This window comes from Euphorbia lathyris, chromosome 2 (genome assembly GCF_963576675.1).
Source record: "Euphorbia lathyris chromosome 2, ddEupLath1.1, whole genome shotgun sequence".
Classification (NCBI taxonomy): Eukaryota; Viridiplantae; Streptophyta; class Magnoliopsida; order Malpighiales; family Euphorbiaceae; genus Euphorbia; species Euphorbia lathyris.
In genome coordinates this window covers 53,706,539-53,777,951 of record NC_088911.1, presented here as the reverse complement: position 1 = coordinate 53,777,951, position 71,413 = coordinate 53,706,539, and the positions used below count along the sequence as shown (strand labels likewise).

General features: G+C 35.9%; 1 pseudogene; it reads right to left on the bottom strand.

Moving 5' to 3' along the window:
* Positions 1–17,656: 17,656 nt before the first annotated feature.
* LOC136216988 (uncharacterized) lies at positions 17,657–19,569 on the bottom strand (annotated as a pseudogene).
* Positions 19,570–71,413: the final 51,844 nt, after the last annotated feature.

The window sequence follows — 71,413 nt, the reverse complement described above, 5'->3', positions numbered from 1 at the left end:
TTAGAAAAGCTTTTTAAATTAACGTTTTGGAAATAAAACATCGCTTTGGGACACTCCGTTATAAACTATGACCCGATTTGGGTAGTTCGGGGACCAAAATGATAGAATAGAGTAGATTTAAAGTGTTTGAATAAATCTGGAAAGTTTGGGACTGATTCTGTAACTTTGCTGTTTCTGTCACTAAAGGCAGTTTACGGATTTTCCGTCAGTAAAGCTGCTGGAATTTTAAAAATCCCCTTTTAAGCCTTTTTCTCAACTTTTTTGACATTTGGCCTTATATATATATATATATATATATATATATATATGTAATTATGTAATTTATTTATTAAAAGTGTTTTGGGGTTCTATAACTAATAATTAGATATTTTATACTTATCTATTCTATATTCAAACTCAATTTATATCAATTTAGTTTTTTTGTAAAGTAATATATATATATATATATATATATATATACACGTATTGTTTTTCACTTGTTTTTGGGATAATTAATTGATCGATGATGTTTGGGGTTATTAAATATTGGTTTAGTGTTTATTATGTAAAAACTATTTTCAACTAAACGTTATTTTCTACATTTATGAACTTTGTTCATTGTTTTACATATTTTTAATTAGAATAAAAGTGTATTATATTTAGTATTTTTCGCTATCACTATTATACATATACTTAGTTATATTATATAGTATCTTTTACTTGTTTTTCTAACCTATAGATATATCCTTATTTTTAGATAAAAAATGTATATATATATGGGTACATTCACTCTACTTTTGGATATTTATATGTATGTATTTCAAATTCGTTTTGTTTTGCTAGTTTGGGATTTAAATTGATCATTCTTGTAAATATATTCAAGTAAAGGTTAATTGAGTGAAAAAGGGAAAATAAACCACAAAAAAGAGAGTTTAATTTGTTTATTTAAACTAAAGTTTTTCTAGATATTCCTAAAGAGTAAATAAAAGGATTTTTTTTATCATTTTAAACCACTTCCTAAACGTCACGCTTTAAAACCTTGATTCGTTCCAACGACGGATTAAGCGAACCTTGTAATTAAAATCGTTTTCATTGTAAATAACAAAGTTTTGAATCGTTTTCCTAACTAAACGGTTTTGTACAAAAATAAATGGACTTGTATGCTTAATCACGTTTTTTGGTTAAAACTTTTTGTTCAAACGTTTTCACACGCACGAGTCGTTCCAACGGCGATTCGAGTGAACATCATGTAAATTAACGGGGTTTTAAAACGTACCTAAATCGTTCCAACGGCGATTAAGGTACAAACCATGTAAATAAACTCGTTTTTGGGAGTGAGATTAGTGTAGATTCAATGTATAATACAAAGCATAACTCACGTGGTGAATAAACTAATTCTTTCTTCTATCTCCCTCTTTCTTCCATATACTCTAAATTCATGTAAATGGGTGATTCTTTACTAATATGGCTTTCCATAATATATGCTCAAAACGGCGATTCGAGTGAACATCATGTAAATTAACGGGGTTTTAAAACGTACCTAAATCGTTCCAACGGCGATTAAGGTACGAACCATGTAAATAAACTCGTTTTTGGGAGTGAGATTAGTGTAGATTCAATGTATAATACAAAGCATAACTCACATGGTGAATAAACTAATTCTTTCTTCTATCTCCCTCTTTCTTCCATATACTCTAAATTCATGTAAATGGGTGATTCTTTACTAATAAGGCTTTCCATAATATATGCTCAAAACGGTTTTCAAAACGAGAAAGAAAAGGTTTCAAATGAATTTTAAACTTAAAGAAATATGCGATTAGTCCGTTAGCGCCTAACATGCTAAGTAGGAGGCCGGTGGTTCATAACCGGGCGATGTCGGGGTGCCTAGTAGCCTTTCTCCGGAAAGGAGCTAGCCTTCTCAGCTCGTACCTAAGTTTCCCGAACCCTCACCGGTCTCCCGCAAGGGATCAGTGTTCATTTCGCATTCGTGGGTGGCGACTCTTCCATACTCCGAGCTCTGGCCCTGCCGAGCAGCTTGATTCCGCGATTGGTTGCTTTCGACGCCAATCACAGCATCTGTCGTCAACGGTGTCCACCCCCCGGTCCGCCCGGGCAAGGCCGCGACACCTACAAGTGGCGACTCTGCTGGGGAAGCGAGAAATTTGATTCCGGAAGACGTGTATTAAGCCCATAACGAGGACGGATCGTATTATTTCTTTTCGTATGCATTCATAAGCATTATTGCAAACCTTTTGGGTAATTTTCGCGAAACCTCTATTGAGAGTCCATTCGTCGCTCGAAAGAGGCTAGTGTAAGTTCCCCCTTGCAGTAAGGCGCCAAAGGGTCCCCATCCATTCGTTAGGGGCGAATTTATGCGGTCCTGTGAGGTCCCGCGATCAGCCGTGTCAGTATATAGTAGCCTTAGAAGTTGCCATAGGATTACCCGTTACAATTTTTGGTGTGATGAATGAATCGATTCGTGTTTTCAAATTGCCATGATACGTGTCTAAATCCTAAAATATGTAAAGAAAATGAAACAATGCGTCAATATATACTCTTAACCCGATATATAAACTACCCCAAAACACCGAAACAGTTCGAACTAAAGACGACTTAGTCATCTCGTATGAATGAACGTGTGCGACCCGCCTGGTCCCTTTTCGTGTCTCGAAGAAGGCACATGTTCAGGAAACACGTTGTGACGTAAGCACGTATTAGTACAAGTCAGTTTGGTATTAATGATAGTTGTATCTCGATTAAAAAGACTATATTAACGATAGCCGTTACTCACATTCTTTAAATACGTTGGGATAAAGCGAAATTATGACAAAACGAAAACGAAGAACATTACCGTTTTGAACGACCCCATTGTAACGTAAAGAGTTTCGTAAACGTGGCCCATCCCTTCTGAATGAAAAACGAGCTCTTACGTTACACCTTGCGTTGTTCTAAGGAGAAATGGACGTATCAGCAAAAGTGACTAAGAAAAAGAAAATAAAGATAAAAACGACCAAAGTCATTCCGTATCTACGATATATATCAATCCCGAGAGTAGTTAAAGAAAATGAACCAATGTCGTTAAATACGTGCCTTGAACTGGTATATACGCCGCTTAAAAATCACGAAGCCGAATTAAGCTAAACCGCATGAATGCACCATATGGACGAGACTGTGGGTTTGGCTAATGGCTCGATCGTTTCGACCGTTACCAAAACTACAAGAAATATGCCCTGATCTGCATGTTTGCTTAACTCGTGCCTAAATGAAAAGAACGGTAATATCCCTGCTTTGAATAAGCATGCGATTCAACGAAACGTTGATTTTCTATAACCACGCTAGGATGGTATATCCCGTAAATTAGAAGAAATAAAAATTTGTTGCTAGCCGAAAGATTACCGTGCGCTCAAATAAGACTCACCATCTTTTTACGTAGCAAAAAACGAGCAAACGGATTCTTGATGCTTAAAAACAAACACGTTACGCGGTGAGTCCGTTCCCTAAAATAAAAATCCGAAAGTGATATCATCACTAAACGAACACGTGGTTACGTCTCTCGATAGATCCAAAAGATCCTGTCGTAATCCAAAAATCGAGACACGAACCCATGCGAATAAAAGGGGACGAATCATTGTCAATAACGAACGATTGAACTAGAAGAATAACTCGTACCACGTCTAAATCCGAGATGCGCTCGAAGGGTGTCAAAACCCGAACTAATGCGTCTCGCGAAATAACAAAAGACGAGTTATTCGAAAGGACAATCCATTTGGTCGATATCTTAGCCACTAAACCCTGATGCGTTAAAACGAATTGTATTGTTTGATGAATGATTTACTTTTCTGCAATAATCGACGGCATCACACGTCCTCTGGACCGCAATGTGAGCCCATGCCAAAATCCTAGGAAAGAGACTTGGACCAACGAGTGTGTGGAGGAATAAGGATGGAAGAGAGATGATGTGATAATTGTGATTGTTATCTAACGTTTTCTTTCTCTTATTGCGATCTAATTACGTGTTATGTACGATTTTCGCTAACTAGTTTATTCGTATGGATTTATATCTGGTTATACATCAGTCGAGTCAGATTTAATGCATCCTATGCTTAACGAATCATTGCAGTCATACCATATAGAGTGTCGCATGCTAACCAAATGGCGTGCATCCGTTCTAGGTTTTGTAGACTTAGGACGTGTTTATTAGGAATGTGAGAAAGAGTTGACCCCCGCGTCACGCGTTCATCAGGAGGCATACCAGTTATGTCGTGACGTATCCCATACGTCTTTGCCTTACCGTACATGTGTTTTGGGATGTATCTTATGTGTCCCTGGCATAACTCGTGCGCTTTTGCAGTGTCGTTTGTATGCTAGCTAAGAGGCATGTCCATTATGTCGTGACGTATCTTATGCGTCTTCATCCCAGCATACTATACATATAGTAGCGTACCTCGTACATTTCTCCAGTATAGTAGGCATTAGTCAGAAGGTACAACCCTTATGTCATGGCGTATCCCCTACGCCTTTATTTTGGCATACCTCGTAGGTCGCGACACCTCCAATATGTCCTTACCCCATCAAGAGGTAACCTGTTCTCTCGTGACGTATCCCCTAAGTCCTTGCTACGTCGTGTCATCACGTGTCCACCCGTCAAGAGTCCCACCTGTCATGTGGTGACGTATTCCTTGCATCTTTACTTTGTCGTACCCCGTAGGATGTAACACACCCCCATGCATCTTCCATTAATCATTCAGACACCGATCAAGAGGCGTACCTGTTATGTCATGACGTATCCCATATGTCTTTTCCCTGTTGTGCCTCGTATATGGTGACCCATTCCTTGTGTCTCTACCATGTCATTACGCACCGGTCAGAAGGTGTATGTGTCATAACGCATCATGTGTATCTTCGCCTCATCCCTTACACCAAGCGAGGGGCATAAGCTTCATGCCCCGTATGTCATGGCGTATTATGTGCTTTTTCACCATGTTATATATGTTTGACGAGAGGCATACCATTTGGGTCGTGACGTATCCCATACGTCCTTGCCTCATCCCGCCTTCCATATCGTGAAGTGTCCCATGCGTCTCTATCACGTCAGCTATACACTAGTCGGGACATGTACCCGATGCACTGCCACACATTGTGTACATCTGGGAATTTTCGAGGTCGTACATCGCGATAGGTCGTATATGCACCTTCCATATCGGGTACACTAGTCTAGAGCCATACCCCGTATGTCATAACCTGAGTTCTCGCCTTGCTAGGTGCCTAACAGAAGACATACCCCGTATATCACAATGCAGCCCGCACGTCTTTACTATGTTTCGCATACCCGTCAAGTGGCCTACCTTTAAACCCTGAGGTGTTCCCTACATCTTTGCCATGTTATATTTTGTGCGGGATACACCGCACATATCTTTATCGTCCTGTTCATACCATTAGAGAGTGTACCTCATGCATCGTGATGTGTCGCATGCGCCTTCACCATCGTGTTTAAGTCATCCGGAGACATATCCCATGTGTCGTGATGTATTTCGTATCCCTCTATCATGGTTAGGCTTGTTTGGTGGTCATACCTCGCTTATCCTAACATTCGCATCGTGGGGCAGGTCTCGTGTATACTGTCTACACGGTCAACTCAAGACATACTAGGTGTGTCTCCACGTCACCGACAACATATCAGTAGTTCAAAAAGCATGGTCGTAGCATCGGTTCCCTCGAGACTCGAATTAACCATTCGTTACATGTCTCGTAGGTGGTCACTGTTGGTGTGCCCTAGTTCATAGGCATTGGTTCTTATAAAATATATTTGTGTCACATTAATAAAGGCATCAATCTAGTTCATTTATATCTTGTGCTATAATATGAATAGAGAATCCATTGATTGATAATCGTAAAACCATATCCCAAGTCTATTCTATCATGGGAATGATTAGGACCACAAACTTGTATATTCGACGACTGTATGGTAGTAATTGATACTAGCCATAGCATTTGATAAGTCAGTTGTGAATATGGGTACATGTTGTATACATGTGACTGGATCGATCCGCTCGAGAAAACTACATGGTGGTTGTGTCATTAGTTTTCTTAAGTAGGTCTCTAACTGTCTTCAGACCAGATTTCATTATAATATCGATGTGGGATCCAGTTCACTTTGACATACGCCTAACAGGTCTGTAACAGGATGCCAAATACGGGTATGATTGGGTGAGCAGGTGAACACATTAGTATTGATAGTGAAGTGATGGAATTACCACTCACATAACAGTGAGATGATATCACAGGCCACTTGATAAGTGAGATTGATAAGTGTGTGGCCACACCCTGATAAGTAGTTTACTTATCTGATTCATTAATCTACTTAAGATCAAGAAATATCATAAACATCAGAGAGGATGACAGCCGCCATGCCTCTAGTTTATAATATCGATATCAAATGGTAAAAGACGTTAAGAGATAACTACAGGGTCTCTGCATCTTTAGACTGCTGAAACTCTGTCTTAGTTAGGGGCAGTAATGGTTTGCTAGAACCCACTTACTGTCTGTGAGCCATAAGCTCACTGCTAGCTAAGGACAGTCCCATAGGATCGTGCACATCGAACATCTGAGTTAGAACTTATAGAACGGTACATTGGAGAGATAGAATTAATTAATTGGTTGACAGTAAAATGTCAAGGTAATTAATTGGTGGTTAATTAATTGATTAATTGATACTATGTATCAAGGTAATTAATTAATGGTCTTACATGTTGAGTATTTAATTGATTAATTAGTTTGCGCGATGTAATTAATTAATTTGTAAATTAATGAAATTGCATTCGGTGAATAATTAATTAAACTAATACGTTAATTTATTAATTAGTGTTGTTTGTTTAATTGGGGTAATTAAATTTAATCTAATCATAATTAATTGCATAGAATAAATATTATAGGTATTTATTTATGTAATTAGATTAGGATTGGATTAGTTTTGTAATTAACCAATTAACCCTAAACCAATTAGGTTTAGGAATACACTATATATATAAATTAAAACACTAAAACCCTAATTAACTCACATTGATATTCGGCCAACACAAAGGGTTTGCATAGGCAAACTATATTGATTTTAGGCGGCCACCACTTTCCAGAAGAGTGGAAGACCTTGGCTAATTTCATAATCTCTCCCGTTCTTCTTCGTTCTTCGGCTAGCACCGGTTCTGGCTCAATAGCTCTTCGTGCACCTGACTACGGAGATCTTACTACATTGTGGATTCTTCAGCTGTCTCTAGAAGAGACAGTCCGGGTATGTTTATATCCATAAACGGATCAAAAGGTTTTATTCGATCAATGGTTAACGGACAAAGATCAAACTAAAGGGATTAGAAATAAATTTTAAACCGCAATTCCGCTGCGCTACAGTTGATTAATTGGCTATAATCCCTAACAGTCACCACGTCCTACTTACGCCTCAGGACATACCATGTATGTCACCACGCCTTAGCTGACACATCTCAAGATTATGACCGGTACCTTGAACTCAAATAGAACCATAATCTCACGGGTCGTCGTCACCTCCCTTTCGTATCTCAAGACATACCCACGTATGTCGCCACGCTATACACAATGCCCATGTGATTCCAAATTACGTCGTTATATTATCCGTGCCTCTCATCTCGTAAGTTGTCATCATGACCTTCATACGCTAAGACATGCCATGTATGTCGGCGCGCCGTGCACCTATACTCCAAAGTTACGTTGTTGTACGTTCGGTACCTTAGGGTCGAGTCAACTATTTCACACGAATCTCGCTTACCTGTCGTCATTCGCATCTGGGGGATTTAGTCCATACATAGCACCTCCGTATTTCAGGGTTGTGGGCAATACCCTGAGCTCCGAAACGAACCCTTAACTCGGGTGTTGTCCATACCATTTGTACTTTTAGGTGTGCCACGTGGGTCGTCCATGGTGCCCCCTCGTATTTACATCGTCCCACTGTCCGGACCCTAGGTTCACATTGACCCTCTGACGCACGTTCCATACGAAGTCATCGCGCCGTATCCGCACTTTAACTGGCGCCTTATATGTCGCTTCGTCACATCTAATAAATACATGCGTCCTTGTACTCACCTCTTAGCTAGTAGGTCATCGTCACACTCCATTGGTACCCCTCGGCCGTACCTAGTATATCGACACATCATTGTACTAAGGTAACCCGTGCATCCTTGACCTTATTGAGACACCCCGTCGCATCTTCAAAACGGCCAAACCAATATGAGATATACCGGGTATGTCACCATATATCGTGACTCGTCAGTATTCCAAACATGTGATGCTAGTGTCTCAAGCATGTATCAGCTTTCGGTGCATACCCCGTATGTCACCGCTTGCGCTTTAGTCGTACATTGAGACTCGTCAAAACATACCCCGTGTGTCACCTTGTCATAGGCAATATTTGTAGTCCGCAAATATGTCTTTAGGCTATCAAGTTCCATACCAACCTTTTTGAAGCGCGTTCCGTATGTCATCCCTCGCATATGGCTTACATATCAAAGGCCGAGTCGTTTATACCATCCAGTCGGGGTTAAGCTTTTGGCACATACCCCATACGCTGTTGGCTATGTCCTATTCGAATGTCAAATGTCGAGTCACTTGTGTCATCGAGTTCAAGTCGAACCTGGGGCAAGTATCATATATGTCATCGCATGCATCTCGCTTACATCTCCAATGTCGAGTCATTCGTATCGTCAAGTTCGAGTCGAACTTTTGGCACGTACCTATTATATAGAGTGATTCATGTCATCGAGTCCAAGTCATATGATTGGGCACCTACCCTATAGGCCGTCTCGGGCGTCCTGTTCACACCTTGACACACTGAGTTATTCATGTCGTAAGGTTCCTATCAAACTTTTGACGTACGCCCCGTAAGTCGTCGCTCATGTCTTGAGTGCGCCTCAAACAGCGGTTTGTTTATGTTGTCAAATCCTCGACACGCTCCCCCTACATCATTGCTACCATTGTCCATACGCCCCAAACTTCAAATTTCCTTATTTACGAGTCCGAGACATATACCCCATATGTTGCTATTTGGGTCTCGCTCGTATTAGTAGTATCGAGTTGTTCGTACCGCGTCTAAATCCAACATTTGGCACTCACCTCAAAGATCTTGGTTTACGCCTTCGTTGCTCCTCAAGCGTTGAGTTTGTTCATAGTGATAGATTCTAGTCGAACTATCGATGTCTACCCTTTGTGTCATCGCTGGTACCTCAAATATCGGTGATGGACCAAATACGTTATAAATATCCACGTAAGATCTTTGGGGATTCTCATAAAACATATCGTCGTCTGGTTTGCGCTATGAAACAAGTTGACCCCTGACACATACCGGGTAAGTCATCGTTCGCATCTCGTTGGTACCTCAATTGGATTGGGACACCTCTCATTCTACCAGACGCATCAATGTCCGCAAATACATCGAGGTACTTGTGTCTCTAGCTTGAGTTAATCCTTAAACTGCACCCTGCGTGTCGGTATCGTGTCTAACTGACACCTCCAATGTTGTTAGGAGGTATCTCTTGAGTCATCTCTGTGCTTTATCTATGTCCAAAGTTGGTCAGATAATACGTGTGTCGGATGTGTATCCTATTCGTGTCTCGTACCCAGCATGTCGGATTTCCCCCGCGACGGTCGAAATCCCAAAATCAAGCCATCATATTGTTCGTAAGTTGTGCATAAGTCAACCATGGGGGCACATCGAGTATGACTCCCATCATGCCTTTTGGCTACCTCTAAGGCATACTATGTACGTCACCGTATTTCCTAAATGCACCATGTTTCAAACCACTCTGTCGTGATACTAGTGGGCTAAGTAGGAGTTAATAATTGGCACATACCTCATATGTTGACATATGCATCCTATTCGGACCTCGAGTATCAGGTATGCCGCGTTCATTGTCCCATTAAATAATACCCATCATTGTGATAGTTGCTTTCCAGGAGAAGCCGACAATTGGCGCACATCACGTATGTCACTCGCGTCTTCCTTATGCCTTAACCTGTTTGGGGCATATCCCGTGTGTTACCACTTTCTGCATAGCACGCCAAGGTTCCGTCGGTACGTCTACGTATTTATATCTCGGGTTTAAACTAACCATTAACCCACGCCCCATATGGGGTGGTCACGTCCCGCTTGCTTCTAGTTTAGGACACACCCTCTATGTCGACCTATTTCAGGAAGCTTATGTTTCCCAGAAAGGCGGTTCCCTACTATTAGTATCGATACCAAGTAAACTAGGGACACATGCCCCGCACGGTCTGTTTAAGTCTCGGACGTACCATGAGTGTCACATCAGCCCGTGTAACGCCCTGTATCTTCGAAGTGCATCATTACGACCGACGATGACAATCCCTCATATACACCTCATGCATAGTCGCTTATGTTGTTTTATTAGGTCATGAGTCATGTCAATATACCAAGTATGTCATTCCCCCCGCTCGTGTCGCTACCCCTCGAATATATATCATCGGGGGTACATTCTCATCTACCTAGCGTCCTAGGGAATTTTACTTATCATGAGGGTCGTCTCAATCTCACAAGTGTCAGTCGTGTCGAGCATCATTCAACATTGTACATCTTGTAAATTATTGTATAGTAAACTCGTAGGGTTCATACTAATATGTGCATAACGGTTGAAATGGTTTCGGGCATCCGCACTTCCAAACAGGTAAGTTAGCACAGACGACCGAAGCGCTCCCGATAGCTCTGGTAAAAAAAAGGGGTTTAGCTCTATTCAAAATCGTGTTGTAAGAAATAAAGCGCACACCACGAATCATGCATAAATCATACATCCATCGATAGGAGGCACAAGTAGATAGCTCTGGCATTCGCATCACACGTGCATCGCATCATCAAAATTCATAATGCCTAAAAAGCTCCACTCACCCATCCTTTCTCTTTCCTTATTAGAAACCCAACTCATGGCCCAGTCCAGCAATTCAAACCACAATCTTGAGAGCCGTGTGCAAGGGGCTTTGGCCAAATACATCTTTTCTGATGAGTTCAAACGTGCTCTTAATGATCCGGAGGCTACTAAGAATGATGGGGTTGAAAATTCCCAGGAGATGATAGGTGATTTCAATCTCAGAGCAGAAATCGAGCGAGTTCTTCCCGATATCCTTGCTTCAGATGAATTCAAGATAGAGCTGAAAAGGTTGGTCCGGGAGGTCCTGAGTGAGTCACTAGTTGTGGAAATCCCGAAAGCTGCTGTAGAGAAACCTATGTTCCAGTTCGCGTCACAATCTACCCCACAAACATTCACTCCACTAAGGGTAGCCTCACACCATGTTTCACGAACACAACAAAATCCACACCATCGGGGACATGAGATTGCCATGGTTGTTCGTCCTCCATCACCCGCTCAGTATAGAGGGGAGGGAAGGGAGTTCTCCACTTTCACTCAACCCTTATTTGAAGTGTTGGAGGGTCTACAAATGCATGACATACTTCATCCTCTTCCAGCCATGGGAGGTCAAACCACTGAGTTAGTCAAACGCAGGGGCTACTGCCACTTCCACCAGAAATATGGTCACGAAACAAGTACTTGCATGAGGTTGAAGCATGAAATTCAAGATCTCATCGAAGCTGGAAAGATAAGTGACCCAGATCCTTCTTATCAGACGAAGCCTTCGACTTGTTCCTTGAACGGTGAAGTCTACAACGGATCAGGATGAGCTAAAGAAGAAGTTCTCGAGATTGAGGACACTTATGAAGTGGAAGAACCTGAAGCTTCCTGAAGTAGCATGAAAGAGAGGATTGCACTTGTAGTCTTTATCCTTGTCTTTTATTTTATCTTCTATTCCACAAGATGTTATTAATTAACCTCCTTTTGAATTCATTGAAATTTCGTTTCCACAAATTTTATCCCAAACATACGTACTTACATTTGATATCCACTTAATTGAGATATTCCCGATTCTATCGTGGCACAGACGTAAGCTCTAGAATATACTTATTGCTCAGTACTTAACCACTGAAGAGAGAAAATTAAGAGAGTAAAATAAATAAATAAATAAATCATGAGAAGTGATTCCCTGGCTCTACGATGATAAGTCGGGCGTAGACCCATCAAACGAAGGGTTCTCACGGCTTGTGCCAAAAAGAAGAATGAGCGACAATCAACAAAGTCCAAAAAGAGAGAAAAAGAAAAGAAAAGAAGGAGCAAGCGACAAGCCCTCAGAACCATGCTAGCACTAAGGCACCGCCAAAAATTCCTCCCCCCAAAGGGGACACCAGTACATGAGTGCACCATTCAGAACAAGACGGGGGCAACTAACCTATCAACGATAAAGGATCATGTTCCAGGATCAACGAAAAGGTTCAGATCTATGATGACTCAAAGTAAAAAAAAAAAGGTAATGCTGAAAAGGCTCAGGGGCAAAGTCAAGCCAATCAGAAGTAAAAGAAAGTTATTCAAATAAAAAGCAGACGTGACTAGCCAAGGTGACAAGAGCGGTTGACATTGCCCATCAAATGGGTGATCAAATGTACGAGAAAAGCTCACTTTAGCAAAGAAAGATCAAATTCGTAGTCGAATGAAGACAAAGGCGGCGACAAAGTTTAGAACTACGGTCAATCTCAAAGGAACCAAGGAATCTTTCTCATGAAAATTAAAAAAAAGAAAGAGAATCCCGATAGGTTGAAAATCCGCAAAGGACGGCCTATGCAACAATAAGGGACACCCCAATAAGTGAAAACCCCACGGGACGCTTATTTGAAAATTCTGGGGGTAAAAGGAGAGAGTTAAAATAACTGAAATGTGAAAACCCGAAAGGGCATACTTTGGTGACAGTGGTTAATAAACTGAGTAGTAAACAATTCAATGTATGCTTGCCAAGTGTTTTACTTAAGCTAGACGGTTGCATTTGCAATGAAAGCACCCGCATCAATAGACACCCCATCTCAACTAAAATCACCTCAACACCCATAAACCGATCCAAAATCTAAAAAAAAAAAACTAAACAAAAAAGAGACTATTCTTCTCTCTCATGCTCCATGAAGTTTGGTTCCCCTGCTTCTCTGTTGTCCTCTCAAGAGTCAAACTTCGACCGAAGCGTCTCTCCTCCATGACTACTCCCAACGGCAGTGTCCCTAGCTTGAACGCACGTGAAATCTCACCTCGAGTTTGCAGGGGCATGTGCTCGCATCAACTTCTCATCCACACCAAGACGGTAACTTCAATCGGGGGCACGACCATGCAATCGGATCACCATCCCTCTCGCTCCGGAAGCTTCTCCATTAACGAAGGCATCAGGCATGAACTCATCGCCAAATGCTCAGCATAGAAGTGGCCCGTAGATATGAACCCCCGTGCTATCCGGTATCATTTACAATCAAGGAAAAAAGAAGAAAAAAAAACTGAACCGAAAAGAGTTGGATTGAAAACCTCAAAAGAGGCGATCCAAGCAAAATGAGAGATAGAGAAAATCTGTGAGATATAAAAAAGATGAATTGAAAACCCCTAGGGGCGGTTCATGCAAAAGGAGAGATAGAGAATATCAGAGAGATCCCGTTGAGTTGAAAACCCGAAAAGGGCGGCTCAAGCAAAAATTAGGGAAAAAATGAATACATCAATCTCTGGTTAAAGGCGAGAGCCCCTTGACACAAGCTCATCAAGACCAAATCCCCATCCTTACGACCCTTGGTATTAAACTTATCCTTGCCCTTATCCTTGCACGCCCTAGGGATGGCCTGGAACATCGTTTCTCGATCTGAAGCTACCAAAATCCTCAAGCCTATGAAAAGGGAATCCATCTGACCATCTCATCCGCACATACATAGTTTGCATACACATATGTCCATACATCCTCATAAAGCAAAATGCATAGGCCACGCTTACATACATTCAAACACACGCACAGTCACCTGCATACACACACATAGGTGGTTACACGCATCCATAGATTAGGCTACATCCACCCATCTATATGCATCACTACACACCTGCGGTCGATTTAGAGACTAGGGTCGCTAGAAAGAGAAATATTACATGCGGTCGATTTAGAGACTAGGGTCGCTAGAAAGAGCAATATTACTTGCGGTCGATTTAGAGACTAGGGTCGCTAGAAAGAGCAATATTACCTGCGGTCGATGTAGAGACTAGGGTCGCTGGAAAGAGCAATATTGCCTGCGGTCGATTTAAAGACTAGGGTCGCTAGAAAGAGCAATATTACCTGCGGTCGATTTAGAGACTAGGGTCACTAGAAAGAGCAATATTACATGCGGTCGATTTAGAGACTAGGGTCGCTAGAAAGAGCAATTTTACCTGTGGACGATTTAGAGACTAGGGTCGCTAGAAAGAGCAATTTTACCTGCGGTCGATTTAGAGACTAGGGTCGCTGGAAAGAGCAATTTTACTTACGATCGATTTAGAGACAAATTAAAATTGCGTGACCTTTTTGAGACAACCATATAAGTTCAGTGATCAATGATGCACTTAACCCCATATATATATAAGTAAATTACATACATGGTGTACAACTTTTACCTCATATCACACTTTGGTTTATAACTTTTTGCATACTAATATACATCACATTATGGGTGAGCTCCAACTAAAAGTGTACAATAGGTAAAAATGACCAGTCAACCTTGGTCAACATGCCACATCACTATTTTTCAAGTATTTTTAAAATAAAAAGCGTACCCTAGTTGTTGTTGAATTACTTTTTTATTCTTCATTTTTTCTCAAAACTCATTTATAATTATCACTTTCTCTATACTTCAGTCTTCTTCTTTCCCATTTTTTCTTTACAACTCCTTAATTCTCTCTCTAAATTTCTATCTATCATTCTACAACTCCTCCCTTCTCTCGATAATTTTCTCTCTCTAAAACCATATAGAGGATAAAAAATGAAAAAAAAGTAATGAAAAATAGTAAAGTGTTTCCATCTCACTCATATCAAATTGCATCTCATGCTTCCACTCAGCATTTCCTAAAATCCCAATTTTCAAATATTAGACATAGTTCTCATTTTACATGCTATGTAAAATTTAACATAGAACTTAGTGCATATACATCAAACTGCAGAAAAGCTTACCTCTATTTCACCATGCCACTAATTTTAGTTACATCCACCATAATTTTCCCTTCATTATAAAATAATCCACTAAAGATGCATATGTTTACATCCCCTTATATATTCAATTACAAGGATACTCTTGTATAAGAGAGAAATAGAAAATGAAGAGATGCAAAATATCTTCTTATTGAAAATAGTTGCAGATACATGTATTTATAGTCTGTTAACTAACTAATGTAAGCACAATTACTAAAAAACCCTTAAGTTTACAGTATTGGAAACTTAATATTTTGAAAATAATATCTAACACTCATCCCTCAAGCTTGAGAAGATGTAGAATGCATTCCAAGATTGAAGAAAATATAAGTTACATTTGAACTGGGCAGGGATTTAATGAGAAAATCTGCTAGCTGTAACTTGGTATTGATATAAGGTGTATCTATGAACCCAAAAACATATTACTCTCTAACCACGTGTCAATCAATGTCAATATGTTTAGTTTGCTCGTGAAAAAATGGGCAACTATGTATATGGCTGACTAGTTATCACAGTGCATATGTATAGGCAAAGACACTGGAACATGAAATTCCTTAAATAGGTAACTCAGCCATTTGAGTTCATAGACTATTGTCGTTATAGCCATAGACTTAGCTTCAACAAATGAACGACTCAGTGTTGTTTGCTTTTTTATTTTAGAGAAGTTAAAAGTTTCCCTAATAAAAAAAAAGTTTCCCTAATAGACTTTCTTGTCATTTTTATAACATCCCCAGTCACAATCACATAAACTAGTCAACTGAAAATCGTTGTCTTTAGGATAAAATAACCTCACATATGAAGTACCTTTCAAGTACTTTAAGACATGAACTGCTACTTGCATATAAACCTTTATATAAGCCATCACAAACTAACTTAGTTGTTGAGTTATGAAGGAAATATCTGGTCTTATATAACCGAGATATAAAAGTCTTCCTATAATTCTTTGATATCTGTTTGGATATGCACAAAGTTCAGATTGAACATAAAGCTTAACATCATTGGGCATTTTACTGTTAATTGGATGTGCATCAATAGGACCAACATCAACTATCATCTTAGAAATGTATTTCTGTTGGTATAGAAATAAGCCATCTGGTGATCTTGTCAATTCCACACATAGGAAGTATCTAGCTTGACCAATATCTTTATTTGTGAAAGCATTGTCCAATGCAGCCTTGACTTCAGAGTTTAACATTTCTAAAGAACCAATAATTATAAAATCATCAAACATAAATAACAATCGTAATAAAATCCTCCTTATTTGTCTTAGTGAAAAGGCAGTAATCATGCTAGGATTTTACAAAGCCCAAATCAAGCAATTTACTGGTAAATTCCTTGTACATTACTTATCAGCCTGTTTTAATCCATATAATGACTTGTTTAGTTTACAGACCTACCTTTTTCTGCTTTTGTATAATCGGTTGGTGGCTCTAAATAAATATTCTCATAAATATAACCATGCAAATAAGCAGCGTTTATGTCAACTTGACGAACATTCCATCCCGTTGTAGCAACAATGGCTAGAAACAACCTTACTGTAACTGCTTTAGTGACGGGAGAGCAACTCTCAGTATAATGAACCCCATATTTTTTTATTGTAACCTTAAGCTAATAGGTGATCCTTAAACCTCTCCACATAACCATCTGAGTTATATTTAACTCGAAAAACCCACTTAGTAGTAATAGTATTCTTTCCTATAGGTAATATATGAAAGGTTCATGTATTATTAGTTTCCAGAGCTGAAAGTTCAACATCTATTATTATAACTAGGGTCGGTCCCGAGAATTCAGGGGCCCTAGGCAAAATAAGCAATCGGGGCCCTTTTAATAAAAAAAATTATACATAATAAAATCCTTCAAAAATCGATTTTTAAATATTAATTTTTTTTTTGCATTCGGATCCCTATTCTACTATTGTCGTCGTTTATCATACAAAATTCTTCTAAAAATCATCGTTTGTTCTTCTAAAAATCATCGCCTCCTACGGTCTCACCTGCAAAACAAGATATAATTTCTCATAAGAAGCGGGTTCTTCTAGCATTTTGAGATGCAAAATCATTAATGATAGCATCAACATCAATAGCTCCTAACATATCCTTCTCAATAACTAAAGTTGCTAAACCATTCAACCTTTACTGCGACATTGATGATCTCAAGTATGTTTTTATTAATTTAAGCTTTGAAAAATTTCTTTCAGCTGATGCTACTGTTACAAAAACAGTTAATAAAATTCTATAAGCAATTGAAACATTAGGATAACAATCTGCAGATTTGACAAACATAAGAATTTCAGTGGCGGATAACAATTCTGTAGGCAGAGTCATTTGTAAAATTTTCAATTTAGAATAAAGATCCTCCAAATCAACATCTGATAAATTTTCATGAGAAAAAGTACAGTAAAAATGAGCACAACATCCTCTCAACTCACTATCATCTAATGACTTTAACTTATTCGAATCATATAAAAATCCAAATATGTTTTCAAATGTCTTCAATTGCTCAAACCTTTCATTTAGCAATTTAATTGCCATATCCACAACAACCACAAAATAATCAATTCTAAATGACTCTTCAGGCGAGTTAACTACTTCATTCTCATTGTTCTCCCCAAATTGTTTTTTCTAATAACACGACGCTTGGTTGGAAAAGTAGGCTCTACATCCATTTCAAGTGCACGACTTTTAGCGATATCAATAGTATTTGTAAACCCTTCACTTCTATACTTTTTGAAGTACGATATCACTCCTTCTATTTGTTGTATGGTAATGTCTATGAACATCGACTTAGATTGCAATTTTTTGCTCACCACATTAACAGCAAATAAAATTTCATACCAAATCACCATACTAAGCAAAAACTCATAACTAGAGAGTGCATTAGCCAAACTTTCTGCTTCACTCTTTGACTTTGCATCATTTTCACAAGAATCATATAATTCCCACAAAGCTAATTTTATTTGGGGACATTGAAATCTAATAGCTTTGACACTGTTAATTCTACTCTCCCAATGAGTATTTGACAAGTATTTCACAGTTAATCCAGGAACATTATCAAGTAAAATTTTCCATCTCTTTGTAGACCCTGAAAATAATGAATATACTCGTTGAACAACTCCAAAAAAAGAAAAAGCTCTAACACAAGAATGTGCCATATCACCAAGAGTAAGATTAAGACTATGACAAGCACAAGGCATGTATAAAGGTTTTGGATTTATTTTGAGAAACCGCTTTTGAACACCTTGATGTTTTCCTTTCATATTAGAACCATTATCATAACCTTGACCCCTCACGTTATCAACATTAAGATCAAGAGATTTCAAAACATCTTGCAATTCATTAAAAAGTCCCAATCCTGATGTATCATCCACTTTTAAAAACTCCAAAAAAAACTCCTCAATTTTAATTTGGTTATTGGACATATTCACACATCGAATTATAAGAGTCATTTGTTCTAGATGACTTATATCAGGGGTACAGTCAAGAATTACGGACAAATATTTTGCCTCTTTGATGACCTTAATGATAGAACTTCTAACATTTTTTGACAAAAGGGAAATAAATTCATTTTGAATCTTATGCCCAAGATAATGATAATGAATTTCTCGATCCTAAATTCGTCTAACATGGTCTTGCATAATCATATCAAATTCAGCAATCATTTCAATCAATCCTAAAAAAATTACCATTGTTATCTTGATATAATTTTTCATTGGACCCTCGAAATGCAAGATTATGTTTAGCAAGACATTTCACAATAGAGAATATTCTATGTAAAACTTATCTCCAACGGTCTTTCTCTTTCATGATCTCTTCTTGCAAATGTTTATCGATTGTTTGATTTTTATCTAATCTTACTCTAAATTCATTCCAAGTAATCATATTAGTCATATGCTCCACACTAAGTTCATGTTGTTTGAGTCTTTGGCTAATATGTTTCCAATCATTTAAGCTCTTATTTGCTAACAGATTTGAACAATTTACAACAAAAACAATATACTTTGTCAACATGTTTGGAGTAAACTAACCACTTTCTATCACTAATCTCACCATTACTCAACTTTTTAGAATAATATGCATATGAGAAATGTCTAGAAAAACAATCTATAGGAAAATTAAGATTCATTTCTCTTATAGGGCCATTTTCAACTAAAATATATCTCACATTGTTGTCCATACCCTCCTAATTTCTAGGATCATATATATCCAAATGAGGAAGTATTTGCTCTTCAGTATTAATGCCTAAATTTTCAATATTAGATACAATTGGCACATCATTAGGATCAATTGGATCATTAACTTCATCATTTTCAGGATTTTCATTATGCCACTTTTCATTTACTTGATCCAAATTTTCAATTGATTGATCCAAATTTTCATGAGAATCTGGCTTCTTAAACACAAACTTATCTAGGGCCCCTTGTTGTGATTTCACCAATTCTTCATCTCGTTTTTCCTTTTTTCTTTTTTCACTTCCAAATAAATGTTTTTTAGGCAACATCTCATCAACAAATATAATATCTAACTATTAACTAATATAAAAAGAACAATTGCACCTGAAAAACTTTAACTCTCGATTCTTGAAGTAGGAAGACGAAATTTGAAGCCAACTTCCACTTTAAAAAGAACCAGAGCACCTGAATGAAATTAAATCAAAGTTAATGTCTCAATTCAGATTGATCTTAAATTAAAAAATACAATCCAAACCACAATAAAAAAATACAATTCAATTCAATCACTGCCTCTAAATTCAGAGACACAATCTTAAATTCAAAAAATACAATAAAAACTATAATTCAAACTAATCTTAATTTCAAAAGTAAAATCAAAACTAAAAATAAATAATTAAAACAAAACCTTTAAATTAATAATAATCTGGAAAAAAATAAAAAAAAAAGTATAATGAAAATACATCAATTCAATCGGTGGAGGGTGGTGAGTGATCACTGATCACAAATCCTTTACTAAAAAATAATAAAGAAAATAGTTTTCTAATATAAATCATATCTATGGCTTTTTTCTTTTCTTTTTACTAACTGGTGTTTATTTATTTGCTCTTATTTAAAAAAAAAAGAAAAAATAATGATGAAATACCTTAAACAAGAAGCAAAAAACCACCGACGTGATGAGTTGACGATTGAATTGTTGCGGTGTGGTTTGAAGGAGTAACGTAAGCAAGCAGCAACAGTGACTCGTGAGTGGCGTGTTGGTGTTTGAAAAGGAAGGGAAGGAAGCGACAGAGACGATGATGTGCACAACGGAAAGATCACGTAGAGAGGAAATAGAAATTACGTGGGAGTCTAAAAGGTAAGCTATAAAATTTTAAACAGACCCTTTTAATCTGTATTTGTTAATGGGCTTCCATAAATAATAGGCCCTCTTGCTAAATAGGCCCTCTATTTATATTTCAAATAATTATTTTTTTTATAGGTATATAAAGGTAAAAAAAATTTTGGGCCCCCTCCAGCCCTGGGCCCTAGGCCGGCGCACCCCGGGCGTAGGCCCAGGGCCACCCAAGCAGGATCTGATTTAGCTTCGGAATAGGTTTGAGGTTCTTTGACCTTATAAATTTAGGTAAGAAAGACATTATAATAAGGAGAAAAATGTTATTGGAGAACCAATAAGAGGATCAGAAATAGTATGAGAAGTATTGACAACAAAATCTATCATGCAAGTAGGTTGTTTTTTTAATTTTGCAAGATTTTCTAAGAACAAGTACTTGTCTAATAGGATATATGGGAATTGAGGCAAGGGAAGTAGGAAAAGAATGAGGAGAAGAAGACTGCATAGAAACAGAAGGTGAAGCTAAGTCTATAGAAGTAAAATGAAAATATGAATGAGAAGAAGAAATAGGAGTAGAAAATAAAGGTTCAATATGTAAAATAGAAAGGTCATGGGGATCAGAAGTAATAGGAAATGGTAAAACACAAGTATCAGGTATTGATGTAAAAGAATAAGAAAAAGGGAAAATGTGTTCATAAAATACAACATCCCTAGAAACACAAAATTTATGTGTATGCAAGTTATACACCTTGTATCCCTTTTGCCTTAGTGCCAATCCCATGTAAATAGCTCTATAAGCTTTTACCTCAAAATTGGTCTTATATGGTTTAGTGTTTGTAATCTAGCACAAACAACCAAATACCTTAAAACAATCCAACTTAGGATCTGTACCAGTAAGAATGTAAACATGAGTTTTCCAATGTAATACCCTTTTAGGTAAAACATTAATAAGATGTGATGCATGTAACAATGCTTCTCCCTAATACTTAGGAGATAGAGAAGCCTAATGCAACAAAGCCATGTTTATCTTAGTGAAATGTATGTGCTTTTTTCTACTAAAGCATTTTGCTGAGGTGTATAGACACAAGTTTTCTCATGAATAATACCATGAGAATGAAAAACTTGTTAAGTTATTGTGTTAGTAAACACATTAGCATTGTCTATCCTGACATGTTGCACCTTTAAGTTAAATTGAACAGAAACCAATCGAATAAACTGATCAAGTAATTGAGGAACTTGAGATTTATAGTGCAACTGAAGGAAAATAGGCAAACGTTTGGCAGTGGAAATATTAAAATTTTAACCAATTTCCTTTAACCAAGATCCGTTAATCGTTATTTCATATAAAGATGGATAGAAGGAAATACCTTTTGAAGTTCTATCCACTGTTGCAATCGAAGTGCCCTCAACTCTTACTCCGAGTTCACGAGCATAAAACAAAAGCACAATTCAAACAAGGTTAGAACTCATATAATAGCAACCAAAGTGGATTGCCTCTAATTAATCAACACAAGATCAAGGAGTAAAAGAAAGAGATGAAAATCAATTGATCGGAAACAAGCGGTGAACGATGATCCACTACAGTAGGGGGTCGAAATTCACTCTCTCCAGGATAGCTAGGGCTAGCCGAAATTTACAATTAAGGGGGGTATATATAGCATCTTCCATCTAAACCCTAGTCAGATAGAATTAGGTTACTGAATAAGAATTTAATTCGGAATAAAACTCTTATTATTATTATTATCTATAATTATATTAAATATAAATATAATAATAACTTATTGATAGGATAATAATAGAAGCAATTTAATCTCATTAAACCTCCTAACTTATTTATCCTATAATTAATTTAATTCATAATCATAATCTAATTATAATTGTTTAAATTAAATTAATTCCTTTATGTGTTTATAACACATAAATCGCCCCCCTTATGCTACTGGGCATTAGTGGACTCAGTTGGGCTTCTGTCAATTAATTAACATCTATTTTTCTTTTGGGTTCCAAGTCTTATGTGTGACCCATTAGGTTCTTATTGCTTCTAGCCGTATACAACTATTAAATTAATTTTCTCAGAATTATATTTAATCTTTGTATAACGGAATGAGTACGCGAACTGTGATTGGCAGATTCGAAACCGGACCAAAAGGCATCACCAGAAATTCATAGTGACCATACCTAGTCCTGAAAGTTGTCTTAGGTATGTCAACATTTTTAACCCTCAACTGATGATAACCGGACCTCAGATCGATCTTAGAAAAGTACTTTGCACCCTGGAGCTGATCAAATAGATCATCAATTCGGGGAAGAGGGTATTTGTTACGTATTGTGACTTTGTTCAACTGTCGATAATCAATGCACAATCTCATTGATCCATCATTCTTTTTCACAAACAACACAGGAGCACCCCAAGGAGAGACACTAGGGCGGATGAACCCCTTGTCAAGCAAGTCTTGCAGTTGTTCCTTCAACTCCTTTAGTTCAGTAGGAGCCATTCGGTAAGGAGGCATAGATATGGGTCTTGTTTCGGGTGCTAAGTCAACACAGAAATCGATTACTCTTTCAGGTGGCAAACCTGCCAAATCTTCAGGAAAAACATCAGCAAACTCATTCACCACATCAACATTCTCCAACTCGACACCTTTTGCTTGAGTATCCTTAACATAAGCTAGAACCCTTCACAGTTCTTATACAACAATCTTCTTGCAGCAATAGCAGAAATAAGACTATGAGGAGCCATGCTACGATCTCCTTGAAATTGAAATTCTATCTCCCCAGGAATTTTGAAAGTTACTAACTTGCTATAACAGTTTAAAGAGGCATGATATGAGGCTAACCAATCCATTCCCAAAAGCACATCAAAATCTAACATTTCAAGTAATACAAGATCAGCTAAGAGTTCCCTTTCCCCTACTTTTACAAAGCAATTCTTAAAAGTTAGATTTATGTCAAGGACATCTCCTATAGGTGTTGCCACAGATAAAGGAAAATCTAACATAGTGGGTGGTACACCAAATTTCATAGAAAAACAAGGAGAAACAAAGGAATTTGTAGCACCAGGATCAATCAAAACTCTAGCATCAAATGAACATACGGAAATGGTACCTGTCACCACTGCATTAGATGCCTGAGCATCCTGATATGTCAGAACAAAGGCTCTAGACTGACCTCGACCTGCTGTTGCATGATTAGGAGCTGAATTGGGACCTTGACCACCCTGACCTCGACCTCATGAACTCTGGCCTCTACCACCATATTGAGAAGATGGCTGAGTACCGATAAAAGGAGCAGAAACTGTATCCTGACTCACAGCTAGTGTTGTGTTACTACTTGGGCAATCCTTTCTTCTATGTCCCACCTGACCACAACCAAAACAAGCCCCAGTTTCTCGATGACAGGGAGAGTTACCATGGAATTTACCGTAAAGCTGACAAGTAGGGAATGACGACCTAGAGGAACTTTGATTATTCCGAGTTTCAATAGACTGAGCTCTCTGACCATGTCTCTGATTATTCTTGGAGTATTGCCCTCCTTGACCATGTAAGGAATGGGACCCATGAGATACTGAATAGTTACTTCCCCTGCTATGCTGACTACTCTGGTTATCATATCGAGCACGTTTGTTCTGTTCACGAGCCCTACGCTGATCATCAAACATCTCCATCTGTTTAGATCGATCCACTACCTCCTCAAAGCTAGACAATCGTAAAGGAGCAATTCGGTCTAACAGTCTGTCCCGAAGTCCCCTTTCAAACCTCCTTGCCTTCCTCTCCTCAGTTGGAATAAGATGTTCACCAAAACGAGCAAGTCGAGTGAATTTCATTTCATATTCACTCACAGTCATACCACCCTGCTTCAGCACTTCAAACTCTAAAGCTTTAGCCTCCTTAACACTAGGAGGAAGGAACCTCTCCAAGAAAGAATCATGAAACTGTGGCCAAAGGAAGGTGTTATCAAGTCCATTCCCTCTCTTGGAAAGATACCAACTACGTGCCACTCCTTGTAACGGATTCCCTGCTAACAATACCATCCTAGCGCTGGTGCATCCCAAGACCTCATAACATTTGTCCATAACATCTAGAAAATCCATAGGATCTGTTACAGAATCCTCACCCGAAAACTTTGGAGGTTGTAACCTCAAGAAGTCACTGAGATCCTGGAATTGAGCTCTATCATTAGGTGTAACAGGTGTTGTAGTTCTTGGTTGTCTGTTTTCCCCTACCACATTTGTTAGTCTTTCAACTGCTTGAAAGACCCCTTGCAATCCAGCAGCCAAATCAGTGTTAGATATTTGAGCAGGCTGAGAGGTTAAAGCTGTACGCGTGGGCTGAGATGATCCTCCAGCTGGTTGGAATATTGGTTCAGATGCTGGAGCTGGTCCTCCAATAGGGTGTGAAGCTCCCCCATCAAGTTGGGATGAATTCTCAACGGTCACCCTACTCCTAGTACTAATATTAACCATATTCTTGCCTCTTCTTCTTCCTTTAGGAGGCATGATTACCTATCCATGCAGCAGAGTTAGACACTTTAGCAAATGAGATATTGAAAATGAGTAAATAGGAAGACCCAGATAGATATGCAAGATAAGGGGTACGAACAAAACACGTGAATCCTATACAGTAAGTCTATAAGAACCTAAACCTAGGCTCTGATACCACCTTTGTCACGACCCAACCCAGGCCATGACCGACGCATAAATTAAATTAACTTTAATATATGCTAGCCTTAATTCTGAACTAATAGAAATTCCAAAATTTACTAATAGAATATCAAACCCGTCTCAATTACATTAATAAACTTTAAAAGAATTAGATGTGCAAGTCTAAACCTCAATAATCAAAATTCTCTAACAGATAAAATAAAGCTAAATTCTTAAGCAGTCTCCTTCAACAACAATCCAAGGGTTACCTCACGAACATGGACCTTAATCTGAAAAATAAAGATTCAACGTGGTATGAGATTTTCGTCTATACGAGCGAAAACCTCAGTGAACAATAGGTATAGCACACAATGGAAAAGGAACAGGCAGGCAGGTTGATACTTTTAAATTATGACAAATATAGTTCAAAATATAGTATTTCAAAATCAATTAAACTAAAAGGTCAATATAAAATAATCAATTCAAAATGCTGATAATCAATTTTCCAACATAATACTGAAACCTTTCAAAATATCAAATATTAGGATAATTAGAAAATAAGACAAAAGCTTTAAAACACATGGTACAGTGTAACAAAGTGGTGATACTGCACACCACCAGGGCCAGACAAATGGTCAGCGCGCTACCAATAACAGATACAGATAACAGATATTTGCCTTCACCGATCTTATGCATGATTCTAATGTTGACACAACTGACGACAAAACCGACAACTGACATCATGACTCGAAGACAGATGCAAAATCCTAATGTTATGAAGATCGGTGAGAGACCAGATAACAGATGCAGATATACTGAGCACTTGTACCAGTTTGAAAATATATAGTATAGATACATATATACGTTAGAAAAATCATAACTGACTGAACAAATTATCATATTTCTAAATAAAAGTAATAACCGCGATAATTCGCGTATCAGAAATGTCAAATCATATCAAATCGAATTTTAATAATTTCATTATAACTGATAATAAAACAAATCAAATATAAAGGCCTGTTCCCAGAATATACGCTCTAATACTAAGGATATTTAGTAAACAGAAGGTTCAAATCTACGTTTTTATAAATGAAACATATAATCAAATGTCAATTTTGATAAACAGTTTAAAGTCTGATATTTCAATCAAACAGTGTCGTGTACTATAATTACCACTCACCTGAATATTCGAGCAGACGCGAGTGCACTAAAAGTTCGACTCAATCAACTTGCGGATTATCGGAATTTCCTATTGGTTCAAGGAAAGAGGCAAAGTGAATTAACTAACCATAAATAAATGAAAGCTAGTGGGGACAATTAACAACTTAGGGGAACAAGTAATAACCTTCATACTTAATTAGATTAAGCATTTTTAAAATTACCTATATGAAATATAGGTACAGATAACACCCATTAAATAATTGTTCGTAGTAAAACGGTTCACTTAATAATAAATAAAACATAACTCCAAAACTCTTATTTATATGTATAAATCTAAATTAAATAAGTAATTTGCAAAAATTGGAAGAATTAAAAGAAAACTGAACAAAGACCATCGAAAAATAGTAAACAGGTGAGGCTTGGGCGATGAATTGAAAACTACTGATTGATAAAGCAAATTTGTAAACTTTAAACCATAGTTTTAGTTCCGGACACAAAGAAACCAAAATTAAAATTCACAAGGTCCACTTATCTATATATGTATATATTATATGTATTAAAAATTCTCATACACCTCCCTTCACTAATTAACTAATATATTTTGGATTTTATATTAATATTAATAAGGCTTTGTGCAGGGAAGGAGTTGAAGAAAGTGGAAATTGTCATAAAGCACTAAGAATATAAGAATAAAATATTGATTCAAAGGTATAAAATTGATGAACTTCATAAAACTACTGTTTATAGTAGACATAGGAATATATGAATATACTTACTCGAATAAATGATGATCCAACAGCAAAAAAATTTGGAACCTCAGAGAGAAAAAGGGAGGACGGCGACTCCTCTATGAATGCAAGATAAAACCATTTTTTTATAAAAGTAAACTAGGTTTCTAAATAGTCCCTTGCTAGAGCCTCTCAGTGTTGTGATGTCCATCTCGTGGGATGGAGCAGGTCAAGAGAGGGGGTTGTGAAGCTGAATACTGATGGTTCCTGCCTCAGTAACGGTAAGATTGCGGCTGGAGGTGTGCTTAGAGATGTAGGGGGCGTCTGGCTTTCTGGGTTCTCCCAGAATTTAGGGTTGGGTTCTTCCTTTTCTGCGGAGCTCTGGGCTATTCTTACTGGAATCAATCTTGCTAAAAGGCTGGGTGTTAAGAGGCTCTCTGTGGAGTCTGATAATTTGGAAGCAATCAAAATGATTTCTGAGAATCATTCTATGGGTCTTAACAGTCGCAACCTCATCAAAGCTATTATAAGGCTTTGCTCCTCCTTTGAGTTCGTAGAGTTCAGACACATTTTTAGAGAGCAGAATCGTGTTGCTGATCGCTTGGCGGCGGCGGGCCATGAAGGGACGTTAGGCGTTACTACCCTTCCTGTTTCCCCTAGTTTCATCTCTCATCTTCTCTTAGAAGATAGGATTGGGGTTAGCTTCCCTAGGCTAATTCCTGGGTAGTTTGTTGTTATTCGTTTTTCTTTTCCTTTTCTACCAAAAAAAAAAAATTGTTTCTAAATGGCTAAGGGTATATTTGTAAAAGTAATTAGTTTATAAAAATCACATTTAAAAAAAAGTAAGGTTATATATTAAATAAGGAACTAATCAATAATTATAGTTATATACTTATAAATTGACCAAAACTAAGGTTATTACATTCGATCACATTCTGATGCGGAGGAACATATCTATCTGCTACCTCGTCTTCTTCTGATGAGCTCGTAACATTTATTTCATGACCGTTAATTTGTTGCGATTGCAGAGCGCAAAGATAAGTTTGATTATTCTTTGCCATTGAATTTGAGAAAGAAAAAAGTTCAGATAAACACTCTCGTAATCTCTTATACCATCTTGTATAATAGATAAAAAACAAATGAAGAGATCCAAAATATCTTCTTACTAAAAACAGTTACAAATACAAGTATTTATAGTCTATTAACTCACTAATATAAGCACGAATACTAAAAATCCCTTAAGCTTTATAACACCGGAAACTTAATATTCTGAATATAATATCTAACAGATATGCCATACATTCAAATCGATTCTCGGTTTTCTTACACATTACGTAACTTGCATCTTTATTCTCATTTAAAACTTCTAGCCCTTCTAGCAATCCTCAAGCTTATAAAAAGTTCTAAAATCCCAATTTACAATCAACTCTATGGTTTTGTTGTTAACTCATAATAACCGACCAAAATTCTGATCCTTCTATATAAAGTTATTACTATGGTGATTGGTGAATTAAGTTATGTAAATCGTGGTCACACACATTACGACTGTTCATCATACTTCAATATCTATAAGGTTATATATTGGTCCTATTTGGTAAAGAGAGGTTTGGGGTAAAATTAGAGGTTTAAACCACTTTAGAGGTTTTGACTAGTCAAACCTTTAATGGTGGTGTTTGGTGAATAGAGGTTTAAAAGAACCTTTTGGGCTCAAACCTCTAATTTTAAAAATGTTAGTTTTATAAGCTTTTTTAATTAGATTATTGTTCTATCTCTTTTGAAAGACATTTTTATCTTCCATTACCCAAACAAATGTTATTTTGTTCCTTTACAAAAAAATAAAATAAAAATAATAACATTATAAACATATTCATCTAACTATATTTTAGTGGTAAATGTCAAGTAATAAATCTAAATTTACTATTATGTTTTTAGAAATTATATGAATTAAAATTAATAATTAAATTAATGAATATTATTGGAAACATTGAGAAGAATATAGAATATTAGGTTTTTGTTTTAGTAAAATATTATATTATAAATTCATTGGTATATATTTGAAAATGTATTATATAATATCCAATATAATATTATCAATCTAATTCTATTTTTTTTAATCAAGCATTTATGATATGAAAATGTTTAGTAAAAACCTAAAAATATTTTTATGTATTATAATATATCTATATGCCATTTTTTTAAGAATGTAATTAAGAATATGAATTATTAAAAAAAGAAAATAATACATATAAAATATCAATATTCTTATTTGTCATTTTACACAAACAACTATTAGTAATCAGCTACATGTTACCAAATAAGTTTACACAAGCAACTAGTCAAAGGTAATCAGCTAACATCTTAGAGCTATTTCTCAAACAAGGCCAATATATGCACCAAGTAGAATCCTTGATTTTTTTTTTTAACTTCAGACATACTTTATAAATTTCAACTATTTCTTAAAGGTCAGAGAAGACCCAATTGAATTTCACGGGGCCCATCCGAAGGCCTAGCCAATACCCCATGTGGCGCCGAGGTCTCATCGAGTCTCGGCCAGCCAACACCGTCCGAAGGGGTCTATCCCCTTTTAACCGAAGGCATCCCGTCAATTCATATATCCGTAATCCGTCCCGAGGGGGTTTATCGTGGGTAAGCCTCCACATATAAACAACTCGCACTATGGGCCCTCCCAAAGTGTCCGCCGGGATTCCACCCGAGCGGAGACATCCGCCTCCCTTCCCGAAGGCCGGATGCCCGACTCTCATAGTCCCTAGTGGACTAGGGTGGATCACTTAAACCAGTCCCGACAACTGGCCCAGGGGTTGGCGGAGATCCGACGCCTGAGACCCTATCCCCCCTATAGTGTTTCTTATACCAACTCGGGTCATCCTATCGCCGAACACACATATGCTCCATATACCACAACTTATCCAAATGTACGTCTAGAGGTTCCCGTTTGTTATAATCTTTTATGGAGATCCCTTATATAATATATTAAGCATATAGCCTTTGGATCATGCGGGGAAAGTTGCCCCATTTGGGAGAATTGGCGTGCACATACTCCACGGGCTCGATCTTCCCGCCGCTGCCGCAATTCTTCGCCGATGGCTTGATCTTCCACAATTCTGCCGCAAACCTTCTGCGATGCCTTTGATATGGTAGAATTAACACCTTGGTCCAAGCCACGGACTGAGATTTCCCTACGGCCAAATCTCCGCCCGTGACACTCTCCCCCACTTGGATTATCAACGACCTCGTTGATGGATTCGAAAGGAGAACTTCACTTCCTCGAGAAATAACAACCAAGGTTCCGCATAAATCGACCGCTGCTTCATTTTCCACACTAAACTCCGCTTGCTTCGAGTTCTCCGACCTTTACCCTTTGAAAACTTGACTCAATTCCAACCACCATTCCGCAACTTGCCAAATCTTCAACTGACGAAGAACTCTAGCCACTGCACTTGAAAGATTACACTTTCACAATAACAGAAACAAAAAAGAAAATTCATCAAAGTTTGAAAAATATGAAAAATTTCTTCTAGTGTTTCTAATATCATTTATCCGAGTATTCCATATCTTATACGATTATATACTTATATTCATGGTCCTTATGGAGATTATACTTATATTAATGGCCCTTACGGTTCCATTCCCCCTCCCCCACTTCGGGTATCGCTGTCCCCAACGATAGGGGAGAAAGGGGTTTGGAACACCGATGACAAACCTGCATACCAACTGGCTGCCAAACAAATTCTCATACGAAAATTAATCAGCCACGATTGAACCGAATGCCTAACCATCGAATCAATTTCCAACTGGCATCACAATTCCCAACTGCCGACCCACTTCTCCATAGCCAGCAGACTCAAGACATGCTCCTGATTGTTGCTTGATCGCATTCTCGACGATTGTCGACGAACACAACTTCACGATCGCTTTGCTAACAACATCTTGCAAAACAAACACTAACACACCGTATTATTTTGAAAAAAAGTTTTGTGAATATTGGTATTTCCATCCACGATTAACGTAGGAACTACCCGAATGAAGTATGATCACCAACATTCACAAAACTTCCATAATAAAGGAAATAATTCATCAAGAAAATATTATAACATCAAATTATATACAAATTACCACCCTTGATTCTGCCTCAATTGAGAAACTTCTCGATCTAACTCATACTGATTTTCATATGAATACTATGGACCCAAATCAATCTAACGTTCAACACCGACCAACAAATTTTAAAAAGTAAAATATCAAACCTAACAGTCTTGCCTGATTAGAGAGGGAAGGGATGAGTTGTAGAGTTAGAGAGAGAATGGAAGAATTGCAGACAAAAAAATTGAGAAGAAAGATGAATGAGGGAAAGAGTGATAATTAGAAATGACTTTTGAAAAAAATAGAGGGTAAAAAAGTAATTTAACAATAAGTAGGATCCACATTTTAATTTAAATGACTTTTGAAAAAAATAGAGGGTAAAAAAGTAATTTAACAATAAGTAGGATCCACATTTTAATTTAAATGATTTGAACAATGATGATATGTAAGGTTGATTAGGGTTGATCGATCATTTTTTTTTGCTGTACATTTTAGTGGATGGTCATCTATAAAGTGATGTACATATAATAAAGCATTTCTAATAGAGGTTACTATAAAAATTGTCCAAAATTAACACATCATACTAAAATATATATTTTATTTCCTAACTAATCCACATCAGTTTTGATAGCTTTTGTTAAAAAAATATTCAAATAGTAAGTAACTTTAAAAGTTGTCACCATAACTTCACAAATCATTACTTTATATATAATTTATTTTCATCATAAATATTGTTATAAAAATGGATCAATAATAGACAAATTAAATTATTTATTTATATTAAAAAAAGTAAACAACCTTTTAGAAGTTTGTAAAAAAGTGGTAACATTGTTTGAAAACATTCTATATCAAATTTAGAGTTTAAACCTTAAAAGTTAAGGTTCAAGATTGAGCATTTACATTTTAATAAATATTTTTCAAGAAATATTATCACACACCAAATTACCAAATACTGAAATGAGAATATCGTTAACAAATGCAATTGAAAGCAAAATATATAATTTATCAATACATATAATAAAATAATATAAATATTATAATATAATAAATGAAAACTTTAAATAATATTAATTTGTATGTACTATATTAATGTATACTAATATATTTTTAATTTGGCGTAACACATTATTTGCTCATTTGGTTGTGGTTCTGAATTTTTAAAATGTCTCGATGATTTATTCAATTTGCATAAAATATACAGTTACTTTCCAGAACTTAAGTAAAATGTAATTAATTAATCATCTGATTATAAAAAAAAGGTAAGCTGCATGCAGAAAATATGTTGCACGCACCTTAAAATATTATTACATAAATAGCATAATATATTAAAAATGAAGTTTTTACTTGTTCAACTATAAAACTTATCTTCTCTAATATTATAATCGTATACCTCGATTTTGGTCGTTTTAATTTTTTTAAGACGCGTGCAATATACCTCCCACATTTAACTTACTTTTTTTTTGCAACCGAGTAATTAATAGATTATATTTTACGTAAGTTCAAACTGCATATTTTATGCAAATTAGATATTTTGAGAGTTGAGGGCACTAATTAATTTTGTTAGACAAGTGTATGGAGCAAATGATGTATTAAGCATTTTAATCTTTTAATAATATAAAAATATGTAATTATATTATTAAATTAAACTTACGTATAAAAAAAATCAACTTATAAAACTATATAGGAAAGGAGGGCAATGTTTGATGTGTGAAATAATTTAATGCTAATAAATTTTCGATTCTTTCGATTCAATTCGGTTATTGGTTTGGTTTCACATAAATTCGGTTCAATTTAGTCCGATTTCTTTTATAAATAGTTAATGATTCAATTCAGTCTAATTTTTTTTTAAAAAATTGACAGTTCGGTACTGATGTGAGGAAATCTGAACTAAGGTGCTGTTTGATAAAACTGAAAATTAAGTGCTGAAAAAATAAGTACTGAATTTTAAGTGCTGAATATTATAAGTGCTGAAAATATTGAATGATTTTATTTTTATAAAAATATTAGTTGATAATGTTTAACTTAAAATGTTAAGTTAAATATTCTGACTTATCAAAATAAGTGGTTTTTAACTTAATTAACTAATTTAAGTGGTAGAGAAACAACTGTTATCAAACGCACTTAAATTAAATAAGTGCTTAACACTTTAATTTAAGCAATTAAGTGGTTTATCAAACAAGGCCCTTGCTGAGTCCATTGAGTGACCGAAACAAGACAGAAAAGTGGTTAAAAAGAGGCTACGACCGGAGACTCCACTCTGATACCTAACTCAGTAGACGACCATATGACAACCATTTAATGGAGAGACCAATAACAGTTACAATAGTTGCACTTATGATTTCGTAAATCGCGGCATGAGATGAGATGTGGATCAGAATGTATGCAATATTTAAGACCCCTTTTGACTGGGCTATTACATGGCTCCGATGGTTACATTTGGGAGTGGTGGTAACTCATTGGTCCATGTATATTCATAAAGAATGGTGTGAGATCAAGTACAATCGTGGATCTTTTTTCTCAAATATTCAGTCTAATCCAGTATATCCAAGATTCACGCTCAATCCTACAAATAACTATACAAATGTGCGTCTCTTGAATTGTTTTTTTTTTTTTTTTTGTATATCAATCAAGTCCCTAATATATAACAAGCAATCACATTTATTCAAATTTAGATGCAAATTATAACGTATGTAAGAAGATAGTTAAACTGCACGAGAGGTGATTGCTAATGAGGTAGAGAAGAATTAATTAATTGGTTTTCGGATACCTTTTGCAATATAATCGTTATTTGTAATTAAAACATGGATTATGCCTATTTCATGAGACGTGAGAAGGTAAATTTTTGCCCATCTTCGTATACATGGATCGAAGGGATATGTTTTAAAAAGGCTTAATACATTAAAAGCTCCCTAAACTTGTTTAAAAAAGTTGATTGATCCTTTGAACTTACATTATGTCTCGTTAGTCCTTCAGCTTGCTTAAAATAACCTATTAGTCACATGAATTTCTTTAAAGTTACCTATTGACCCCTTAAACTTGCTTCCATTTGTTATCTGAACTTGTTTAAAGTGATATATAATGCAATTTGTCTAAATTTGTAAAAAAATTCAAAACTTAAAAAATAAAGACCTAATTCGTGATTTCAAGTATCTAAAACAAATTAATTTCTATGTTTTACGTCTTTATGATGTTTTTTTTTATAGATTTTAAAGATTTTATCATGATACTTTAAACAAATTTAAGAGACGAATGAGAATTATACTCCATGGACAAGAGAACACATCATTAAATGATGATTCGGCATTAAAAAAAAAAAAATGAAAAGAAAAGAAAAGAGAAGACATCATTAAGTACAAAATTCAAAGAATTATTTTGAAGCTGGCTTGTAGTATAAAACATTATAGATAGTCTACAATCAACTACTGCTAGACAAGCATTTTTCATTTTGGAATAAGCAGCCCATCTTAAATATTCGTCATATATTTTTTTTTTACAAAATATGTATAACTTTAATACTTGATTATATTTCAAAATACTTTCATATCACAATTATATTTTTTCCCAAAATAAAACACCAAAAGCTTAAAATACTTTATTTATATTTATAATAATATCTCACTACAATTTCAAACTAACATAAATATTTTAATTAAAAATTAAGGCAAAATACAAGAAAAATTTATGTACAAACACATGTATACAATTTAAAAGTTTACAAATAAAAACTCGAAATATGTTACATTAGCAAAAGAAAAACGGTTTTTGAACTAACACCATTAATTTATAATGATGTATACAATTTATCATAAATTGATCAATAAAATATTTTTCTTAATAAGAAATTAACATATAAAAATCAATAAAATCCTCTATCCAAATTGTATTCAAAGTTCTTCCCATCCCTAAACGGTTGGAAAGAACTCTAAATGTATTTGGAAATAGAGTGAACGAATCGAAATGGTTTTCATTCACCGTTAAATCTATGCTGATAAAAAAATATGAGATGGAGATTCAAAACATTCTAAAGCTTATATTTAATCAGTCTAGATCTAACGGTGAATGACCACAATTCATTTGGTCATCAGAGTCCATGTGAATACTACTGTAATTTGGATGGGGTTTTGTGGATTTTTATATCTTGTTTTATCAAGACAATGTGTCCAATATGGACAAGTCATCACCAATTAGCGGTGTTATTAAAAAAATATTAAACCCCTATATAGTTTATGCTGCATTTAAAATTTTGCCATTTGTTCCGTACAATATCATTTGGTAACATTTTTCTCTCAAGTATTTTTATATATATCTGATATTTAACCCATTTTAAATGAATAATTTATTAAATTTTGCCGCATGACACAATTTTTAACACGCGATATATTTATATGATAATTGTTTTTTTCTCATATAAATTTAATATATGGATAAATAAAAACTATTATTATTTCTTATATTTCCAATCTATATGAAAAAAATTAAAACAACTAATATATTTGCAAGTGTCAAAAATTGTGTTATGGGGCAAAATTTAATAAATTAATTAGTTTTCTATCTAAAATTGGCTAAATGTCAACTATATGGAAATACTTTAAGGGCAAACACTATAAAAATGATACCACATAGAGCAAATAAGTAGGGACAGATCTACAGTGGGGGCATTTGCCCCCACTGAGATCTGTAAGTAAAAAGTACCCCATAATAAATTTTCCAGATTTGAGAGCTTTGTCCATTGTTGCAGGCGGAAGACAGCTCTAACATGTCTATGAGTATAGAGGAAGAAGATGATAGGGAAAAGTTGTAATTTTTTATATTTCATTTAAACAAAACTATTAATGGAACGCCCTCTCTGTTGACCGAAAATCCCCAAATAATTCATAACTCTAACCTATCCTCAAGTCAAATGCGATTAGGAAAATTTGATGCCTGCCTGCTGCTGTGTTGCTCTTCTCTTTCTCGTCCCCTCTCCGTCCGTTCCACCTCCCTCCTTCAATTTGAAGGCTTCAAGTCCAAGAAGGACATCTTCTATTCTAGTATCTCGAAGACTCGAACCAAACCGAAGAAGGTTGTTTGTTGCTCTTTTTCTATTTGAATTGTGTTTTTGTTGTCTCGAAAAATTATGTTTTGTAAGGGCGGGTTGAGTTGTTTGCGGCAGGGACAATTGAATTGAATTGTTATTTTGTTGCTTATTTGAGTTGTTTACAGGGAATTGAGTTGTTTGCTCTGTTCTATAATCTGGAACTTTAGCTGTTCTCTTATAAATTATAATCTAAGACTTCAGTTTTTTTAGTTATTCTTTTTTAGCACTTTAGTTGTTCTTTTAGCATTTTATAATAATCTAAGACTTGAGTATTGTTTTGTGGGGTTAGGTTTTATAAAAAACAAAGTAAGCATAGAAGACACTTGTTGTTTTGTGTATTGTTTTGTTTTTTTTGGTAGAAGAAGAATGCTATTGTCCTTGTGTATTGTTTTGTTGTTACATATTTTATGTATTTTTTTTCGTGTTATTAATAGGGATGGTTAGTTTGTTATTAATAGGGATGGTTAGTTTGCTGTATTTTTATGTTTTTTTTATTATGTTATTAACAATAGAGATGGTTTGCATAATAAACTTATCTAATCCAACTTAACAAGAAATTAGCATTTAACTAATCTAACTTAATGAGGAATTAGCATTTTAGGATAATGAACTTATCTAATCCAACTAAAGTTATCTAATTTTGAATTTAACTAAATTTTTTTTTTTATGAAAACAACAACTTGTATTAACTAAGAATAAAGGTAGGTATCATGTTCAATACAAGCAGATAAAAAATGAGGAACTTCCTCTATAAAAATTGCAATCTAAGACAGGTTAGCAGTGTAAGAAACAAACGAGGGTTACAGAAATAACGGAATTGAAATTAAGAACGGAAATCGAACTGTACCGTGGCGGAGGCCACTGCCTTGAAAGTGATTTCGGCAGACGGAGGTGCAATCTGTAACTCCGGTCGCTCCCCAAGGTTAACACAGAAACCTTCGAACCTGTGCACTCAAAGTCGAAGATTGTAGAACATCAAAAGAGTATTTTAATTGCCCAGCAAAAACGATTGAAAGAAAAACTGTGTCTAGAAAAGCTGGAAACTTATTGTATTTATATGCCACAGAAATATGAACGTTAGAACGTTCATATACACGTTATAACGTGGAGTGAGACCAGGAGATAAATAAGGTTCCGTTTTTGACTAATTAAAATGCTGAAGAAAAATTCAAAGAAGTTGAAACGGATAAAAAATAAAATAAAATTCGGGTCCAGTCCAGTCGGGACGGGCGGGCGTCGCGCGAACGAGCGAGCGCGCGCGTGTGGTATATTTGCTAAAAACCACTTAACACAATTTAAAGGCTTCTAAAGCCCAATTCTATATATACCCACTCAAAGGGTTATAAGTTTCCCATGTGGGATTGTAAAAGTGCTCTTGAGAGCAAAGTGGTTAAAGGCAAATATACCCCACACTTTCAAAGCCATTTTTTATTCAACACAACAAAGCCATTTTCTAACAATCCCCCACAAATGGCTTTATAAAAACAATTTTAAAATAGCACAAAGACGATAATTTTCTGGGCAAATAAAAAGAATACGATAAGGTTATGAAGAACTTAAGTATCAATGTCTTTCGATTGAATTGATACGTAGTGAGATGAGGCAACATGGTGACGTTTTAGAAGTGAATTACTCTTGAACTTCTAAAACTTCATCTGAGACCCCCACAACACGTAAATAACCTTAAAAAACTTTTGCTGTTCCGCGATGATACATTACAACGCTTTTGAAGGCCATGCATACACCTTGGGTCTCATGAGTGCTCTAGAAAGACTATCTGAGTCTTTCATAGAAGGCGGCCCACCTCCACACTCAAGTAGGTGATCTTAAAATGAGATCATTAAGAGTTTCTCATAACTCAACCTTCAAAACACATCCATCAGGTCCATTATCATGAACCACCACTTAATCGGGCTATGGATTACACACGCACTATTATTTGCCATAGGAATGGGAGTAGTATAGTGCATAACAAGGAAAATATGGTTTCGTTTGACCACGAATGGTGTCCACCATATTTCCTTTACTCAACAGGCTTTAGTCCCATTCCCCTCGACGACTCAAGTACAACTCTTCTAGGTAACCCTTTGGTAAAAGGATCTGCTAGATTCTTTTCCAACCTCACATAGTCTAAGGCAATTACTCTATTCTTCAAGAGTCGTTTCAAAATTCCATGTCTAATGCGAATAGGTCTTCTCTTTCCATTGTAGACACTATTCTTTGCTGTACCAATAGCTGCCTGTGAATCACAATGCATTGAAATGGGTGCAGGAGAATTCCCCCACAATGGAACATCTGCTACTAGGGCTCTCAACCATTCTGCTTTTTGACTAGCCAGTTCAAGAGCTATAAATTCAGATTCCATGGTTGATCGAGCAATACAGGTTTGCTTGGATGATTTCCAAGACACTGCACCACCACCTAGAACAAAAACATAGCCACTAGTGGAACTCACCTTATCATTGTTAGATACCCAATTTGCATCAGTATATCCTTCTAAAATAGCAGGAAATTTAGTAAAGTGCAAACAATAATTCATGGTACCTCTTAAGTATTTCAATAAGCGATAAAGTGCAGTCCAGTGTTTATTACTTGGACAGTGAGTATATCTACTCAATCTACTAACAGCATAGGCTATGTCAGGTCTAGTATGGTTCATTAGAAATATTACACTACCTATGATCTTAGTGTATTCCTCTTGGGAGACACTATTTCCTCCCTTATTACTTGTTAAATTTACACTAGGATCATAAGGAGTTCTAGCTGGAACTACATCAAAACTGTTAAATTTTTTCAACAGCTTTTCAACATAATGTGAATGTCCTAATGAGAACCCATTTTCTGTCTTAGTAATTTTGATGCCAAGAATTACATCCGCTTCTCCCATGTCTTTCATGTCAAAGTGAGAAGAGAGAAAGGATTTTGTGTCATTAACCATATCTAGGCTTGTCCCTAAGATAAGCATGTCATCCACAAATAGGCATATAATCACATAATTCGAATCACAAGACTTAGAATAAACACATGTATCCGATCCATTAACCACATACCCATTGGAAAGTAAAACACTGTTAAATTTTTCATACCATTGCTTGGGTGCTTGTTTCAACCCATAGAGTGATTTTTTCAATTTGCACACTTTGTCCTCGTGTCCAGGTATGACGTGTCCTTCTGGTTGCTGTACATAGATCTCCTCTTCTAAATCCCCATTTAGAAAAGCCATCTTTACATCCATTTGATGTATCACCAAGTTATGAATTGCTGCAATGGCAATCAGAACTCTAATAGTAGAGATTTTAGTAACAGGAGAATAAGTATCAAAATAGTCAATTCCTTTCTTTTGACTATAACCCACTACAACTAATCTAGCTTTAAATTTTTCAATGGATCCGTCAGGCCTCAATTTTCGTTTAAATATCCATTTACACCTTATAGGTCTAGAGCCTTTTGACAGATCAACTAATTCCCATGTATGGTTGGCCATAATGGAATCTATTTCACTCTTAATAGCTTCTTTCCAAAAATCAACATCTATAGAAGTGACTGCTTCTTTATATGTTTTTGGGTCTTCTTCTATTAGATAAGCAGACATAATCTCATCAGTAATGTTATCTGGATTTTCTAATAGAAAGGATGAAATGAAATCTGGTCCAAAGCTATTTTCTATTCTTCTTCTTTTGCTTCTCCTAGGTTCAAAAGTAACATCATTTTCATTCTCATCCTGAGGTAGAGATGAAGCAGACACAATTGGAGTAGGATTAGGTAATGAAGTAGAAGCACTAGTTGCATCACACTGTTTGTCTTTCTTTAGGGGAAAGGTGTTTTCAAAAAACACTACATCTCTAGATTCACATATGCTATAGTCGTTTAGATTCATGAACCTATAAGCGGCACTATTTGAGGCATAACCAATGAAAACACAATCAAAGGTCTTGGGTCCTATGTTTGGCTTTCTAAAGGATGGAAATGCAACTTTAGCAAGACAACCCCAAACTCTCAAAAAATTCAAATTGGGTGCAAAACCCTTCCACAGTTCATAAGGAGTTTTATCTAACTTTTTATGGGGAACCCTATTCAGAATATAACATGCAGATAAGACAGCTTCCCCCCACATGTTATCAGATAACCCAGAACTAATTAACATGGCATTCATCATCTCTTTGAGAGTTCTGTTTTTCCTTTCAGCTATATCGTTTTGTTGAGGTGTATACGGCGCACTAGTCTCATGTACAATGCCATTATTCTCACAAAAGGACTTAAGGAAAAAAGTTCCATACTCTCCTCCCCTATCGGACCTAAGCCTTTTTATTTTCTTGTCTAATTGATTCTCTACCTCTGATTTAAATTTAATAAACATATGCTCAGCCTCATCTTTTGATTTTAATAAATATACTTTGGTATATCTAGAGAAGTCATCAACAAAAGTAATGTAATATTTTTTGCCACCTTTGCTAACAGAGTTTTTAAAATCAGCCAAATCAGAGTGAATTAAACCAAGCAGTTCTATACTTCTACTCTCAACAGGTAAGAAAGGTTTCTTTGCAAATTTTGCTTCCATACATATAGAACATTTGGAATTAATTTCAGAATTAGTGACATTTATAACATGCATATTTCTCAATTTTTTAATGGAAGCAAAATTTACATGTCCTAATCTACCATGCCACAAATTAATGGATTCACTCAAGTAAACAGAAGCAGATGTAGTTGCATTAATTCCAACAGAATTCACATGGACAGTGTTCAAAATAAAGAGGCCATCAGCTAGGTACCCTTTTCCGACAAAAGTCCCATTCCTAGTGAGAATAACCTTATCAGCCTCAAAAATAATTTTTAAACCAGCCTTATTTAGCAAGCTACCAGAAATAAGATTTCTACGAAGAGCAGGCACATACAACACATTATTTAAAGACAAGCTTTTTCCAGAAGTTAACTTAATTAAAATTGTTCCTTTACCGACAACACCAGCAGTAGTGGTGTTTCCCATGTAGACGCATTCCTCATCGGCAGCGTCCTCAAAGTGATTAAACAGGTCATTGTTTGAGCATAAGTGCCTTGTAGCTCCAGTATCTAGAATCCAGTCCGTTTTGTTTTCCACCAGATTAGATTCAACCACAACATCAGCAATAATTTCTTCATTTTCCACCAGATTGGATTGTGGAGCAGCTCTGTTGTTTGGATTATGATTGGTGTTCTGTTGGTTCTTCCTTTGGTAGCACTGAAATGCCTTGTGGCCAGGTTTACCACACACAAAGCATTCCACTACTTTCCTCTTCTGAATTCTTCCATTCTTCTTGAAAGGCTTGTTCTGGTTTGAGCCTTTTTGGAATTTGGTTGAAGGTCCTTTGTTCCTGTCTTTTGGCACCACAGCAGATTCAACAATATTAGCATTAATTGAAACGGACTTAGAGGAAAGTTGCTTATCTTTCATTCGATTTGCTTCTTCAGTTCTCATATGGCTGACTAGTTCCTGGAGACTGAAGTCTTTTTTCTTATGTTTCAGATGGTTTCTGAAATCACTCCATGAGGGTGGAAATTTTTCCAGGAGAACATTGGCTTGCAGCAGATCAGACATTGTCATGCCTTCACCCAGAACTTCAGCAACTAGATTCTCATATTCATGAATCTGGTCAATGATTGGTTTTTCATCAACCATTTGATAATTGAGCCATCTTCCAACCACGTATTTACGTTTACCTGCATCATCAGACCCGTATTTTTCTTTGAGGGTATCCCAAATTTCTTTGGCAGACCTTTTATTGACAAAAATATCGAACAGTGGGTTCGACATATGATTTAGGAGATGACCCCTGACTGTTTTATTGTCTTTTTCGTATTTTGCAGAACGAGTGTCGTACTGCTGAACAATCAGAGACATGGTAGGACCATTTGGGTCAGAGGGTGGATCCTGGACAACAACATAGTCCAGTTTGAGCTGTTCAAAGAAAATCAGAATTTTTTGCGACCATCTTTTGTAATTAAGACCGTCCAGAGGTTCAAGTTTGCAAAGGTCATGAAGGGATTTCGCAATTAAAGTAGACATGATTGCGAAACAGAACTCGCTTTCAAATTGTAAGAAACAAACGAGGGTTACAGAAATAACGGAATTGAAATTAAGAACGTAAATCGAACTGTGCCGTGGCGGAGGCCACTACCTTGAAAGCGATTTCGGCAGACGGAGGTGCAATCTGTAACTCCGGTCGCTCCCCAATGTTAACACAGAAACCTTCGAACCTGTGCACTCAAAGTCGAAGATTGTAGAACAGCAAAAAAGTATTTTAATTGCCCAGGAAAAACAATTGAAAGAAAAACTGTGTCTAGAAAAGCTGGAAACTTATTGTATTTATAGGCCACAGAAATATGAACGTTAGAACGTTCATATACACGTTAGAACGTGGAGTGAGACCAGGAGATAAATAAGGTTCCGTTTTTGACTAATTAAAATGCTGAAGAAAAATTCAAAGAAGTTGAAACGGATAAAAAATAAAATAAAATTCGGGCCCAATCCAGTCGGGAAGGGCGGGCGTCGCGCGAACGAGCGCGTGTGGTATATTTGCTAAAAACCACTTAACACAATTTAAAGGCTTCTAAAGCCCAATTCTATATATACCCACTCAAAGGGTTATAAGTTTCCCATGTGGGATTGTAAAAGTGCTCTTGAGAGCAAAGTGGTTAAAGACAAATATACCCCACACTTTCAAAGCCATTTTTTATTCAACACAACAAAACCATTTTCTAACAAGCAGCCCAGCCAGCAAGCAGGTGTGCAGCAGCATTTGATGTTCTTCGTTCATACACAAACCTGCATCTGGAAAAAACACCAGCAGCAACCGTGACATCGTCAATGAGCACCCCGAGCCAATTTATATAGCCCATCCTCGCAGCCACCAGACGGACGGTTTCTTGGGAGTCCGAGGCCACCAAAAGTGCCGAGAAACCCGCTTCTCTAGCTTTGATGAGACTTTGTTGCATTGCCAAACGTTCTGCAGTGAGAACTGATGACACTAATCCCAGCGGACTCCCGCCAACCATCAGCACAGCTCCAACTGCATCCCGTATCACAAAACCAACTAATTTTAACATAATGAACTTATATGTGTAATTCAAATTTTTTAGGGATAAGGTACTAAAATAGGTCTATTGTTTTTAGGAAGTATTCATTTAGGCTCTACGTATAAAATAGCATCAATATAGGCTTAACGTTTAAAAAAAGTACCAATTTAGACCTCGATAACGGAACAAGACGCGTCATTGATATTACTCTGTTAAGTTCTATCAATTATACGTAGATGGAGAAATCAGGATTTAACGAAGTAATATGAATGACGTGTCCAATCCGTTATTAATGCCTAAATTCATATTTTTAAACGTTAAGCCTATATTTGTCATATTTTGTACGTGGAACCTAAATTGATACTTCTTCAAAAATCATATGTCTATTTTGGTACTTTATCCCAACTTTTTATTTATGTTATTAATTTTTGAAACAATTTTTTTATACCATATATATAGTTTGCCCTCACTATCAAGAAAATCCTGGATCTATCCTACAAATAAGTAAGATTTTTTTATACAAATGAGCCGAATAGACATTTATTTTTAAAAAAAATTGTTGTTTGCTAATGGAATATAGTTTTTGATCTTTATTTACAAAAGGATAAGGACCAATTTAATGCTAACATTTTCGATCAAGTGCGGATTTAGTTTCAGTGTACAAAATGATCCAAATTTAACTCTAATGTTTCTAAGAAATACAATTTTAGCTATACGATTTGAAAAGACTGGTCTGACTATTATTTCATTGTCACATTAAACCTTCCAAATATAAATTATGTTTAATATATTTAATGTGTTACTAATACGATTACAAAAAAAAATCTGTTAAAATTCTAACTATGTCTGCTACATATAAGTTAATTATTTTTTTTATCAAACTGTCAAATATATTACTGTGTTATTAATATAGTTACAAATAATCAATAAAATGTATGAAATTGTTTCAATTTATTAACAAACTTATTTGAAATGTTGGATGTGGCAGTTAAATAACAGTCAAACTATTTTTTTCAAAATTTCACTAATATTGGCTAAAATTAATTTTTTTTTGAAAACATTATTAAATTTAACCAATTTAATATATTAGAGTTAAATCTCAATTTTACAAAAAAAAAAAAAAAAAAAAACGTCAAAATTAAATTTAGTCTTTATCCATTTACAAAATTTGAAACCACGTGTTATTATTTACAAATAAGAAAAACCCATAATTTGTACTTTACCCTAAAAAATGAAATTAAACTGAGGTCCTCCCAATTTGGAAGCCCATGGAGTGAGCTTATTGCAAGGGTAAAATACATCAATATCATAATTAATTATAAAATTATAATTAAAAGTCTGATTAGTTCAGTTGTTAGCTAATAGCTGTTATGGTTATTGTTACCTGTTTGCAATTGCAGTAAGTTGTTGTTGTTGCTATTAATTGTTTGTTATTAGCTATTTAATTACTAGTGTTTGGTAAAATTATATTGAACTGTTGTTGTTCGGATTTAAAGTGTCTAAAATGGACATGTTTTAAATTAATCAACGATGAAATTATAAAAGAAAAAATGTGAAAAAATTCTCATAACGTTTACAACTAGGAATAATTTTACTCTTAACGTTTAAAATGGTGCAATTTTACCCATAATGCTGGCAGCTAAGAGCAATTTTACCCCTAACATTGACAAGTTGGGTCGATTTTAGATATTATTAGAAAACATAGATATTTTATTTCTTATTCTACACTAATTGCACATATCATTATTAGTTCTAAAAAAGATTTATTTAATAATAAAATTGAAAAATAATATTTACAAATTCGGCAAAATATTTGAATTTTTTTTTGTCCAACTCATACAAAAGACAATATTTTTTTTTTATTTTCTTAAAGAAAATTCACATCTAATCATATGTTTGTGATCTGTTACTAACGATGATAAAATGGTGCACATGTGAAGTGTAGATGAAAATATTCATGACCAAGAAGACAGTTTGATAAATTATTTCTCAAATTAACCAAACTTGTCAACGTTATGGGTAAAATTGCTTTTGGCCGCCACCATTACGGGTATAATTGCACCATTTTAGACGTTAAGGGTAACATTGCTCCTAGCTATAAATGTTATGAGTATTTTGCACCTTATCTTGTTATAAAATAAAAAAATGTGTTACACAAAATAATAAAAATAATCTATATAAAAAATATATAATTGATTGAACGCAATAAAACTTTGTTCTTTCGGTAATTATGTTGTAGAAATATAAATAATGTTAAAGAATAAACATATTTTGTGAAAATAAAAAGGATAATTTTATCAATAACAAATAAGTACAAACAGATGTTTATGAAAAGCCCCAAATAGAAGTTTTTCGTAAGACGTTCCAGAACGCGACAGTTTCCAGAGAAAATGTTAAACGATGCGGTTATATAAACTTAACCAAACGCTATATTTCACGTGGTTTGGAATGAAACGATAACCGCTCATCCGAAAAGCTGAAATAAACACTCTCTAAATCATATATTATCAAACTTAATTCTTAATATGTAATTATTTTCTATATATTATAAATAAAGTATAATTTTATACCATAATTAAAAAAAATAAGACCCAAATTCATAAATTGTAAACCCTAAAAAGTATATTCTAGATAAATTTTAACCTTTAAAATATATTAAAAATATTAATTTTACTAGTTTAATATAATTCAAAATTATTACTTGTTGATAATTTTTTAAAAGTGAATTTATAATAATAATAATAACGATACCATGTATGCATGCAATCTGAAGGTAATTCATTTCATATTGATGATGAACTAGTACTACATAAGAAGCCAAAAATAATCCGGAAAGCATAGGGCTGTCAATATGGGTCACAACACGATAACACGATTCGCGTAACACGGAAATTAAACGAATTAGGGTTGAGATAAATGGGTTTGGGTCATAAATGGGTCGACACGCCTAACCCGTAAAATAAATGGGTCGGGTCGCGGGTTGACTCGCGAATTCGTTGTAACCCGTATAATTTAGACGAATCTATGGGTCACGTCAATCCAGCCTGCGAACCCATCTAACCCGACCTATATAACCCATCTAACCCATATATCATGTAAATATAAAAAAGTTTTATGGATATTAAAGTAATTTTAATTTTTAGCCCTAATATATATATATATATATATAGACAGAACACGTGAGGTTTTCAACTTTTTTTCCCTAACAATTTATGCTGCCTGCCTCTCTTCATTGACATTCGGTGAACGATTCAGTCTCTAGCCACAAGTAAGTCTTTTGTTGAGTCAACTTCTAGTAGGATATAATTTACTAAAAAATACTATTCTAAAATAAACCGAGTAGAAACCTCTCTAAACCCTAGAGCCACAGAACCTTGATGAACACGAAACCGTCGCAGCCCCCGGAGGATGGCGGAGGAGGAGGGGCGACGCACATGGACACCGGCGAATCCGTCTCTTATCGAGACTTACTTGTAGGCACACAAGAAACGGAACCTATCTTCACGCCAAAAGACCTAGTTGCTGATGGGTTGCTGTCAGTCTCGCTCTCGAACCCCCTGAAGCCAAGCTTCGTGGTATCCCCCCAACTATTGGATGACTGGGCTACTTCATGGAGTTCAGCTCTCATAATCAAAGTACTAGGAAGAAACATAGGTTACATAGCGTTACAGAAGCGTGCAATGGAGTTATGGAAGCCTAAGGGAGATGTTGAACTAATGGATATTGGCCATGGTTTTCACATCGTACAGTTCAAAGACATGAATGATAGAGAAAAGGTTATACGAGATGGACCATGGATAGTCCAAGGCCACTACTTGTCAGTAAGAACATGGTCACCGGATTTCCAGGCGGCAATAGTCACCATAGCTTCGACAATGGTATGGGCTCGTTTCCCAGACTTGCCGATTCAAATGTATGATGCTAACTTCATAATGGCTATCGCTAGCTCTTTTGGCAAAGCGATCAAAGTTGATAAAAACACACTGAAAGTTACTAGAGGCAGGTTTGCAAGGGTGTGCGTGGAAATTGATCTACAGAAACCTCTTGTGGCTGAATTTGAAGTCAACGGAATATCTTACAGAATCGAATATGAAGGGTTGCACGTGGCTTGCACGAATTGCAGCTGCTACGGACATGTGAAAACTGCGTGTTCAGCTCCGAATATTCGACAACCAAGCACCAACACAACACAAGAACAAAATAGATCAGCATCAGAAAATATAAACAAAAACTTGAAGCCTTCAGAGAGCAATGAGAAGCCGGATCAGCAGGATACGAAGAACGAATACGGGCCCTGGATGATGGTGCCCCGCAGACGCTACACCCCGAGAGCCGACCGAATCATTCTAGGCGATCTAACCAAAAGAAACATGACAGCAGATCAGGAAAATCGATTCTCTCCCAATAAAGGTCCGGGCATCATGAATCCAAAAACTCAAATCGATAAGGGTAAAGGCCTCCTGCATACCGAAATATCATAAACTGATAGTCAAAAAGCTCAAGCTCAGGCTAAGGAAGGAAAAAAAGGGGCAAAAACAAATCGTGAAAGGGCTATCCAAATCCAAAATCCTTTTGCAGCACTAAACGACGACCAGGAACGCATCCAAGCCGATGTTGAGGGTTTGGAAACACCGATCAGGGTGAAATGGAGCAGGGTCAATCAAACTAAGGAGATCTCCAAAGGTTTCCAACACAAATTGATGACTCCCCTGATATTTGGTGCTACAAAGGCTGACACAGTAAACAGCAGGCCTAACCCTGCTAGCACAAACCAGCAAACAGGACCGATTTTGACCATTCATCAGGAAACTAATAAGCAGACAATGGAGATAACCAATACGGGAGGGGCTGGAGGTTCATTACCTCTGCAATGATAACTTTTTCTGTACTCTTGTCAATTTTTCCATGCGAGTCATATCATGGAATTACTTTGGTGTAGGCGGCACTGAGTTCTTTAGGGCGTGTCGACACCTAATTTTGAAGAATGATCCGGATATTCTTGTCCTTCTTGAAACTAGACTTCATGGTTCTCGTGCTGAGGACCTTTGCAAAAAATTGAACTTCTCTAGTGTGGATGTAGTCGAAGCTGAAGGGTTCAGTGGAGGAGTTTGTGTTTTTTTGGCACAAAAGTAGAGTAGACCTGACCGTTCTACAAACTCATCAGCAGTTCCTTCATGCAAACACGCAGGGGTAACCTTTGTTGCTACTTTCGCCTATGTGAGGCCTCAGATGGCTCTTAAAAGACAGTTCATGGAAACGCTGCTGAACCTGAAAGGAAGTACAACATGGCCCTGGCTCATCATAGGAGATTTCAACAACATTAAAGCAGCAGAAGAAAAACAAGGAGGATCGTGCAGAACCTTAAACCGGTGCTCCATCTTTACGAATTGGATTAATTCAATGGAACTCCTAGACTTGGGTTTTCAGGGGCCTAGCTTCACCTGGTTTCGGGGATCTTTACCAAGGACTAGAGTTTCGTGCAGACTGGATAGAGGCCTCTGTTCAGCAAGTTGGAGAACCCTCTTCCCTGAGGCCGTAATTAGGCATTTACCACGCCACAGGTCAGATCACTGCCCAATCATGCTTTCGCTCTCTGGGATTACAAATCCACCATAGGCAAAGCCTTTCAGATTCCAAGCCGCCTGGTTACTTCATGCTAACTTCGCAGAATTTTTTGCAAACTCTTGGTCACCAGTGGGGAATATTCAGACAGAGCTCGAAACCTTCACTGCAAAAGTTAGAGACTGGAATGATGCAACATTTGGAAATCTGAATTTTCGAAAGCGTAGAGTTTATGGCCGTCTAGAGGGTGTTCAGAAAGCCCTGAGCAGATTGCCTACGCCAGGTTTATTGAAGCTTGAAATTAAACTACAGACAGAACTGGATGATTTACTTAGGCAAGAAGAGGTTTTTTGGTTTCAAAAGTCACGGATAAACTGGCTCTGCTTTGGAGACAGAAACACCTCGTTTTTTCACCTCTCAACGTTGATTCGACGGAGACGAAACAAGATCGAAGGCATTAGGAAAACGGATGGGGTCTGGACCTGGAACACGGCTGAAGTTAAACAGTTAATCAGAGAATATTTTTGCGAGCTGTACACTGAGGAAATACCGCTAAGGGGCAGCCTCTACACCATGAATAGCTTCCCAACTATCTCTGCAAGATAGCAATCGAGGCTTCAAATGGATTTCGTAAAAGAATAGGTTCGCCTAGCTCTTTTTAGTATGGCCCCTTTTAAAGCTCCTGGTCCCGATGGGTACAATGCGGGATTTTTCCAGCGGTTATGGGCAACCTTAGGCGATCAAGTAAGCAAGATGGTTCTTCAAGCTTTGAATTCTGGGGTCCTGGATTCAAGCCTAACAGAAACCTTGATAACAGTTATACCTAAAATCCAGCACCCTGAATTAATATCTCAATTCCGGCCTATAAGTTTATGCAATGTCCTTTACAAAGTAATAACTAAATGTATGGTAAACCGCCTCAAACCCATTCTTAATATGGTTATTAGCCCGTGTCAAAGTAGCTTCATCCCAGGGAGGAGCATATCAGACAATATCATCATTGTGCAAGAAGCTATCCATTCTTATAAGAAGAAGACGGGACGTAAAGGCAATATGATACTCAAGCTTGACCTGGAAAAAGCCTATGACAGAATTAGTTGGCAATTTCTAAAGGAAACCCTGGAATTGGTGGGATTAGAACCGTCTTTGATTGATCTAATCATGAAGTGTGTGGCTGTATCATCCATGCAAGTTCTCTGGAATGGGGAGAAACTGCCTGGTTTTACCCCCTCGAGGGGGCTCAGACAAGGGGACCCTCTATCCCCGTATATGTTTGTGTTGTGCCTTGAAAGACTAAGCCATATGATTGACGATGCAGTTGCCTGCAATAACTGGAAACCAATTAAACTATCTCGTTCAGGCCCGATCTTAACACATATGTTCTTTGCGGATGATATCATCCTTTTAGCGGAAGCCTCCATTGAGAAAGCAATTACTATCAGACACATTGTTGATTTCTTTGGGGAGTGCTCAGGACAAAGAGTCAGTCAGGAAAAATCTCGTGTTTTCTTCTCTGGTAATGTCACTGACAGTAATAAACGTAGCATTGCGGCAGCCCTTAATTTCACATGTACGGAGGATCTGGGAACCTATCTAAGCATGCCTCTTATCCACAACCAGGTCAATAAAGAAACTTACAAAGGCTTGCTTGAGAAAGTGAGTAATCGCATGTCAGGATGGAAGAGCCGATGCCTGTCGTTTGCAGGCAGAACTACACTCATCAAATCGGTTACGACATCCATGCCATCCTATGCCATGCAAACGGTTCCCCTTCCTTCTGGCATTTGTAACCGTCTGGATAAAGCTAATCGGGACTTCTTATGGGGATCTTCCCTCGAGAACAGGAAAACGCATCTAGTGCGCTGGGAGACAGTTTGTAAACCACGCGGACAAGGTGGTCTCGGAATTAGAAAGACAAAAGAATCCAATATGGCAATGCTAGCTAAACTCTCATGGCAAGTTCTGACTGAACCTAATAGGATGTGGGTGCGGGTGATGCGAGCTAAGTACACGGACAGCAGCAACAGCTCGGACACCTTCCAGCAACGACAAGCTTCATCTATAACTTGGCGCGGGATTACAGAGGGTTTTAAGGTGCTTCGCCTAGGCCTTGGCAAGGTTGTTTTTGATGGGAAGTCTACTAATTTCTGGACTGACAGCTGGTGTTCTGATAAAAAGCTAATAGAAGACGTTATATCTCCTGTTCCTACGACAGACCTGACGCTAAAAGTCTCTGATTATTGGAAAAATGGGGCTTGGGATTTTGACTCACTCACACATTTGCTTCCACATTCTTCCATGCTTCTTCTTCATGCAATCGTTCTTCAGCCGGGTTTGGATCGACCGGATGCTTGGAAATGGAACTTAACAAAGAATGGGAAATATACTGTGAATTCTGGGTTCAGACGCGCTTGGATCAGAAGTGACAGTGATGAGGAGGACATAGTTTGGAATGAACTGTGGAAAGTGGACACAACCGAACGGATCCGCTCTTTCATTTGGCTTGCCTGCCATAATGGTGTTCTTAGTAACTCCGTTCGGTTTACACGAAGGCTTACCGATTCTACTGAATGCTCCGAATGTGGGGCGACTGAAAGCACTATACATATACTTCGTGATTGTCTAGAAGCAAGAACTATTTGGCTGAACTTTTTACCTAATAATAAGGTGAATGACTTCTTTGCAACAGATATCAAGGATTGGATACGAAACAACTTGCAGGAACAGCACAGTGTGAATGGAATGGGATGGCCGAGTATCTTCTCATTCGCCATTTGGAAGATTTGGAAATGGAGGAACAGCCGAGTCTTCGACGGGAAAGAGGAGCAAAGGGATAAGACCGGACTGATCATGGACAGCACCTTGGAATGGCACAGGGCGGCAAAGATCGGAAGCAGCAACAGATTAAGCCTGAAATCTGAGCTGTGGATCAAATGGCATCCTCCTGAAGATACTTGGGTGAAAATTAACACTGACGGAACAAGTAAGGGTAGCCTAGGAGAGGCAACTTCCGGGGGACTGATACGCAACCACAATGGGGATTGGGTCAGAGGTTTTATGGTTAAATTAGGACGCTGCTTAGCTTTAAGTTCGGAAATCTGGGGGATTTTTTATGGTCTTTCTCTGGCATGGGAGGAAGGTTGTCGAAAGATCATTCTCGAGGTGGACTCTCGAGATGCACCGCAATTAATACAGGAAGACATGGAGGATTCTCACCCGCAAGCTTGGTTAATCCTCAAATGTCGAGAGTTAAAGCTAAGAAATTGGGAGGTGATCATTAATCAAACCTACCGTGAGGGAAACCAAGCTACAGACTGGATGGAAAATTTCGCAGGATCAATTGATATGGATTATCACAAGTGTGATCGGCCTCCTGTAGGCCTCCAGGATATTCTCAATGCAGACCGTGCCGGACGGCTGACAAAGAGAATTGTTACTGTTTAATTTTTCTTTTTTCAGCTTTTGTTTTCTTTGTTTTCTGGGCTATGCCCTCCCACTCACAAAAAAAAACTTCTAGTAGGATATGTCTAACTTATGATTGTTGGTCTTCTATTACAACAAATGGATATATCTGTTTGACTGGACATTTTATTGATAAACATTGTGTGGTTGGAAAATTGATGGTATGATTTTTTCACTTACTTTGGATAATGCAAGTGCAAATGATAAATGCGTGGATTTGTTGAAAAATTTATTGAATAGCAATGGTGGTCTATTAAATCGTGGAGATTTTTTCCATATGAGATGCTCTGCTCACATTCTAAATTTAATAGTTGAGGATGAGTTGAAAGAAATTGATGACTCAGTTGGAATGCACTGAATCAAAGACTAATGAACAAAATATTAATTTTGTTGTTGTTTAAGTTGAATTGAATGTTTTAGTTTATTTGTTATTTGGAATTGAAATTTTTTATTTTATTGTAAGTTTTGGATTTTAGATTTTGATGTTATTTTGTTGAATTTGTTTTATTAGTTTGTATTGGATTTTATTTTTTTTATACGCAATTATGCATGTTTTTATTTTTTTTATTTTTTTTAGTTGAATATTTTTTTTTACTATGGAGTTGCAAAATTAAATGGGTTAGTCAGGTTGACACGTTCAACCCGCTTTTTAAACGAATTGTTGGGTCAGGATTGGGATAAATGGATCATCTGAGTAAATCGACACGACACGTTTACAACCCGCGAACCCATATTGACCCTACATATAGATGAAAACCAGTTAGGTACTGGAACTTTCTATGGATATATATGAACACAAAAGCCTTTAATAAATTACTTAAATTGCTACTTTGATCCGCTAAAACATATTCAGAGACATATGATATTGCAGCAGTTTTGGTGACGTGTAGATGTTCTGGAAATACTAGGAAATGAGATCTGATTAACCACTTTTCCAGGACAACTCGAACTTATCCCAAATCTATCAATTTTGCAACTTCCCATGTTTTTTTAAATACCAATGACCATTATTTATTCATTTCCACCGAAACTATCGCCCATAAACGACAACACCATGCACATGCATCACCATCTTATCCAATTCGGACCTTCTACATTCTTCTTGAATCTACTATACTTTTTGCTTGATTGACGATAGGGGGGTGTGTTTAGTTAGTGAATTTTTTTTTTACATTTTATAATTGTTATATTATTATGTTGTAATGTATTTTGGATTTGATGTTTCGATAGATAATTAATTTATTAGATTTTTTTCAAACTTATGAAGATGAGCGCGACACTATGTTTTACTTTTTCGATCTCTATGATACAATTGAATGTCATACAAAGACCACATAAGCAATTAAAGATTGTCGAGTGTCGGGATAAGTGTCCCAGTCCGAACCAGTGAATGCTTGAAGCTTTAAATCACTGTGCATAGAAAAGAACAAACCTAATACAATTGTTCCTTTGAGATATTGAAGAACTTGATGGGCTCGTTGTTGATCATCAGAGCTTCACTGATTCAGATGTTGGGATAACTGATTCACAATGTAAGTGAGATCAGGTCTAGTGTGAGTGAGATAGAGTAGTTTTCCCATCAGTTGTCTATAGAAGGTGATATCAGACAAGAGATAAGCTTTTGGGTTAGGTTTGTGGTTTGGCAAGGTTGGAGAAGATGTAAGTTTGCTGTCAATAAAGTGATTATCTTGCAACACTTCAAGCACATACTTGCATTGTGACATGTGAAGACCTTTAATGTTTTGAGCAAACTCGAAACCCCAAAAATAATGTAAGGCACGCATATGCTTTATACTGAACAATTCATCAAAATGATTATTTGTCCTGTCAATCTCAATATTGTAATTGCCTGCTAGAATTACATCATCAACATAAATAGGCATGATGGTGATGTGATTACCATTGACTTTAGTGAATAATAAAGGATCTGGTATTAACTGTAGGTACCCCATCTCTATGAATGCCTTGGCGAGTTTAGCATTCCACTGCCTCATTGCTTTCTTTAGTCCGTAAATGGACTTTCTCAACCTGCAAACTTGCTTTGATGTTGTGCCCTACACACCTAAAGGTAATTCCATGTAAACTTCTTCTTCTAGCTGTCTATGAAGATAGGAATTGTTAATGTCTAAATGTTGAATATTCCACCCTTTTAATATTGCTCCTACAAGTAAGACTCTAATTGTGGTGAATTTGGCTATAGGTGCGAAGGTATCAGTAAAATCCACTCCTGCTTGTTGGGTGTACCCCGTTGCAACAAGTCTGGCCTTGAAGCTAGCAATGCTCCCATCAGCTTTGTGCTTAAGCTTGAAGATCCACCTGCATCGAATAGTTTTCTACCCCTCAAGTAATTGAGTCAATTCCCATGTATTATTTGATTCTAATGTCAATAGTTCTTCATACATGGCTTGCTGCGAGTTTGGATCTACTTGTGCTTGTTTGTATGATTTTGGTTCTGAATGATATGTGCCATTTAATGTGAATACCTGCTTAATGTGGGATATGTTGTCGTATGATATGTATTTATATAAGGAATAAGGTGAATTCAAGGCTTTAGGAGGTTTGTTGCCTTGGATTAGAGCAACATGGTAATCATTTAGATGGGATGGAGCATTTCTGGTTATTGGTGGCCTTAAGGGTGGTAGTGTCTGTTGCTCTGAGTTGTGATTCATCTCAGTTTCATTTTGTGCCTTTGTTTGCGTATCATCGACATTTGTAGCTCGAATGATAATATGATCAACTTGATGTTGTTATTCTTCATCACGGATCTCATCTTCTTTTACGATTGAATTATGGAAGGTGTCTAGGGCATCATCACTTAAAAACTTCTCTCTCTGTGTATGAATTGAGGTTGAGAAAGGGAAGTGGTCCTCATAGAATATGACATTCCTGGAAAAGAACAACATATTAGTGTCCAAACTTAGTAATTTATACCCTACGGTTCCCTTTTCATATCCCATAAATACACATTTCACTGCTCTATCAAAAAACTTTGTTTCGTGTCTGTTCAAAGTGGAGGCATATGATAGATATCCAAAGAGCTTGAGGGTTTCTAAGTCTTCTGGCTCCCCATATAATCTTTCATAAGGTGTTTTGCCTTTCAAGGGAGCTGAAGGCAGTCTGTTTATCAAATATACATCATGGCTTGTTGATAAGGGCCAATATTCTTTTGGCATGGAGCTTTGGTACACTGTAGCTCTTATTGTGTTCATAATGTCCAAATGCTTCCTCTCAACCCTTCCATTAGGGGTTTCAGGACATGAAGTTTCATGTATGATCCCATGACTAACATAGAAATCTTTCATAGTGAGCTCCGGCCTATTGTCTAACCTGATCACTTTAATGTTAGTGTCAAATTGCCTACTTATGTATTGACAAAACTGTTATAGTTTTGTCCTTACTTCACTCTTGGAAACCATTAGGGCTATCCATGTGTACCTACTGTAATCATCAAGTATAGTCAAGAAGTAATGTTGCCATGTAAAGGATTCATAGACAGGGCCCCATATGTCAACATGGATAATATCAAAAGCATGTTTTGTTATGCTACTACTTAGATGAAAAAACAATTTCTTTTCTTTTGCCATTTAACAGATGTCACAAGGTTTTCCTTGGATTGAATCTAAATCATTACAAGGTAAATTCAGACTGCTTAGCCTTTCATACGAAGGATGTTCAAAATCTTAAATGCCATGCATTTAAACAACACAAACAGAACTCAAACCATTATTCTCATAGATACTAGACACTTTAGGAACTGGATGTTCTAGATAGTATAACCCTTCATGTTTTTATTAGCCAGGCCAATCCTCTCCCACCTTATAGTTTCCTATAGCACACATGTGGATCCAGTTACTACCACACAAATATTGCTATAGCTCAATATTTTACTTATAGAGATCAGATTATACTCAAAGTTTGATATGCAAAACACTTGATGCAAGGTGAGCCTAGGACTGAGTATGACTGTGCCAATATATTCAACCTTGAATTCCCTCCATTTAGTAAACTCACATCACAATTATGCATCTTTGTGAAATCATTTTAATACTTAGGGTTGCAAATAATATGGTCAGTGGCTCTTCTATCAATGATCCAGTGTGGTTTTACATGTTTATCAATAATTGAGTGATAGGCCCAAAATATACCTAAATTAGCATGCATAAATGTATCCAATTTCATAATAAAATATATATTAATTATATCATTTTGGAAAGATTTTACGTTGGTATTTGTTACTTGTGTGCAAGGTGTTAATTATTTGGAAAAATCCAAATAGGAGCTAAAATGGAGTAGAAATGAGCAAGAAATCAAGTTTTCAGTGAAAGACGCATACGAGAATCAAAAGCCGTGTGGGAGATTTTCAGCACACAAACAAGGAAATGAAGAAAAGTCTGTCGCGACTGAGATTATGAAAAATCTCGACCGTGACACGCTAAAGGGCAGCCATGCACGCAAAATTCCCTCATTCCTTCCTCTTCTCTAAATCTGTGTTGAGATTCCTAAAATCTCTACAGGGACAGCAAGATGATAAGGCACAATTTACATGTTTATTTTCCAAACGACGTGTCCTTTCATCCGGATAGAGGCAACTCTTCATCAACAGACACATCTCTTCAACACACCTCTTGGGATATTATAAATAGATGAAGAATTCAGAATTCAATGTTTTTCAATAGTTCAAATGTTGGTTGTTTTTAGTTACACAAATTAATCAATTGTGACTAAAACACAAATAGTTAGAGATACAATGTATAGATTGTATATTTTACATTAGAGTTTTCTTTGAAGACGGGTTTATGCTCTGTAGTGACCTATCAAGTGCTATTTCGAGGATTCAGCGAGAGGAACCAGTGTAGGAGGTGCCCCAGGGTCTGACAAGCCTACGAAGTTGAGTAATAAATTGACAACCCGGAACTCAATTAGTTAAAATGCTATCCAAACTTCTTCTTCTCTGTTAACTTGTGAAGTTTCAATTCAAACTAATAAAATATCTTTTCAATACAATTCCATTTTTACTGTTGTTTATTTAAAGTTGGATCCAACAATATTCTTTAAATAAATCTAATTGGTGTTTCATACAAAGCATTTATAAACAGATCTGGGTATTTTTCATGTAAACTTTGTTGAACACTTAAGCAAATTCGGGTTTATATTTGGTCATTGTGTTACCTCGAATAATCGAATTTAGATTCCGAATTTGATTAAGGTTTTCAGTCTTAGGCTGGAAGGACAGATTGATTATAGTTCAATGCCTATTAAATTGAATTAATTGATAATTTGTTACATCTTTCTAAACAAATCAAAGTTATAAGTTGTGTTCTTGCTTAGTGTAAATAAGCCTTGAAATGAACTTTAATCTAAATATAATTTCTATAAATTGTAATATTAACTATAACCAAGATTAGAATTACAAACCTTTTAAAATCATTAACGATTTTCTATAAACCTCGAGAAAACGAATTTAATCAAAACAATAATTTTTAATCAAATTATCAGACGTTCTCTGTGGGATCGATATCTTTTTATTACTACAAGCGAAACCGTGCACTTGCGGAATTCACCCAATATTGAGCTAAGAATTTTACTAGACAAGTCATTCTTAATGAAGGTATTGATGTTGCCCCGTGACGTGGATGCCCTGTTATGGTTTTGGTGATTATGAGGAATGAGAGACACCAACTTTTGATATTGCTCCTTCGTCAAAGTAAACTGCTCCCCATTCATCAGTGAATTGTTGGGGGATTAATCATAAAAAATCAATGAAGCGCAGCGGAATGCTACCGTTGGAATTTTCTATAATCCAGTTAAATCGTGTCAGACTGTCATGGGATGAACTTCAAAACAAAAATTAAAAGACGAAGATTAAGAATTCATGGGTGATGTCTCTTTTAGAGACGGCTGCAGAAATCCACAAGTCGAGTGAATCTCTAAAATCAACCGTATAGGAACTGAACTGATGCTAGCCGTAATCAACACAGAATAATATGAACACTAAGAATGCGAAGAACTATGGTGCATGGACAGAGGGGGCCAAAATTCACAATATAGGGAGGCTAGGTTCATTAACTTATTTAACCTAATGAATATATAATGCACCAATTAGGTTTAGGTTAAGTGGTTAATATTTAATTAGTCCATCCTTGGCCCCTAACCATAAATATAACCCTACAGATTATATTTAATTCAATTAGGTCCAAATAGGTCTAATTCAATTACCCCAATTTAAGTGGTTAATATCTAACTAATCCCTTCTTGATTCCTAATCATAAATATAACCACACAGATTATATTTAATTCAATTAGCATCAAATAGGCCTAATTAAATTACCCCACATATATAATTAAGGCCATATATAATTAAATTGCATTATGGTTCAACTAATAGTTTATCTTATGTAATCTAATTAATCAATTGATTAATTAATTATATTTGGAAACTTAATTAACCAACCATAACCAAATTAAATATCAAATTGATTAACATGTTAAATAACAAATAATCAATTTATCCTTTTACTAATTAATTGATAATTAATTAACATATTCCATTTTGATTAAATACGTAACATGTATTTAAGATTATTCATTTATTCCCCTACTAAAAAAAGATTATTTATTTATTCAATTCCACAAGTTGTGTTGTGTGTGCACGATCCTAAGGGTATGTCCTCAGCCAGACATGGGCCTAAAGCCTAATGACCATAAGTGGGTTCTAGCAAACCATTAAGGCCCCTGGCTGATACGAATTATTTCAGTCGTCTATAGAAGACACATGAAACCCAGTAGATGATCTCTCAGTATCTCTTACCATTTGCATATCCATATTATAAACCAGAGATATGGTGGTCGTCATTCTCTGTGTGGTTTATTATATTTCTTGATCTAAAGTGAACTGGTAAATCAGCCTAATTTAGAGTTTGAATTGGATTTGTAGAGCTTAGTTGGCTTCTATAATCAGAGAAACTTGATAGAATCCGGTGATGTTAGGGGATTCAGTAGTGTTGAAGCAGAACACGTTATCTCATTTGGTAATTTCATTAAATTTATTTTGTAACTATTAATTTATTAATTCTAATTTTGGTTTTCCTCTTCTAATTAACTATCCAAGATAAACGTTTTTATGATGTAATTATTTTTATTTTATTGTAATAAATTTGGTTTTTTAGTGTAAAATTTTGGAGGGTAATATTTACACCAATTATTGATACACCAAGCTTGGAAATCTCTCTGATACACACGTTTCTTTTGATAAAGGTTGATTTCCTAGGGTTTTCTAAAATCAATTTGCCAATTTATTCTTCAAGTTATTGTAAGTAAACTTCTCATTCTATATTTGTTATTCATATCTAGTTATCGATCTCTTTTTGTCATTTGAACATTGATTTCTAATTTTGTATTGGAATATTGTGTGAAATATAGCTATAATGCAAAATTTTCTTCAATTTATATTTTTTCATGTTTAAAATATTAGTAAACTATTACAAACATAATATAGCAATAATATGAATCAATACTAATCGTAATGTAGGAATATCATTTTTATTTTCATTTATGACATGATGCATCGGTTGCTAGCAAAGGTAACAAAAGACTTGTCTTAGCATCAAATAACGAGTGTAGTTCAAGTTTGCATATCACTATTCTGTTTTAGACATGAGGTAGTTAATGAAATTTGTTTGTCTTGTTTTAGTTCTATCATTTTTATATGATAATATGTATAGATGGAACAGAGTAGCCGTTGAGTTTGTGATTGTGAAATCACATGAATGACTGAGTGACTATGAAATAGGAAGCAAAGCATGTTAAAGTAAAATACTAACAAGCTTATATACGTTGGTTTCTTTCTTTCTTCAATTGTTCAATTCCATTCTAACCCTTCACACTTCAAGAAGAAGCCTCCATTTTCTTCAAAAATATAAGAGCAATAAAGTTGTTCTTATTATAAAAATGCACAATTTTGGATAAAATGGCCTTTTAGAAATATAGAACCATGGCTAAGATGATCCTTGAGAAACAAAAAAGAAGTTAAAATGGGTTGCTATTTGAAATATGTTACCATCCAAGTTTTAATAATAGCAAAATCGAAAATTAATTAATTATAATGTTATTGAAACTACTTAACTATGAACTTAAAGTTGTAATCTAAAAAAATGAACAAAGGTTTTAGAGTTTTAAAAAGAAATTGCAGATTTCAAGCATGTCACTTGTCATAATTTGCAGCATTGATTTAGGAAATCTTAGTTGTAAATTGTGTATGTTTACACTAGGATCTCATATTTTAAGGATTTCTAATTATAAATATTTTCTAATTTAGTGAGGGTATTCTAAATGAGTAAGAAGAAACTGAAAAGTGGAACCTGAGATAGTTAAGCTCCTAGTTCCGTGGTTGGATGAGCATTTCATATTTCTAAGGTGATGTTTGAGAGATTATCAACCTTTTGGGTGATGTTGTCAAGTTTATGTACGATTTCAAATCGATTTGCTGAAAGAAGAGTTACAGTATCTTTCAGACTTGTGATATCATCTCTTTGCTTGATGATGGTGTCATTTAGGGTAGAAAAGCCCTATTTGACAACAACAGTGAGATTGCTGAGAAAAAATATCTAAATATCAGCAATGCCATATAAGTTCAATTTTTTGGAAAAATCAAGAATGAGAAATTTATTTTCTCTTTTTTTACAAAATTCCAAATAAAAAACAAGTCAGGATTATTCAAGATATAGAGAAACAATGTAATTATGAATTAAATTATCACGGTAACCTTGGTTGGTGATGGACCAGTTGTTATAGAAGTACTTGTAAGTGCATATAATTTATTGTCAGGCAGAGAGACTAAATACCCAACATTAATAAATCATGGTTTCTTTTCATTGAATTGTAGAAAACTTGATTATTTATTTCAATTGGAAGCTCGATTTGATAGATAATGGTGGAGGTTTACAAACACGTAAAGAACAATAAGAAATTATCTCCAATATTTAGAGGTCGTACACTTATCATTAATGACTATTCTGAAGATGAAACACTTCCACTGTCAAAATCTCAAGATTTCACCTAAAGGTATTACTTTTGAATTATTAATACTATTTACATATTCATCCTTTCTATATCTCTGATATATACTTAAAATTTTGTTTAACAATGGGATGTAGATATATTTCAAGGGAGAACATTCTTAATGATGAAATTGGAGCTAAAACTACTCGTAGACCTACTTCTAAACTATTGGCCCTGTTTGGTAAAGAGCGCTTTGGGATAAAAAGAGCGGTTTTGACCAACTTTAGAGGTTTGACCACTGAAACCGCTAATTGGAGTGTTTGGTGGAGAGAGGTTTGGGAGAGAGTTTTGGGATGAAAACGCTAATTTAGAAAAAGCTCTTAAAATGAGCTTTTTCAATTAGCGTTTTGCAATATTAAAATTAATGGACTTCTTTAACCCTAATAGATAGACTCCCTCTTCTCCTGCGCCAAAATTAATGCCCTTATTCGTCTTTTTGCACAAACCACTATTATCAATCAGCTAATTTTTACCAAACAGGTGTACACAAACAGCTAATCAAATCAGCTAGTCAAATCAGCTAATGTAATCAACTAACAGCTAAAGTAATCAGCTAACAGCTAATTCCCAAACAGGGCCATTGTCAATTGATATATTTTATATAACATTTATTTATTTTATATACTTTATGGTTTTAATATACATCATATTACATGGATTAATTATTTTAACATTTCAGATTTAAGAAATAAAAGAATTAGAGCAAACATTTTGTTTAACATTTTAACATCATTCTTCGCATCGATCTACTTTTGGTATCACTTTATTATTGAAGTTATTAATCATTTTATTTTATGTTTTCTTACAAATGTGTAAACTGATGGTATTGAAATCTTATTTTCATTGTGTTAAATTATATGAAATGAGGCAAAAATTGAGGAAATCCAATATGAATGAGACGATTGATGAGAATGATACTCGATAGTTACAAACGTCTCATTCTCTATCACATACTATCAATGAGAACAATCAATTTGAGGATCATAACCAATTAGACATTGAGGCAAATGGTTTTAATTCAAGTGATGTGTAATGCTGTTATACTATTTACTTGTTTTTTTATAGTACATTAGACATTTTTTTTATTTATAAATGTTAGTTGTGTTTTGGCATATTGTTTATAAAATCTGAGTATTTGGTTTAATGTCACTAATATCCTTGGGTTCTAGCTAGTGGCGAATATAAGGTTGGTCAGTTGGGGTTCTTTATACTTACATGCGTAACTTTTTTTTTTCCAAATCGAACATTTTTTCTTTGCATATATACATGATATCATTTGAGTGATCCATAACTAATTTTTATATACCATTATAAAACTTCTCAAAATTAAGCTAGATTTGGACTACAAAAGTAAGATTTACTAGTTTTTTTGAACAAACTTAGGGCAATTTATCCTCTATCATATATTAATCAAGTTGAATTTACAAACTCAATAAACTAATTAATCACCCTCAATCTTAATTTATTGAAAATAGAGGACCGAAATAATCCATAACATGGGTTGTTGAAACACCTTCATCAAAATAATTAAGTCAGCAAGATAAATTAGCAAAAAAAATTACATTAGTTCCTAACCCCCCCCCCCCCCTCCCTTGGAACTAATCACACGGGACCAACATGGGTAACTCTGGTGGCCGGAGGGATGAACTATCCACGGTAGGGGTAGTTACGGCGGCCGGAGGGCCTAGCTCTCTAGGCCCACCTTGATTCTGCCAAATGGGCAATGGGCCTATAACGTGTTGCGCTAGGTTGTTTAGGTGGACTTGGACTATGTGTATATATATTTTATTTTATTTTAAGAGCGAGTCTATTTTCTTCATTATGTTTTATTATTAGAAATCATAAAATTCATCGCTGTTTACTTTTTTTTATTATAGGGAGGAGTCGAAGCTCCGATATAGAAAAAGAAAAAAAATTTAAAGCATTACAATCACGTCCTGCTCATCCGAGATCTGTTAGTTCCACTTTTGTCAGCTTGCAGCGTATCTTGAATGCCTGTAGGAGACACGTCACACTCGTGGTAGCTCAGGGATAGAAGTCTTATGTAGTTTGCCATCAAATCAGCTGCCTTGTTTTCCTCCCAACAAGTATGTTGAATTCGTATCTCTTAGGATGCCCCCAACTAACTCTTTACACTTCTCCATGAGCCAGATAAAATGATGTCCAATGGGCGCTTTGCGATTAATCATCTGAACCAAGAGCTGCGAATCTAACTCCACAAGTACCCGTCTGTATCGCTTTTCCCACTCAAGTTTTAACTAATAAAAGAGCTCCCATAATTCTGCTAAAATTCATCTCAGGTTACTTTTTTTATACTTAGTGCTGATGAAATATAAATATTATATATATATATATATATATAAAAGTGTAAATTACACTGATGAATTTTATCCATTTTAATATTATAGCAATTGAACTTCAATTCTTAACGACATGTCGACTGAAATTTACACTTTTTAACATCGGTGAGTACTCAACTTTAACTAACTCCTCAAAATGATCCTTAACGATCTTAAAACAAAAATATTCAAAAATTAAAATTGTTCAGAACAATATGTACCATGAAACCATATTTTTTATTTTCCAAAATCACATTTTTTTAGAACTTTTTCCTTCTAAAAATAATTATCTCTCTCCAAACCAAACAACGCCTAAATGACCTCAAGATGAAAAATTTGAAGAATTAATGTTGGGCTTGGCCCATTTATAATTTATGAAATTGGCCCATGCATGTGTCTTTAAGTTTTTTCAAGTGAAAAACATCCCACATTGCTTTCAAAGCACTTGGTGGAGATGTTTATAAGGAAGGTCCTCACATGCTTGGGGTGTGCCCTAAGGGGTACCCACTTTTGTGAAAGGGTGAGGACCTATCTCTTTGGTTGACCACCACGCGCGCGCGCGCCGTTCGTCCGACCGAACCGAGTTGGGTTGGTGTGGTGTGGTGTAAAATGATTAATTTTTTATTATTAATAATATTATTTATTATTATTTTTAATTTCGGAAATCCTTTTTTTATTTAATTATTTATGCTCTGATTTAGTCTTTGTGAACGTTGTTCACAACGTCCATTTTTCTGAACGTATCTTCAGTCTCCTCCACCTTCCTGGTTTTCCTCCTTCTCTTTCTCCATGAAATCAGAGCTCAAACAGCTCTTTTTTCTTGTATAAATAGGTGATGAGAGACTGCCTTCATATACAATTTACTTTCATTCATTCTGTATTTTTTTTCGAAACTGAGCAAGTAAACAGAGAGTGTATACAGAACGCTTTTCGTACGGTGCAATACGAAAATCGTATTTAAGAGGGCTGTTTTATCCTGGAGGCGACCGGAGTTCATACTGTTTGCTAAATTCCGGCAGTTCCGCGAACGTCTTAAAGAAAGCGACATTGTCCGCGACTGCCCATTTAATTTTGTTCGGTCTGTTCCTATTTTCTGAGTTCGAGCTACAACAATTTTAAGACGCTTCAATTACTACTGATGGCTACCGAACAATCAAATGGGATTGCTGAGATTAACAAACCATTCCGGTTTGAAGGAGCTCATTTCCGAAGATGGAGACAGAAGATGTTGTTCTACCTCACAACAAAGAAGGTAGCTTCTGTTCTGACTTCGAAAAAACCAATTGTTCCTGAAGATGGTAACGAGGCAGATGTTCGTGCTGCTGAGAGATGGACAGAAAATGATTTTTTGTGCAAAAATTATATACTCAATGGACTGACTGACGATCTGTATGATTACTACACTGCTGAAGAAAAAACAGCAAAAGAAATTTGGGAAGCTCTGTAGAGGAAATATGACACTGAGGAGGCCGGATCGAAAAAGTACGCTGTAAGCCGCTACCTCAAATTCCAGATGACTGATGACAAGTCAGTGGAAATTCAATCTCATGAATTACAGAAGATAGCACATGAAATTATTTCAGAAGGTATGCCTTTAAACGATCAATTTCAAGTTGCTGTCATTATTTACAAATTGCCTCCTTCGTGGAAAGATTTTAAAAATATTTTGAGGCACAAAACAAAAGAATTTTCGATGGAAAGTTTGATTACTCGCCTCCGAATTGAGGAGGAAGCTCGAAAACAAGATTTAAAAGAGGAAGTGCTTATTGTTTCTAATAGCACTAAAAGGTCCACTGCGGTTCTGAAACCCACTCAAAAGAATTTTAAGAATCAGAACCGCAAACCAATCCAAAACCGCAACACCCGAGTTAATTTGAATTGGAACCTTCAAAGGAACCAAAATAGGCCACAACAACAACCACCTAGAAATGATGCTGCTTTCCTATGCTTTAATTGTGGGAAACCAGGTCATATGGCACGTAAGTGCAGGAACAGGCCAAACATTACTCCTAGTGTTAACCTGACTGAAGAGCAACATAACTTTGTTGCTATGATTTCTGAGATCAACCTCATAGGTGGATCAGATGGGTGGTGGGTAGACACTGGTGCCTCTCGCCATGTTTGCTATGATAGAAGTATGTTCAAAACATAAAGTGCTATGACCGAAGATAAGAAAGTGTTATTGGGTGATTCCCATACCACTATTGTTGCTGGAATTGGTAGTGTGGAATTGAACTTCACATCTGGAAAAACCTTAACTTTGAAGGATGTGATGCATACTCCAGAAATGAGAAAAAATTTGGTTTCGAGCAATCTTCTCAACAAGGTTGGTTTACTCAAACTATAGGAGCAGATTTATTTACTTTGACTAAGAACAATGTATTTGTAGGAAAAGGTTATGCTACTGAAGGCATGTTTAAGTTGAATGTTGAGATTAATAAAGTGAATGCTTCTGTTTACTCCTTGTGTACTTTTAATGTTTGGCATGCTCGTTTTTGTCATGTTAATAAGCGAATCATTAAAAATATGAGTAACTTAGGGTTAATTCCAAAATTGAATTTGAATGAATTTCTTAAATGTGATTATTGTAGTCAGGCAAAAATCACAAAAACACCTCATAAATCTGTTGTTAGGGATTCTGAACCTCTAGATTTAATTCATTCAGATATATGTGAATTAGATGGAAAGTTGACTAGAAATGACAAACGGTACTTTATAACCTTTATTGATGATTGTTCTGACTTTACTTTTGTTTATCTTATGAAAAATAAAAGTGAAGCGTTTGACATGTTTAAGTTGTTCATAGTTGAAATAGAAAATCAATACAATAGGAAAGTCAAGAGACTTCGTAGCGATAGAGGCACAGAATATGGTTCTAGCCTGTTTATTGATTTCTATAAAACACATGGTATTATACATGAAACCACATCACCTTATTCACCAGAAATGAATGGAAAGGTTGAAAGGAAAAATAGGACACTTACCGAATCTGTAGTAGCTATTATGCTTAGTTCAGGTGCCGCCTCACATTGGTGGGGAGAAATCCTTTTGACTGTTTGCTATGTGCTAAATAGGGTCCCTAAATCCAGAAGCAAAATCTCTCCTTATGAGATCTTGAAAAATAAAACACCTAGTCTATCATATTTTAGAACTTGGGGTTGTTTGGCTTATGTTAGGATTCCTGACCCTAAGAGAGTCAAACTTGCTAGTAGGGCTTATGAATGTGTGTTTATTGGATATGCTGTGAATAACAAAGCATATAGGTTCTATGATTTGAATGCGAAAGTCATATTGGAGTCAAACGATGCTGAATTTTATGAAGATAGATTTCCTTTTAAGTTGAGAAATAGTGGGGGTGCATCATCTAGTAGCATACCTGCTACTAGACCTATAGTGCAAAAAGAGATTGAGGAATCTGAACCTAGGAGAAGTAAGAGACCTAGAGTATCTAAAGACTTTGGTTCTGACTTTTATGCTTTCACAGTAGAAGAGGATCTACTTACCATACAAGAAGCCTTAACATCATTAGATGCTTACTTATGGCAAGAAGCCATTAATGATGAAATGGACTCACTTGAGTCGAACCAAACTTGGCACTTAGTAGACTTACCACCAGGTTGTAAACCAATAGGTTGTAAATGGATCCTTAAGAAGAAACTGAAACCTGATGGTTCAGTAGATAAGTTTAAGGCTCGCCTTGTAGCTAAAGGCTTTAGACAAAGAGAAAATGTTGATTTCTTTGATACTTATTCACCTGTCACTAGGATTACGTCTATACGTGTTTTGATTGCTATTGCTTCTGTGCACAATCTAGTAGTGCACCAAATGGATGTTAAAACTGCGTTTTTGAATGGTGAACTAGAAGAAGAGGTTTATATGGATCAACCTGAGGGCTTTGTAGTCTTTGGTCAAGCCCATAAGGTATGTAAGTTAGATAAGTCTTTATATGGGCTAAAACAAGCACCTAAGCAATGGCATGCAAAATTTGACAACTTGATTATTTCAAATGGCTATAAGGTGAATGAAAGTGATAAGTGTATCTACTATAAATATGAAAATGGTCTTTGCACCATTATATGCCTATATGTTGATGACTTGCTTATTTTTGGATCTAATATTCATGTTGTAAATGTTGTTAAGTCAATGTTGTGTGAGAACTTTGACATGAAAGATCTAGGAGAAGCGAACGTCATTCTTGGCATAAAGATAACTAGGTCTGAAACTGGAATTTCTCTAGATCAATCTCACTACATTGAGAAGATTCTAAAGAAATATAACTACTTTGATTGTAAACCTGCATGTACACCTTATGACCCTAGTATAAAACTTTTTAAGAACACTGGAGACAGTGTAAGACAATCAGAGTATGCTAGCATAATTGGCAGTCTTCGTTACGCCACTGATTGTACTAGACCCGACATCGCGTATGTCGTAGGACTGCTATGCAGATTTACTACTAGACCTAGTGTGGAGCATTGTAATGCTATAGAAAGGGTCATGAGATACCTTAAAAGAACCATGAAACTTGGATTACATTATCAAAGGTTTCTAGCAGTCCTTGAAGGATATAGTGATGCTGACTGGAATACCTTATCAGATGATTCCAAGGCTACTAGTGGCTATATTTTCAATATAGCTGGTGGTGCTGTTTCATGGAAGTCTAAAAAACAGACTATTCTAGCTCAATCAACCATGGAATCAGAACTGATTGCACTAGCTGTGGCTAGTGAAGAAGCAGGTTGGTTGAGAAGTCTGTTAGCTGAGATTCCCCTATGGGAAAAACCGATTCCAGCTGTATTGATCCACTGCGATAGTACCGCGGCTATTGCTAAGATTCAGAATCGTTATTACAACGATAAGAAACGACAGATACATCGTAAGCACAGCACTGTGAGAGAGCTACTCACTAAAGGAGCTGTTAGAGTGGATCACATACGCTCAGAAGAGAATTTAGCCGATCCTTTGACGAAAGGATTAGCTAGAGAGAAAGTCCATAATACGGCAAAGAGTATGAGACTTATGCCCCTACAGTGATGAGTTACACACAATGGTAACCCAACCTATAGACTGAAGATCCCAAGAAATAGGTTCAAAGGGTAATAACAAGTTGTGTGGTAATATGAGTCAGATCATGAAATTAGAAGCATGAATATCCTGAAGCGATTTGAGGTTGAGATAATAGAAACTCTTAATGAAGTCTATACTCCATTTGGAGTGAAGTACCTAGCTACAGGAGTACTTTTGATAGACTCACCTATATGAATGTGGAAGTGAGGCCGCTTCCTATGAGTTTAGGGCAAAACTCTAGAGCATTCATTAAACCGGGATAGACGTGCAAGGCCATAAACGCACGGGCTACTAGAACTACACTCTGAAAAGGTTATGGCGTGATATATTCAGAGATAGAGTTCAAGACTACGAGTCACTCTAGTAAAATCTGAACTATACTCACTACGCAAAGGTTCAAATCGAAAGATACCTCTGCTTATGTCTGACCTTATGTAACTGCTCAGTAAAACGATTTCAAAAATTCTAGTGGGGGATTGTTGGGCTTGGCCCATTTATAATTTATGAAATTGGCCCATGCATGTGTCTTTAAGTTTTTTCAAGTGAAAAACATCCCACATTGCTTTCAAAGCACTTGGTGGAAATGTTTATAAGGAAGGTCCTCACATGCTTGGGGTGTGCCCCAAGGGATACCCACTTTTGTGAAAGGGTGAGGACCTATCTCTTTGGTTGACCACCACACACGCGCGCCGTCCGTCCGATCGAACCGAACCGGGCCGGATTGGGTTGGTGTGGTGTGGTGTAAAATGATTAATTTTTTATTAAAAAAATTATTATTAATAATATTATTTATTATTATTTTTAATTTCGGAAATCCTTTTTTTTATTTAATTATTTATGCTCTGATTTAGTCTTTGTGAACGTTGTTCACAACGTCCATTTTTCTGAACGTGTCTTCAGTCTCCTCCACCTTCCTGGTTTTCCTCCTTCTCTTTCTTCATGAAATCAGAGCTCAAACAGCTCTTTTTTCTTGTATAAATAGGTGATGAGAGACTGCCTTCATATACAATTTACTTTCATTCATTCTGTATTTTTTTTCGAAACTGAGCAAGTAAACAGAGAGTGTATACAAAACGCTTTTCGTACGGTGCAATACGAAAATCGTATTTAAAAGGCCTGTTTTATCCTGGAGGCGACCGGAGTTCATACTGTTTGCTAAATTCCGGCAGTTCCGCGAACGTCTTAAAAAAAGCGACATTGTCCGCGACTGCCCATTTAATTTTGTTCGGTCTGTTCCTATTTTCTGAGTTCGAGCTACAACAATTAAAGTTCCTTAGAATATAATTAACTCTTTAAATTTTTTATTTTGAAACTGTCAACGGTTGTTTTGAAACGTTGGATGACTATCAATATTAAAAAGTATAAGATTTTTTTTTTTGATGAAACAAAAAGTGTAAGATTAAGTCATCATAATATTAAAATTGGTAAAGTTGACTCTCCCAATTTAATTAATATTATTCTATACAAATTCAAATTAACAAATAGAAAAATAAAGTGGAAGGGACCCATACTTTAAAAATATATATACACAATATATTCGCCTTAAAGTATAGTAGGTTCAAGAAGGTTGTAGAAGGTCCTAATGGTAGTAATTTATTAGCTCATCGAGTTTTTGTATTTCGTAATAAATAAATAAAAATTAAAAACCATTAATCAGGATTTTAATATTGCAAGTTGCGAAAGAATGGACAAAGTCATCTATTATCTATTATATATATATAAAACATGGAACAAATGGAACACTTGGCATAATTATAGAGTATCTGCTTATGTGTCAAAAAAAAAATAAAGCTTTCAACTATGTGTAATTTTTTGAATTATTTACAATTATTTTATTTCTAAATTACTCTCTTTCTAACGTTGAAGCATTTTGTTTTACAACTAATGACTTGGTTTTTGTTAAAGATATTAAACCACTTACTACTTCTTTATACTTATCTGTTCAAATTTCTTTTGAAAAAGATCATATTCATCTTCCAAACCCCTTCTTCATTCAAACTCTTTAATCAATATCTATTTTAATACCGCACAAGCAAGCAACAATATTCATTCTAAATGTTGAATATTTTATGCTATTTGGGTAGGCTTAATATTGCAAGATCATTTTATGTTTTCTAACCAGAAGTTGTTGGTAGTTACATTGTTTATATATGGCTGTCGAAAAAATGATGTTTTCACGAGGCGATTTTAGTAGTAGGATTGCCCGAGCTGCAAGGGAAGTAATCTAAAGCTATTTGTAGTTTTGCATTTTGTGTTTTGTTGAAGCATAAATGATGTGTTCGCGTCTATATTTCAGGAGCAAATTTTGTCGACCAGATTGTGCAAAGGTAACTTGATGGTCGTTGTTAATTTAATATTCCACTGTTTTTAAATTATTATTTGAAGTTAGATGAAAATGAAAATGAGAAAAAAAATTCAATGACCACCGCATCCACCAATAACTGAGCATGGTTTTTGAGGTTTTATTTTACTGGCAAGTTGCGGGCTCAACCTATAGTTTCCAATAGTAATTAGAGGGGCAAAATATGAACTTGCATATGAGAGAAAATGAGAGTAAATGAATTTGCATGTGAGAGAAAATGAATTTGCATGTGAGGGTTGCCAAATGATTTTTGTGTCTTGAACCATAATATGAAACAAAACCTATATTTAAGAAACTACAAAGATTTTATGTGCATCAGTCGTGCTAACAATGACAACTTGGCGGATGCGAACTCTAATTGAGGAAGCCAAACCTAAATTTTAACACTTAAATGTGATTTTATTGTTTCGTGTCTTTTTTGTTTCTTTTTTCTTAATCCAATAAATATTTACTG